General features: G+C 40.7%; 1 protein-coding gene across 3 annotated transcripts; it reads right to left on the bottom strand.

The window, feature by feature from the left end:
- Positions 1 to 12,548: 12,548 nt before the first annotated feature.
- On the bottom strand, positions 12,549 to 47,958 carry ZWINT (ZW10 interacting kinetochore protein). 3 transcript variants are annotated; one of them, XM_045783575.2, is made up of 9 exons: positions 47,871 to 47,958; positions 47,163 to 47,253; positions 46,891 to 47,014; positions 46,621 to 46,787; positions 46,447 to 46,503; positions 45,770 to 45,912; positions 45,535 to 45,694; positions 45,318 to 45,440; positions 12,549 to 15,337 (listed from the first exon to the last, which is right to left on the bottom strand). In XM_045783575.2, the coding sequence occupies exons 1-8, from the start codon at positions 47,909 to 47,911 to the stop codon at positions 45,363 to 45,365; spliced, it is 861 nt and encodes a 286-aa protein (XP_045639531.2). In that variant the 5' UTR covers positions 47,912 to 47,958; the 3' UTR covers positions 12,549 to 15,337; positions 45,318 to 45,362. The 3 variants fall into 3 exon arrangements, with proteins under 3 accessions (XP_045639531.2, XP_045639529.2, XP_045639530.2); XM_045783573.2 differs by lacking the exon at positions 12,549 to 15,337 and adding an exon at positions 29,626 to 29,812; XM_045783574.2 differs by lacking the exon at positions 12,549 to 15,337 and adding an exon at positions 41,416 to 42,154.
- Positions 47,959 to 72,089: the final 24,131 nt, after the last annotated feature.

The following is a 72,089-nucleotide window of genomic DNA, read 5'->3' as shown; positions in this document are numbered from 1 at the left end:
AAGAATTTCTGTTCTTCAAAAGACGAGCGGATGAAAAATAAAACCACAAATTATTTTCAGATTATATATTTAATAAAGAACTTGCACCTGCAATATACAAAGACTCACAAAATGAAGAAGGTAAACAACTAACTTCTCATAAATAGGCAAATGATTTGAGCTGGCACTTTAACAAATAAGATATATGATGGTAAATATACACATGAAAAGATGCTGAACATTATTAGCTGCAAACTCATAAAAATTAAAACCTCAATGACATACCTATAGGAATACCACTACTCCCTATATAAATGTCTAAAATTAACAAAACTGACTGTACCAAGTGTTGCAGACAAGGAACAACTGGAATTCTTTAACGCTACTGTGCAATTGTAAAATGCTAGAAACACTCTGAAAAGCAGTCTGTCAGTTTCTTAAAAGTTCCTGACGCTTCCATATAATTCACCCTGTACAGTTATAGCGATTTACCCTTGAGAAATAAAAGTACAATTTCATACAAAGAATTGTACAGGAAAGGTCATAGCGACTTTATTCGTAATAGCTAAAACTAGTAACAACCCAAATGCCCGTTAGCAAGTGATTGAATAAAAGAATTGTGGTATGTCTATGTAATAAATTGCAAATAAAATAAAATAAAATAAAATAAAATAAAATGAACAAAGGATCCACACAACCACATGATATATCTCAAACTGACTAAGCTAAGTAAAAGAAGCCAAACAAAAAAAAAGACTATGTATTACATGATTCTGATTATATAAAATCCTAGGAAATGCAAACAAACTCACAGTGACAGAAAGCACATCAGTGGTTGACTGGGGACAGGGCCAGGAGCTTGCGGAGTGCAACAGAGGGTCTCGTGGTGACATGTTCATCATCTTGACCGTCACCATTGTTTCATTCGTAAACATGTATGTGGACACAAATCCAATTGTACGTTCTAAAGATGTGTAATTAATTGCATTTAAATAAAATTGTAAAAAATCTTGACCAAAGTCATACAAATAGTATGATGATTAAGAAAAAGAAAATGTGAACAGTGAAAACCGTTCGTTTTGTAAAGTTTAAAACCAAAATGACCCCTTTAAATTTCACTTTTAAACGATCTCAGTTTAGATTATGTATATTTTTAAACCAAATCCGGGGGGGGGAGATACTTGTTTTTCCTACCAGAAGTCTTTTTAATGGGAACACCATAATTTTAGGTGATTTTAGGAAAAAGATGTAATATACATAGATACAATTATGGAATTTTCCCAGTAAAGTACTATAATTTAAGCAGGTCGTCAGAATGTACAATTTTGTCCTGTGTGAAGCATCCGAGAAGCTCTGTCTACACGTATAATAAATGAGTAGATTAAAACTCTTCATAGTATCCTGATCCTGGATCCAGAAACACATTGTTTCTCTGACTCTCCTGTTGCACTAACACTGAAGTTTTGTGTTGTTGGTATCTGCCCCTTAATAATACACGAGAGTTGTGCTGTGCTGTTTTAACAGATGACGCCTGACACACCAAAGGACACAGATCTTTGGGGTCCAGGTCACTAGAGATGCCTGGAAAACTGGGTTCTCTTGAAATGACAGGAGGAGAAGTCTGAGTCCAGCAAACTAACAGGTGCTCAGCACCCTCTGTTACCAACAGCAGGCGGCAAAACTTACCCAAATATGGGCAGAGCATGGAGACAGGCATCGACTTAGATGAGCCAAAATTCACTTTGTCATCAGAACTATCTGAGTGAACACAGAAGAGCTCCGCTCTAACCCAAAGAGCTGAGCCTATCAGGGTCTCACGGTGGCCCCGTTGCTGGAACTCCTGAGGCAAGGGGACTGTGCCAAAGTCCGTTTGCAGAAGACACACAGCACGGGACGCACATCCCTTTAATGTCAGAGCTTTCCATTTCTCTTTCATCAGGTAAGAACAGTTCCTAGAAGTGAGACAGGACGGAGACAGACGTCAGACCGGACCACCCACCATCGGGGGAATTATGCAGTGCTATGCGATCACTCAAATTTCAAGTGCAGAAGAATTCCTTGAGGGACTTTGTGAAAACTCAGATTTCTATCCCGAACTCATCCTTGCCCACTAGAATCTGATTCATCAGATCCGGACTGGGGCCCAGGCATCTGTATTTAGAGAAAATGCACATCATGTGGTCTGAAGACCACACTTTTGCACAAGTACTGAGTGGTTAAGAGGTGGACTCTGTGTTTCAGTCCCAGCAGCGCTGCATCCTAACTGTAGGAAGAAAAGCTGGAGTGTACTCCTTACACTCTCCCAGTTTCAGTGAAAATGGATAATGAATCTCAAAAAATTATTGTGAGGGTGAAGTATAAAACATTAAGAAGAGTCATGGCACAGAGAAAACACTCAGAAATTACTTATAACAAATGAGCTTCCTTTTTATCATTACAGAGGGAGGACCAGGCAAAACCTGGCAAATATTTGGGGTAGTGGAATCATGATGAAACATTGTACTCTCATTCTGACGAGGCAAACGTAACCACTTAGTTTAAAAACATGGACGCATGTTACAGAGCACACTATGAACAATGGATCGAGGGTTGGTGCTCTGGGGTGAGGGGCCCACGGCTTCCGTTTCCCTGGGATGGCACAGAGGGCACCAGGTTCACAGCTACAGTTGTAACCAAGATTATTCTGGGAAAACAGTGATTGAGAAACTGAATTCTAAAGGAAAGGATAAAAGCAATCTGTATAGATTTAATAATTCACATCATGAAGGAAATAAATGAGTTCTAGATGTTTTAGGTAAAGTAGTATAGTATAATTATGTACTTTGTATGTATTTCTGAAAGAATGAAGATCAAGCTTCAGCTAGTATGCCTCCATTTATGCTAATATTAACAACAAAAGGCAAAATAAACAGGTGTAGGACTATAGAAAATAACGAACACTTCTTAAAATAAAAATGGAATTGTTATCATACTGAGTCTATTTGTAAAAAACCTTAATACCTCAAATAACTTCAACTGTGTTTTAAGGAGAACCTGCAATGAATTTTTCAATTATTTCAATCACATGTCATGGTCATTGATGATGAAGGAAAACGTACATTATTTTTCCAAAGGTAACTTTTGGCAGTTCCTTATCTATACTCAAAGCAAAAGGATAGTAGTGTTTTAGGGATTTTTTTAAAAAAGCTCCATTGCGAGGTGCCTGGGTGGCTCAGTCGGTTAAGCATCTGCCTTCAGCTGTCCTGCTCTTGTTTACTATTTCTCTCAAATAAATAAAACATTTTTATAATTTTTTTATTTTTTAAAAGATTTTATTTCTTTATTTGACAGAGACAGAGAGGACAAGCAGGGGGAGCAGCAGAAGGAGAGGACGAAGCAGGCTCCCCACTGAGCAGGGAGCCCAACGTGGGACTCGATCCCAGGTCCCTGGGGTCATGACCTGAACCGAAGGAAGATGCTTAACTGACTGAGCCACCCAGGCGCCCCTCAAGTAAATAAAATCTTAAGGGAAAAAAAAAAAAGCACTATTGATAATAATGTAATAGCAACAAAAGATTCACACTGTCAGATACATGACTCCAAGTTTTTTAAATAAAAAAAATGTAATGAATATAAATTCATGTAAATGGAATCAGGCAGACTATTTTTTTTAAAGGAGATTTCATTTTTTAGCTGTTTTAACTTCACAGTAAAACTGAGTGGAAGGCACGGAGATTGCTTTTCTTTCCAAATAACATAAGAAACTGACATACTTCTAAAAAAGACAAATAGCACAACTGTGAATTAATCTAAAAAAAACCAAACAACCTCCAAGCAACATTAGCAGAGGTCAAGGTTTGTAAATTGTATGAACACATTATAATTTCAGTCCAAATAGTCTTTTATTGTTTGGAGACTACAACATGGAAAACTGCTTACTTTGGGAGGATATTCTGATGCTGCTTCCGAGTCTGACATCCAAGAGAATGACCCACTTTTAAAGATTCCATTTGCTACAGACCCTGAAATCCTGATAAAAACTCTGTGCTTCAGAGGCATTCCCTTTGAAAGTCACCCAATTCTTTAATGGCCACGTCCTTTATAGTTCATGCTGTTTAGTGATTGCCTCCGTTTGCTTTTCACTGCTCCTTCCAGAGCCTTCCTCAGTCCCCCATCCTCCATGCTCTGGGGTCCTGCATCCTCATCATCCCTGCTTTCCACAGCCATCCACATGCCTTCAGCTCCTCTCCTACCCCATTCTCTGGTCACATTATCTCCTGACTCAACCTCACTTCCTCCATTACTTCTTCCCTCATGAGTCTTAGTGATTTAAATCTTCACACAGATGCTGTGTCTACATCTCAGTCCTTCTGATCTCGTCCTTCATCGGACCTCAGCCATTTGCTCCCACAGGGATGCCCTGTTATTAGGTAGGACCCCCTGGATTACACTGATAACGAGATCACCAAAAGCTCAGTGGCTGGAAACAACAAAAGGTTCATTCCTTTTCTCATGAAATTCTCCATCAGAGTGAGTTCTCCCGGGAAGCTTTCCCCATGCAGTAGCTCAGCAGTCGAGGCCACTCCAACGTGGACCAAGTCCTTTTCAACATGACACGCCAGCTTCTGCAGCATCAAGGAAAAAGCACAGGGAATTATGTTTATTCGTTTATAAATGCTTCAGCCCAGAAGTCAGAGAACGACTCTTCGCTCTTCGGCTACAGCAAATCACGTGGTCACACCAACCCCCAAGGGTATACTTTTTTTCTTTTTTAAAATCATACTGTTCTCTTGGTGAAAACTTCTGGTTCAATTCAATCCTTAGCCTACTCTGTCTGCACCTGCACAGCCGGACATGGCCAAGGGGAGCGATGCTGAATCCATCCCCACGAACCTTGAGCAGGCGGTCTCACCACATCCCCACAATTCAACAATTGTTAACTGCCCTAGACAATGTCTACAGGCTGTTCTCTCTTCTCAAATCTCTAGCACATTCTTCGAATTCTCATTCTCAGCTGATAATGTCTCCCTGTTCACTCCCGGAACAATATATTATTTTGCATTTTTGTAAAATATAAGATACATATATCACTGTGTAAAAGGCTGATGCTACTGCCCCGCTGGACGAATAGAAGCCTTCAGAAGAGACCCTCCCTCCACCGACACTCATCTCCCCCGTGTCCTTCACTGGCCGCCCATCAGATCCTCTGCACCGAGTTCTCGTCTCTCCCGTCGTTAAATGTTGGCGTCCTCCTGGGGTTTTGCTCTTTTCTTCCCATGCTTGCTGAACACATCCACCCTGACAGCTACAAATGAGATCTACCGCAGAAGCACTCAAGATCTGATTTCCACTGTGGACCTCACCTCCGATCCGCACACTCGCAAACGCAGCTGCCGGCTCGTCCACCCCTTGGACGTCTGACAGATACCTCAAACCCCCACAGCTGAGCTCCGGCAGGTGGCCCACATCTTCACTCCACACCATCTTTCCACATCTGTGTGAGGTAACTCCATCTTCCCAGCTCCTCCGACAACACAACCTTCAGAGCCCCAACTTAATGTGTCTTTAACCAATAGCCCATACCATGATAATCCCCTTCCTCCCCCAGCAATCTTCCTCCCCCTCAGCTATAATTTTATTATTATTTTGCTGCTGTGTTTTACTTATCAGTCTGTTTCAACATCTGCACTGAAGTGTAAGCAGCAGAAAACTGGGAAAGGAGGTAAGAAATTCTGAACACTGAGCTACCACGTAGGGAGTTTAGTTTAATGAGGTCCTAGAATTAGGAAGTAATATGAGAAAGGAAACAAAGCTGAAAAACCCATGAAAAACAAAACAAAAAGAATCACATTTCTGCAATGCTATTTTGGCTCAATACATGTTGACTGGAGTTCACTTTATAAAGTTACACGTCATACAGAAAATATCAGGAAAAAATGGAGTCTAAAAACCAATACCACATTATGCTAATCCTTAGAGTTTATTTTATACAGTTACCTCCATTTTGCAGTATTTATTTAGGCACAAGACGTTTTGGGAAAAGCTTTCTGGCACTGTAAAAAGAATGTGAGTTTGGGGAAAAGAAAGGCTGACATTCTCTGTATCTGACCTCATTAACAATTCTGAAAGTAGTCTCTCATCTGAATTATTTTTATAAATTGCTACTGGGAAAACTATTTGCTATTGTGTGTGTGATTGGCAAGTAAGTGTATCCTGAGATACCACACAAATGAGCAGAGTCAAATGTATATCGGAGACAATGTGCATCAAGTGTGCCAACGGTCATGCTCAGCGGCGGGGATCCCATCTGTGCAGCCCACGCTGGCCCGCTTGCTTGGCGGGGAGACCTCACATTCCCGCACACCTGGCTTTTGCTTATGATAATATGCCAGATTCTCCTCAGCAGGATGGCAGCTTGTCGAGCAGCTAGGAATGGAATTGTACTCTGGGTCCGTTTATCTTTGAGTTTCTAAAAGTGCCTCAGTGTGCCTTATACGCCTTCATCACTACTTGGCATCCAGCTCCTAGACTGTCCATATTTATGAGATACAAAAGGGCAAACTTTGCTAAAGGTAATGCTTTTCTTCTTAAAAGTTCTGAAGAAAAGTACTCAACATCACTCCCATCAGGGAAATGCAAATCAAAACTACAATGAGATACCACCTCACACCTGTCAGAATGTCTGTACCAAAAAGACAAGAAACCACAAGTGTTGGCAATGATGTGGAGAAAAAGGAATGTGTGTGCACTGTTGGGAATGCAAACTGGTGAAGCCACTGTGGAAAATTGTATGGAGGATCCTCAAAAAAGTAAAAAATAGAACTACCCCACAATCCAGGAATCACATTACTAGGTATTTACCCCCAAAATATAAAAACACTTAATTCAAAGGGATATATGCACCACAATGTTGATAATGTCCACAACAGCAAACTATGGAAAGAGCCCAGATGTCCATCGACAGTTGAATGGGTAAAGATGTGGTATGTGTATACACACACACACACACACACACACACACACACACACACACACACAATGGAATATTACTCAGCCATGAGGAGGAACGAAATCTTGCCATTTGCAAGAACCAACAGCACATCCATGATCCTACATATCTACCTACTGATGGGGGCGGGGGTGAGGGGAAAACACTTCAGTTGTACTCTATTAGCAAGTTTAAATTATGCAAAACAGCGGTATCAACCACAGTCATCATGGTATACATTAGGTGATCAGACCTTACTCATCTTGCAACTACCAGGAGTCTGTACCCTTTTGCCAACCCTATGTCCCTCAGCCCCCAGCCCTGGCAAACACCATGCTAATCTGTTTCTATGAGTTTGACTTTTTTTTTAGATTCCTCATAAAAATGGTATCACGGAGTGTTTGTCTTTCTCTGTCTGGCTTTATTGCACTTGGTGTAATGCCACTCAGCTTCAACCATGTTGTTGCAAATGGCAGGATTTCCTTCTTTTTTAAAGCTGAAAAATATTCTAGTGTGTGTGTGTACATGTGTGTGTATCACATTTTCTTTATCCCCTCATCCACTGACCGACAATTAGGTTGTTTCCATACATTGACTATTGTGAGTAAGATGCAATGAACATAGGACTATGGATAAGTCCTTGCAATGGTGATTTTATTTCCTTTGGATATATATCTAGAAGTGGGATTGCTTTAACATACAATGGTTCTATTGTTAATTTCTTGAGGAGCCTCCATACTGTTTTCCACAATGGCTGCACCAGTTTGCATTCCCACCAACAGGATATAAGGATTCACTTTTCTACATATCCTCACCAGCATTTACCTCTTTTTATGATAACAGACATCTCAACAAGTATGAGGTGATATCTCACTCTGGTTTTGATTTGAATTTCCCTGACAATTAGTGATGCTGAACACCTTTTCATGTACCTGTTGGCCATTTCTAGGTTTCTTCCAAAAAATGTCCTTTGCCCATTTCGGGGACTGGGGGGGTAATTAGTTTCTTTGCTATTGTGTCATATGAGTTCATTTTATATCTGAATATTGACTGTCAGATTTGTGGTTTGCAAACATTCTCTCCCTTTCTATAGGTTGCCTTTTCATTTTGGTGATAGTTTCCTTTGCTGTGCAGAAGCCTTCTAGTTTGGTGCAGTCCTATTTGTTTATTTTTAGGGGTTTTTGCTTTGTTTTTGGTGTCGAATCCAAAAAGTCATTGGCAAGACCAATATCAAGGAGATTTTCCTTATGTTTTCTTCTAGAACTTTAATGGTTTCAAGTGTTGTGTCCAAGTCTTTAATCCATTTTGAGTCAATCTTCATGTATGTTATAATACAGGGGTGTAGGTTCATCCCCTTATAAGTGGATATCCAGTTTTCCCAACGTTATTTACTTACGAGACTATCCTTTTCCCATTACGTACTCTTGGCTCCTTTGTTGAAAATTAATTGACCACGTATGTAGTGGGTTTATTTCTGGGCTCCCTGTTCTATTCCATTGATCTGTGTGTTTGTTCTAATGTCAGTACCATACCATGTTGATTATTATACCTTCAAGATGTAGTGTGATGTCAAGAAGCCTGATGCTTCCAGCTTTGCTCTTCTTACGATTGCTTTGCTATTCACAATCTTTTGCGGTTTCATAAGAATGTTAGGATTTTTTTCCCATTTCTGTGAGAAATGCTATTGGAATTTTGATAAGGATTGTATGCAATTTGTAGATTGGTTGGGTAGTATGGGCATTTTGCAATATTTATTCTTCCATTTACTCCAATCTATGAACACCAAGTATCTTTCCATGTATTAGTATCTTTTTAAATTTCTTTCATTGATGTTTTATAGTTTTCAGTGTACAGATCTTCTCACTCCTTGGCTACACTTATTCCTAAGTATTTTACTGTTTTTGATGCTACTGTAAATGGGACTTGAAAAAAAATCCTGGGGACACCTGGGTGGCTCAGTTGGTTAGGCATCGGCCCTTGGCTTGGGTCATGATCCCTGGGTCCTGGGATCGAGTCCCGCATTGGCCTTCTTGCTCAGTGGGGAGTCTGCTTCTCCCTCTCTCTCTCTGCCCTTCCCCCATTCATGCTCTCTCTGACAAATAAATAAGATCTTTAAAAAATTTTTGATAGTTCATTAGTGTATAAAAATGCAACTGATTTTTTTATATTGATTTGTATCCTACAACTTCACTGAATGTATTAGTTCTAACAGATTTTTGGTGGTCTTTGTGGCTTTTCAGTACAATATCATGTCATCTGTAAACAGAGGCAATTTTACTTCCTTTCTTATTTGGATGCCTTTTATCGCTCTTCTTGCTTTAATTGCTCTGGCTAGGGTTTCTAGTACTATGTTGAATAAAAATAATGACAGCGGGCATCCTTGTTTTTTTGTTCCTGATCTTGGAAAGCTTTCTGCTTTCACTGTTGTGTAAGATTTTAGTTGTGGGTTTGTCATATATGGCCTATACAGGTTTCCCCTGCTACCCAAAAGTTCCCTTTATGCCATTTTGCTTTTAAGAAAGATCTACATCAATATCTATTTTTGCTAACCAAAAGAAATCCAAAGAGGGTTGTTGCTTTTATGAAATAATAATTGCTTCTTTGCTTTACAATCACTTCAGCCTATGAAATGTCTCCCAGGAATGCTCTACTTTTGGATACTGGAGGAAACCTGTGTTATGTTGAGGTGCATTCCTTCTACACCCATTTATGATTACACTTTAGTCTCCTTATTCATTATTGATCCATTCAAGTTTTCTATTTCTTCATGATTCAGTCTTGATAGGTTGTAGGTTTTTAGGTACTTGTCCATTCCTTTTAGGTAATTTGATGTATTGGCATAATTGTTCATAGCAGTCTCTTATGATCCTTAGTATTTCTAGGTATCAGTTATAATGTCTTCTTTCATTTCTGATTTGAGTATTCCCTTTGTCTAAAGATTTGTCAATTTTGTTTCTTTGTTTCACTGATCTTTTCTATTATCTTTCTAGTCTCTATTTCATATTGAATCCCATGATCTGAGTTATTTCCTTCCTTAATTTGTCCTTCTTTTTCTAGTTCCTTGAAATGTAAATTTACATTTATTCCGGATACTTTTTCTTAAGGTAAGCATTCATCACCATAAACTTCTGAGAACTGCTTTTGCTGCATCCCATATGTTTTGGTATTTTGTATTTCCATTTTCCTCTGTTTCGAGATATTTCTTTATTTCCCTTTTGATGTCATCTTTGACCCACTGGTTGTTCACTAGCGTGTTGAGTAATCTCCATATGTGTGTGGATTTTCCAGTTTTTCTCTTGTAATTGATTTTCAGCTTCAAACCACTGTGGTTAGAAAAGATAATTACCATAATTTCAGTTTTTTTAAACATTATTAAGACTTGTTTTTTGGCCTAACACATGATCTACCCTGAAGAATGTTCCACATGTGCTTGAGACGAATGTGTGTTCTGTTGCCGTTGGATGGAAAAGTTCTCTATGTGTCTGTTAGGTCCAACTGGTCTAATTAAGTTCATTTTGTCCTTACTGGTTTCGTCTTGATAATCTATCCATTTTGAGTGTGGAGTATTGAAATCCCTTATGATTAATATCTTGCTGTTCATTTCTCCCTCGAGATCTATAGTATTTACTGTTTATGTTTCGATGCTCCTATGCTGTTCCACTAGTTTCAGGATTTCTCTCAGAGGGAAATGCTCTGTGTGGAGCTATATATTCGGTGCATCTGTGGGAGGACAAAAACTCAGGAGCCTCCTTGTCGCCATCTTGGTCTGGACTCCATGATGACTTATTTTAAACTATTCTTACAATAAAATGAGACAAAGGGAAACATCTGGGACTAATTTTCAGATAAGTGTCCAAAATAGATGAACGGAACTGTTTTTGTCAAAGCTAAGAATAACAAACTCACGTGAATAATTACACATCCTGGTGTTCAAGATGGAATTCAGTCCAAAAGGTACTCCAGTTACAACTCCTGCAGGATTAAATCTTGACATAATCAGACAGACTCTTAAAGGAAAAGCCACTGAAGGTGTAAGCTGGTCCCAGCTCTGCCTCTATTCGACTGTGTGGTGACAGCGAATTATCTTTGATATTTACACCTTAAGTTTTCTTCTCTATCAGATAAAATCATCTCTAAGACACTCCCTGGCACTTAAATTCCAGGATTCTCTGATCCTGAACACTGGAAAGCTCGGTATCAGGGAGAGATTTCCGGAAGCGTGTGATGTGTCAATGAGAGCAGCTGCGTCCACGCTGGGAAGTACAGATGGGGGAGCTAACCGCCATCTGGAAGTGCAGCAGCTCCTCCCCAGCACAGCCCTACCTCCATGCCTGTGTGGTTGCACCCCTCTCTCTATCAAGTCTTGAACGTCAAGGTAAAGCAGATACACTTGCTCGCAGGCCATTAAATTCCACTGCCAGCAAGCAGGACAAGAGAATCACTAACAAGCACTGAAAGGCACGCGTGGTGGGCAGTCTGAGGTTGTCCCGGGCCAGGGCAACTCCATCCTCTCTCTCCAGTCACAGCGTTCTCAATTTTGAGAAAGTCTCTATGTGGTTTCCAGACAGCTCTTTTATCTCCTCATATTTACTCCTTTGGATATGCCACATGGTGTCGTTAGAAATATTTAAGGAATATCGAGACCCTGGTTAAATTCTATCAGATAAAGCAGGGCCAGAGCAGGTCCTCGGTTAATATGACCATGTACATGTTAGGAACCCAGGACAAATGCATCCCACCAGCCATAATCTCAAAATCTGTCCATGATCTGACAATTTATCACCACTGACAATTTATCACCACCTCCCATGGTACTACACAATCCAAGATCCATCACCTTTTGCCTTTCTACATTTTATCTACATTTGATTCTCCATATAGTAGCCCTGTGCTCTTTTAAGGTATGAGACAGATCATAAGATTCCCTTGCTTGAAATTCTTACCAGCTTCCTAACTCACTCAGAATATACATAACTCTTCACCATGGGCTACAAATGCCCCTCTTGTCTGGCCCTGAGCTTCTCTTCAGACATTCTTCTGTCCTTACTCTCTGCTCTAACCATCCGAAGCATCAAACTCTCTCACAAAGACACAACACACTGTCCTGTCTCAGGGCCTCTGCTCTACTAGGTCCTCCTGCCAGGACCCTGCTTCCCTCAGTCATTGACATGAATTTCTGCTACATTTTGTTCCTGTCTCTGCTCAAATGTCACCCTATCAGGATGGCCCACCTATCTAACATAAAAGTTTTCATTATATCCCTTTAACTTCCGCATCATGTTTTCTCGTCAGAGTATGATATGATGTTATAATCAATTTTTCCTGAATGTTTGCTAAGTCTCTCGAGCAATTATAAAGTCACTAAATTATAAGTCACTAAAGTCAGGAACTTTGGTTTCACCACTGTATCCCACATGATGAGAACAGAGCATCACGCTTATAGTAAGCACTGAATATGCTACGAGAATGAATACCCTTATTGCGGTTGTTTAGATGTACTTCAGCAAATAAAAAAACAAAGGGAACTCAATGAAACGAATCATCAGTCCAAACGATAAACATGTATATTTTTCCAGTAGAGCTGGAAACAGAAATGCCGCCATGTTTGAAAAGGTGAAATACAGAGATAAGAAATCCAGGTAGGAAGAGCCCAATGTCTGAGTGCTAAGATGCGGCGTCTTCACCATTCTCACCGCGACGGGCATACTCTTCCAAAATAGTACTGGTGATGGTGGTCATGCTGGTGATGGCAGTGGTGATGGTGATGGCAGCAGTGACAATGGCAGCGGAGATGGCGGTGGTGTTGGTGATGGCAGTGCTGGTGATGGTGGTGGTGGTGGTGGGAACTGATGATAATGGTGATGTTTTGCTTCCAAAATTAGAAACCATGTACAGCAAGATTGTTTCACTAAGGATATTCTGTATACCTTAATACTCTGAGAGCTTGTAGTAAATACACACATTTGATAGTTTCTGAGGTCACTTAATCCAGGGTAAACCTGTGACTTCAGTGGGTAATTGCACAGAACTCTGAGTCTTTGCTGTATTATTAGTCACTAGCTGAGACTAAATGACTGAAACTAAGTTGAGATTTCCCATTTATAAAACCGGATGGAAAACAATTATTTTTCCTTAGTTTTATATGGTGTTTGGCGTTATCAAACAAGAGAATAATAATTAGTTATGCAATTTAATATCACATAATGAAAATGGTCTGACCTGGCTCCCACCTAGGACTATTTGGTGAATGGGTGCATACAAATCAGACAAATTTTGGTGAAAATCTCTATTCAGCCATGTATTCTCAGTGATCCTAGGATTACTGCTTTCTTTTGTGATGCTAGAAATTTTAGCTCACCTCATAAGTATAGTGATGGTTAATACACTTGAGTGCGTAAAGAGTAAAGTAAAGCATGTAACTTTCTTCTTTTTGTTATATTTAAAATAAATAACTTCTCATCCAGGAAATTATGTATTAATTTGTTTAAAGAGTGGTATAATAGATACTAGGACCTCATGTCCATATGTACTCTTTTCCCATTTTTCTTATATTTACTTATTTTTTTGAGGGAGAGTGAGCATGAGTGGGAGGGGGAGAGGTAGAGAGAAACTCAAGTAGACTCCGCGCTGAGTTCAGAGCCCAACGAAGAGCTCAATGTCACGACCCTGAGATCACAACATGAGCCGGAACCAAGATCGGACGCCTAACCAACTGAGCCACCCAGGCACCCCTGTACTCATAACTTTTCTATACATATCAATTATTTCTTACTGTAGAAACTGCGGTTCTTCCTGTGATGAATGAGGACTCTCCTTGCCCAAGGACGTTTTCTGGGCACATGTGCAAGTTGCCAAGATGATGACACTGATGGGAGCAATTCTCAACTGAGGATGATCCCGTTTCTCGTTCTTCAGATACACCAGCTCGTTGGGTACCGGGAAAGTGTGTGAATCAGTCACCCGTGGAAGGAGCACAGTCACTAGCTTATCTGTACTTGATCCCCTCCTTTCCCTACCCAAACGACTCACTTCATTACAGTGCTGCTTGGAATCATTGCCAAAATAAATTACTTGCACTCAAATTTATGTATCAGGGTCTTTCTGGTAAGACCCAAACAAAGACCACCGGTACCCCATGTGGCCTTAGAAATCAGATTTTTAGGATGGGGTTATGAGATCTCTCAAAAAATGTTAACAAGGTTGGCATTGCCAATGGGAGGCTGCCTGGTGTTAACCTATAATTTACTGGAGGAACAAAGTTCTAAGACTCAGCTCTAATGAACTGGGATGAGGTCTGGTAGAAGGAGCTGCATTTGCCTTCACAGTATCCTAAGGCCTATCAGATTTTAAGCCAACAGTAACTGTAAGCCAGAGCTCTTAAACCAACAAAAAACAAAACAAAAAAACAGGCTCGGGCCAGTCTTTTAACTCAGTGCATGCTGTGCACGACATAAGTCCTCCTTGGTAAGCTTGAAAGCACTTCACTTCCTCTTCCTACAGCCAAAGAGTAGAACATGTTAAAAATGAAGACAAGGACTTTATTGCTAGAGTGAGGTGTTACAACAAGGCTGAACTCCTAGCCGCAGTAAGTCGCCTGTGCTACAGAGGACTGAGATGTCGAGATCTGGCATGGGACATTCAAGTGGATGCTTCTGAGAACCCCAGACCACTCATGACAACAGGATGGCCTGGTTCTAGCACATACTTTATCACCCAGAAACTTCTTTCCCAACAGCATATTGGAAGGTTGGAAGGGCTTCATTAAGGTATAGCTAAGATGAGACAGCCAGCTTGGAAAAGACACCTATGGAATCAGAGTCCTGTGCATCAGTGATCCTGTGTCTCTGGAGCAGAAACACATGGGTCAAAGAACCAAAGGGTGGTGGTGAAGGGTGGCCTATCTCACAATCTTTCTCAGTGACCCAGCGCATAATCTATACTTCCAGTCCCTCTAACATTGGAGTCTATGCAATCAGGTTCTGTCTTAGAGGAAGGCTGGGTGGGGGACATTCCTCCTAGAAGAGACTTGAGTTTTGATAAACATAGAGCTATGACAACTACTTAGTTATATGAGGTTTCTCTTGCCAGTAGGCCTGTAGGTGGCCAGGAGATAAAATACTATACTACTGGAAGCAACTAACCCTTAACGTCAGAAGATGGGATTGTGGTAAGCAAGGACACAGATGTGTGTATCTTGAGTTCAGGAGACTGACGGGGGCACCACTCAGGACATCCATCCTTGGTGATGACCTTCAGTGGGCAAGTGGAGAAATCATGGTCTGAAGGACCCCAGATGTTCATATACTTTAAGGTGACATATCTTGATTACTTTGTTGAGCAAGCAACCAAGATGATCAGATGTATTGATGCTGGTTGAGGTAAATCTGGAATCTGTGGTATAAAAGGGAAAAAATGATTATTAACAATATAATCTAAGCTAACGGCAGTTGGGGAAAAATGAGTGAAATATGGGATCTCTGTGTTATTTCTTAAAAGTGCATGTGATTTTATAATTACTATTTCAAAATAAATAGTTTTTGTAAGTGTGTATGTCAAATCCTGATGGGCCATGATCTTGCTAAAGCAAAGATAAGACGTAAGGAACAGAATGTCACACAAATGGGTCTGAGGAGCACAAGCAGGGGCCGTAAAAGAAATCATGTTCTCATTCGTGTCCTCGCACTAAATTGTCTTGTGCCTGACTCTGTCAGCTGCCTCCGGCTGGAAGCATGTACTCTGCCTGTGCAAGCGCAGAGGGGAAGCACCAGGAAGTTCATCCTCTGAACAACCTAACACAGGACAACTGAAAAATGCCTATCTGTCCTGGCTCTCCTGTCACTTAGGACAGCTCTAAACATGTTTTCAACCATCACCCAGAGATCACAGTGGTGGTGTCCCGATCATCTACAACAGTAATGTGCTCGTTAAACCCTGGTTTAACTTCCTTCCTTTCCCTTTCTACGTATTTCACACTCAAGGCCAAAACTTCCTAGAACCACCTGAACAAACTCCTTGTGCTCCGATCTTTATCACAGGTCTCCTTCGGGGGACTTGAAGCAAAGACAAGGATGCTATGAAGTTCTCTGAGGGGACCTGGTTTTACCTCTAGTACTTCGGGGAATATTTGAAATATGAAACAAACATGTTTTACTGCAAAGCACATTAGGAAACACAATGAAGAACACAGCACTGGGGCTTTATTCCTGCCTGCAAGCAGGTGCACTGGAGCTGTGAGTACACCCGTCCTCTATTAAATCTCCCAGTTTTGTGGAGACTCTTGGGCAACTCTGAAATCTGCGAGGGGCCCAAACCCCCTTCTGTGCCCCCCAGGTGAGCCACCGTTTATTCTCAGTCCCCGAAATCTTTAGATCTCTGTCTCTTTTGAGAAACCCACAGGCTGCACAGGAATTACTCCCCCTGCAGCCCACCCTCTACTGGACACATGATCCCAAAAGTATCTCCACTGTCGATGAAGAGACTAGATCCTCATTATTTCTGCCAGGGTCATTATATTATCTCCTCTTTCTTTCATTCTTTCTGTCCAGGCCAAAAAGTTCCTTATCAAGCAAAATCATTTCTTCATGAGATTCCTGTCCCGCTCACCCTGCCACCTTAAATGTCTACATCCATCACCATGAATTGGTCTTATTTCAAATAATATTTCATCAAATCACAGAATTTAAGGGTTGGAGAGACAACTGGCTTCCCCAGCACACAGATGAAGAAGAGTACAGTACTGACCACCTCGTTTATGAATGAAGAGACTGACGATGACAGAACTTCAGGGACCTGAGTAAGGCAGGACAAGTTAATGACAGAGCAAAGACCTGAACAAATCAGTTTTGCTGTTTTCCACGGACAAGAGAGTCAGGAACGTGAAAACAAAGGAGTGAATGACATGGCACACATATGCAAAAATGCAGTATTTTTTTTTTTTTTTTTACTCTAAGGCAATCAAGAAAGAGGACAGCTATTAATCAAGAATGTAACATTTCTGGGGTGCCTGGGTGGCACAGCGGTTAAGCATCTGCCTTCGGCTCAGGGCGTGATCCTGGCGTTATGGGATTGAGCCCCACATCAGGCTCCTCCGCTATGAGCCTGCCTCTTCCTCTCCCACTCCCCCTGCTTGTGTTCCCTCTCTCGCTGGCTGTCTCTATCTCTGTCAAATAAATAAATAAAATCTTAAAAAAAAAAAAAAGATGTAACATTTCTAATTGCACTGGTTAAGACTCATACTGATTGTAAGTAAAGATATTAAAACGTACAAGTGAGCATGCTAGAACTAATACCGTGATGATGATAATGACACTCACAGATGTCACGCCTGAGTGACACACACAGATTACTGAACCCTCACAACAACTCCTATCAGTCTGCTCTATTATAAAATTAATTCCTCATCCGTACCAGTAACTCAATACTAAACTACTTGGGAACTGTTTCTTAACTCTTTTAAAATAGTCCAGAAAAGCCTTAGCTAATATTTTGCTATAGGAAAAAATAAGAAAAATTGAGCTACTGGTTCACACATTTTATTTTGCATGAACATTACCTGGGATATTTATTAAAACACAGATTCACGGCCTTCACTCAAAAGATTTGATTCAGTAAATCTGGGGTGGGAACCCAGAATACACTTTCTAATTTCTCTAGGGATGCCGCTGGTCTTCAGACAGTGCTAATTAGGACTAGCTTAACTGTCCTTTTTTACATATTTTTTATATTAGTATTTTGAGAGTTAAAAAGTCATATTGCATGAATAAGTTATCTATCTACATGGTCTATAGTTTACACAAAGTTTGAGGATATATCAATCTGTGTTCTCTTGTCATAGTAATAAAAGTTGTGCTATGGGCAATGGTTTCTGCAGTGTGACTGGTAGCCTGAGTACAATGGGGTGTAAACTGATAAAAAGTGCAACCAGATTTGAGCCTGGAAAGTGCAGAAGCAGGAGCATGGAGAGGAACAGCTCTGGAACTTTAACACAGCAAAAAAACGAATGAGGCAGAGAGGAAAGATGCTATTATATTTTTGCACATTCCTATAAGTAACTCCCAACACTTTCATTCACTCATGATGACTTACTGAATGAATACAATGTATTCAATATCTTGCAAGTGCAATAGGTAACTTTATGCCTTATTTCCCACTTAAGATATGCAAACAGGATTACATAGTTGAAACCGCGCTCGTCACTAGAATCATTGATGCTAAGGGTGTGAAAGGGAAAAACATTCACCTCAAGCTCTAGGAGACTCAAAAAACAATGAAGTCCCTAGTCCACAAGTAAAGGATATCAGCACCCCTTTTATGTCTTTTAGCCTCCTCCCTGGACACCTGCCTGCACCTCCTCACCCCACACACATACCTTCCAAGACCGCAACAAATGATTTGTGCTTATTACATTAGATAACCTCATTATTTAAAAAAATGCGAGATGTAGAATGCAAAAGAGAATAGGTTGGAATAATTTGGTTATGTCTCCACAGTTAACAATGCAACATAGCCTTTTTCATTTACCATAACATCTTAGACAGTTGCCATATGGTCTAATATTTATAAGTTACTCATAACTAGTGCATGAATAAGAGTCTTAGTGACAGAAAGTTTAATAGCTTTAGGAATAAGGAAGGAAGGAAGGAAAGAAGGAAGGAAGGAAGGAAGGAAGGAAGGAAGGAAGGAAGGAAGGAAGGGGAAGGGAGGGAGGGAGGGAGGGAGGGAGGTAAAGGAAACAAACATCTGGTCTGCGTCCTAGTTAGGTCATATATTCTATATATGTATAAGTTCTTTGGAAATTACTAGAATGTTCATTACTTCATTCTCTGTTTCTTAAAAATATCTGGTTTTCAAGTTTGTTGTAAATCTTAAATAAGATCAATACTGATGTCATCTGGCAGCATTCTAATAAGATCAACTGTTTCAAGCATGATGATAGCTTACAAATATTATATAATGTAACAAGATATTCGGTGCATATTAAATACTTATTAGCAGAAGCCTAATTATTTGATATGAGCTTTGACTGCTCCATGACTTTCATCGTCTTTTTATGTAATCTGAGTGTCTCTTGCATGTCATAGATCATTTTAAAATTCCTTCTCAGAATTTCTGCATTTTATAAAGTAAATTTAATCTATACAAATTTTTTATTAGCAATTATCTGGACTAATTTCTACCTTATTTTATACATTCCTTTACTATGTATTTATTTTTTTCAGGCTTCTATTAGATTTTTTTTGTCCCAGAGACAAAGAACTTTATTACTCAAAGCAGACTGCATAGCAAAAGCATTGTGCTTCTGTTGGTTCCCCTGGGCCCGCCGAGTCCCACGGGGCCAGTATGGAGGTGCCTTCTCTATGCTACACATATAGTGGGCTTGTGCCACGTATGAGGAACGCCGAGCATGGGGAACCCACCTCCTTCCTAGAAAGCAGTAAGCAAGCCCGCCCTTTCTCCTAGAGGGAGCTACTACTTCATTCCTCAGGGTTGCCTGCTGCACATACAACACTGAGACATGGCCCAAGCAAAGAGTGGTCAGGGCTTTGGGTTCTTGGCCTGCCTGGCAATAATGTTCAGGAATGCTCAGGGCCTATGGCAGTTTGCCTTCCCCAGTATCTGACCCTACACTTTCTTGGCTGAACTTGAATATTCACGTGAGCATACCATTCTACCTGCCATTCTGATAAATCTGAACAACAGAGACTGGGGCTAACTATGTTTAATTTGTCTTGTACAGAATATAATTAAGGCTACTCTCAACAGAACTTAAAGCAGCAAGATGAGGCCAATGCATAGTATGGGCTTCAACAGTGCTGTCCAGGGTCCCAGACTCTGTCACTTATGAATAAGCCTCGAACAGGGCCACTGGGTCGTATTTCAGACATCCAGGATATAGTTTAAGGCAGCAATCAGTGATCAGAACACAGAGGATTGATATTGGGAGGACAGGTCCTTATTGCTCACCCTGGCCTCCAGCAAGCTGTGTCTAATGTGCTCCAGGAACATGTGCATGGCTGTCTGCCCTGGGGCTGGGGCCTGGGCCCAGAGATGAAATTGACTGCAATTAAGCACAATTTACCATCGAAGCCATCCCCCCAAAAGATGTAAGGTCTCCAAAGTTCCAAAATAGTTACATTAGACAGATTCTACCAGCGACTTTTGCCTGGGTGGGGAGACTGATTCCTGGCACTTCCTCTTCTGCCTTCTTCCCGGAATCTTCGCCCTGAAGCGTTTTCATCAGTGACTTCCCACAGGGGCTTGAGTGAGTCCTGCCTGGTTGAAGGACAGAGCCAGAAGGATACCGCCACTTTCCTCCATACTTGGCTCTTTTATATTTTGCCTGAATCCCACTTATACAGATGTTAGGAACAAGTATCTTGACCAAATTTGCCAGTTTTTTATTTTTTTTTAAGATTTTATTTATGTATTTGACAGAGACAGAGACAGCCAGCGACAGAGGGAACACAAGCAGGGGGAGTGGGAGAGGAAGAAGCAGGCTCATAGCGGAGGAGCCTGATGTGGGGCTCGATCCCTTAACGCCGGGATCACGGCGTGAGCTGAAGGCAGACGCTTAACCGCTGTGCCACCCAGGCGCCCCTGCCAGTTTTTAATTCACATCAGTGAACTTCATTTTTATGACACTTTTGCAAAATTCATGAACTTTCACTTATTTTGGGGCCATTTTATTCACACTTTGATGGACTCTTCACTATTTTCATTATTCTTCAGTTCTCTTTTCTGTCATTATTGACATTCATGAGCAGAAAAAATGACATAAATTAGTAGTACCATAAGTGTGAAAATGTGAACTAAAGACATATCTGAAAATAATGGAAGACAGTGGCACTGCACATTTTATTAACAGCATGAAGAAACACCATATAAATAGCAACACACATCACACATTTATAAAGTGTAACTGTCTTCAGGTATGTATAATTTATAAGCAAACAGAAAAGCAAATTGCCCAAAAGAAATATTTGTGGCTATTATTCATGATTATTATATTTTAACATCTAAAGTAAACTGAGTGTTTATAGAATTTTGTTTGCTTTTAGAAGCCTCCTCAAATATATTTTTTGTATTTTCCACGCTACGATTTCTGAAAATAAAGAAGAATCTCCTTTGGTGTACACAAATTTTCTTCATAGCAATGTTAAACGCACAGGCCTCAAGTCCTAAAACAGCCAGTAATAGTTTTTTAGGCAATAAGCAATATTAAAGCACTCTTATCTTCTCTCATATTTGAATGGCCAGTTTGTGAGAGTCTTCTGGATGGACCTTGCGTGCAAATACCATATAGTTTCTTCCGTCTTTATGAACCCAGTTTCCTTTTTTTTTTTAGATTTTATTTATTTGAGAGAGAGCAAGCTAGAGCGAGAGAGAGAGATCATGAGCAGGAGAAATGGCAGATGGAGAGGGAGAAGCAGACTCCCCACTGAGCAGGGAGCCTGACGAGGGACTCGATCCCAGGACCCTGGGATTATGACCTGAGCCGAAGGCAGATGCTTAACGGACTGAGCCACCCAGGCGCCCCCCTAGTTTCTTTTTCTATTGACATTGAAGCTGTTACTGTTCTTTTTTTTTTTCCTTCTGCATCTTCTTATATTACAGCAAGGGTGGGCTCTTCCTGTCACATTCTTTTTTTTTTTCCTGTCATATTCTTAAAACTCATTTTATTAAAGAACTTGAACCATATTCTCCTAGGACAAAATCAAAGGGTAATTGAGGTGTATCATACATGGTTATTCTCCAAAGATCCTCCCTGCCGACAATGAACATTTCCTCCAGGAAAATGTCCAGCGATGTGTTCTGTTTCACCCTCAGGGTAAAGTTCACAGATAACCTACAACGCTCTCTGAAAGGCTGGGGCAGGTGCATGTTGATTTGAGAGTCTGATTCTGTTTCCTTAGGTCCCAATAATTTATCCCAGTGCCCTTGTCACCATTTTCATAAGGGCTACCTGTTGACCTAATCCAAAGTGCTTCAGGTAGGTGTAGTCCAGAGGGGTACACATAAAAATATTCTTATGCTCACTTAGTTTCAAAATTTAAATTACTATCTACATTATAGAAACATAGAGAATTAGATAAAAAAGAGTCTTTAAACATCATTTACTTTAACATTCTCTTTTACAGATAAGACAACTGAGTCACAAAAATACGAGTATTGTTTATCGTCATGTTTCATGTTTGGAACATGAATCCATGCTTCTCAAAAGCAGGTTCACCACTCTCTGCACTAAGACACGTGCCATTGGTGTAAAATACAGACTTTAATCATGGCAAGATCAGTGATATCCACTAATCGTTGATTTAGTGGTGCAATCATGCACACATATTAGTGCAAAAGTGAGAGAAAACACTTGCTGGAAAACAAGAAAAGAAAGTTCTTATTGCATGAACCATTTTGTACTACTGACAATGGTTTATTTAGGACGGTAACACAATGTAAAAATAATACAACAGAGAGTGATGTCAGCAAGATGGTACACTGAGGAGTTCCGGGTCCTAATTCCCTCACTGAAACATTAACATACACACACAACCAAGACTGAATCATGAAGAAATAAATCTGAATAAATCTGTAATTAACAGATTGATTGAATCAGTAATCAAAACCTCCCAACAAAGAAAAGCCCAGGATCAGATGGTGTCTTCAATGAATTCTACCAAACAGTTAAAAAAGAATTAAGCCAATCCTTTTCAACTTCTTCCAAAAAAAATTGAAGAGGAAACACTTCTGCTATAGATTGTGTCCCCACAAAATTCACATGTAGAAATCCTAACCTCCAAGGTGATGGTATTAAAAGCTGGGGTCTTTGAAAGGTGATTAGGTCACGATGGTGGAGACCTTGTGAATGGGATCGGTCCCTCTATAAAGGAGAACCACAGAGCTCCCTCATCCTTCCATGATGTGAGGACATAATGAGAAGGTGCTGGTTATGAACCAGAAAGAGGGCCCTTGCCAGACACTGAGTGCTCTGGCACCTTGATTTTGGATTTTCCACTCTCAAAAACTGTAAGAAATTAATTTCTGTTGTTTACAAGCTGCCAGTTTATGGTATTTTTGTTATAGCAGCCTGAACTGACTAACTCATTCTATGCAGCTAGCATTACCCTGTTATCAAAGGCAGACAAAGAAAACTAACAACGAAACAACAGACCAATTATTCCTCATGAACACTGATACAAGAATGTTCAACAAAATACCATCAAACCAAAATTCAAGAATATATTAAGAGAACTATTCACAAACCAAGTAGGATTTATTCCTTGAATGCAAAAATGGTTTAACATATGAAAATCAAACAATGACATACACCACATTAACAGAATGAAAGCAAAAACCCCACAATAATCTCAATTGATGTAGAAAAAGCTTCTGACAGAATAGAACAATCCTTCATGATAAAAGCACTCAACAAACTAGGAATAGAAAAGAACCTCCTAACATAATAAAGGTCACATATGAAAAACACAAGCAACCATCATATTCAAATGTAAAAACATGAAAGCTTTTCCTCTAAGATCAGGAACAAGGCAAGGATCCCCACTCGTTCCACTCTTATTGAACACAGTAATGTCAGTCCTAGCCAGAGCAATTAGACAAGAAAAAGAAATAAAAGGTTTCCAAATAAAAAAAGGAAGAAGTAAAATTATCTTTGTTCACAGTTGACATATCCTTATATGCAGAAAACCCTAAAGATTCCACACACACAAAAATCTATTAGCACTAATAAACAAATTTAGCAATGTTACAAAAAATAAACCCCCACATGTATGGCAAAATATTCAACAATGGTGCCATGACCATTCAAGGGGTAAAGGACTCTTCTCAACAAATGGTGTTGGAAAACTATTTACCTGCATGCAAAAAAGAATGAAGTTAGACTCTTAGCATGTACCACATACAAGACAACTCAAAATGAATTGAAGGCTTTACCTAAAGAACTAAAACTACAAAACTTTTAGAAGAATACATAGGACAAAAGCTTACTACATCTGATTTGGTAATGATTTCTTGGATATGACACCAAAAGCAAGGCAACAAAAGAAAAAAAAATAGATAAGTTGCATTTAACAAAATTAAAAATATTTATGTATCAAGGACATAATCAAGAGCAAAAAGGTAACCCATAGAATGGGAGAAAATCCCTGTGTATCATATATCTAATAAGGGATTAACATCAAGAATAGAGAGAGAGCTCCTATAATTCAACAACAACAAAAAAAAACAAACAAGAAACAAAGGACTGAAACAGACATTTCTCTAAAGAAATGACCAACTAGTGTATGAAAAGATGCTCAACACTGGTAACTGATAATTGATAGGGAAATGCGAATCGAAACCACAATGAGATACCACTTCATACCCACTAGGGTGGCTATTGCCAAAAATGAACAACAACAACAAAAAAAAAACTAGAAAATAACGAGTTTTGGTGAGGACGTGGAATAACGGGAACCTCTGTGCACAGCTGGTGGGAATGTAAAATGGTGCAGCCACTGCAGAAAACAGTATGGTGGTTTCTCCGAAAAGCAAACATAGGTTTACCTAATACTATCCAGCAATTCCAAACCTGGAATTTCAAAATAAGTGAAAGCAGACACTGCTATGGATATCTGTATACACATGTTCACAGCAACATTGTTCACAAGAGCCAAAAGGCAAAGCAACCTAAGCATCCATTGACAGATGAACAGAGACAAAATGTGCTATATTCATACAGAATCTTATTCAGCCTTGATAAAGAAAATTTGACATTGAAAATACTGGGCTAAGAGTAAGCCAGTCACAAAGGAACAGGTATTGCATGATTCTATTTATATGAGGTACCTAGAGTGGGTTACTGGTTCATGGGGAAGGAGTTACAGCCTGGAAACATGGAAACGTCCTGGAGGTAGATGGCGGTGACGGTTGTACAACAGCGTGAATGTACTTAATGTCACTGAATTGTACACTTATAAATAGACAAAATGGTAAACTTTGTTATGTAGGTTTTTCCACCACCAACAAAAACTTGCAACATCTATATATTTCAAAGTGTTACACTGTAGCATAAACAAGCCTCCCTCATTCATTTGGAGATTTCCAACACGGATTCGGATGCTGCGGGTACCGCTCAGAACAACTTCTGAGAACCATTCCTGATGGCGATGCCCCAGCCTCTCACAGATTCTTGGGGCTGGTAGCAAGAGAGAAAGCAGCGCAGGCGATGGCAAAGCAAAGGGGCACAAAGCCTCACACAAAGCCCCACTTCATTCATGTATCTTGACATAGTGCCTGGCTTGAACCAAGTCCAAGTCCCTGAGACATAAGGTTCCAAAGTTACAAAAAGAACAAGCAAAGACACAAGTCTTGGATACCTACCATGCAATAGGCACTGAATTTTGTAGTAATGATACACAAGGAAGACAAAGTGTTAGCACAAAATTAGCAATGTTAGCACTATCCATAAAACATGGTGAGTGCCAGGTGGGACCCAAGTTCAGGGTGCGGAAACACAGAGGAGCAAATTTTGGTTCTCTGCTCTGAGAAATGACAAAGATAGCTCTGTAAGTACAACTTTTCAAAGTCTATCGAAGCACTGCAGATATATTGCATATTTTTAAGATAAATATTATAAAGTTGCAATAGTTTTACTGTCTACAAAACAGCTTCTAACTGCTAATAAATATGTATTCCACTAAAGTGTTATAAAAACATCCAATGGAAATCCTGGAAATGAGAGTATCAATTAGGAACAGACACGATCAAAACATTTCTTGTTTGAAGTTTTCTTGCATTTGCACATCTAACAGGTTGCTATGGCAACTCGGTTATATTGAAATACTCAGATTAGATTAAAACACCATAATGTGGGGCACCTGGGTGGCTCAGTCATTAAGCATCTGCCTTCGGCTCAGGTCATGATCCCAGGATCCTGGGATCGAGCCCTGCATCAGGCTCCCTGCTCAGCAGGAAGCCTTCTTTTCCCTCAGCCACTCCCCCTGCTTGTGTTCCCTCTCTCACTGTCTCTCTAATAAATAAATAAAATCTTAAAAAAAAAAAAAACATAATGTTGAAAATCTACATTATCACTTTTATTAATTATATTTTTAAGAAAAAGATGAAATTGTTGGAGATTTTTTAAAAAAAACAGTATTAGAAGATGTTGTTCACAGGTAAACAGTCTTCAAAGACCAATGAGTTCAGGAAAAGAAATGAGGAAAAACGGCCACCCCCAAACTCTCATCTCTCTAATCAGCTCTCAGCCCCGTGTGTGCGTGTTTGACTGCGGGTGGGCTGAGGGCACAGAGGGGCCAGGGGAAGTAATTACAAACTAAATATTAAAATATGGCATGTGGCTTCTGAAAATCATAAAGCAAATAAAAGGAAATCATTGCAGCTTTAAAAAGAAAAAAAAAAGCTTCCCATTGAAGCATGAACTCTTCAAGAGCCCTTGACTCCAGAACAGCAACACGGATTCGGATGCTGCGGGTACCGCTCAGAACAACTTCTGAGAACCATTCCTGATGGCGATGCTCCAGCCTCTCACAGATTCTTGGGGCTGGTAGCAAGAGAGAAAGCAGCGCAGGCGATGGCAGAGCAAAGGGGCACAAAGCCTCACACAAGTGTGCGTGACCATCTCATGGCCAAGGACACGCAGCAACCAAGCCAACAAGCAAACGCAAGGCCAGAATGAGAAAGTGTTTCCAGCTCAGAATGACACTCAGCAGTCTCCTGCTCACAGGCTGAAGGCCCAGCAGATCACAAACCTCCTGCCTGGTGTTCGAACAGGACCAGCTCAGGGAGGACTCATCGGTCACTTTAAAACTCATGTTAGGAGGATTTATAAACCTTGGACTCCTTTCCAAGGGGGAGGCAAAATGATTCAAACTGCTCAGCTTTCCTAAAACACAGGGTGATCGTAGGACTTGCATGTTTTCTGCTCTGGACAGTTCAGCAATCGTTTCTTCCGATCAGGCACATCTTGAGGTTTCAGCACAAGCAAGAGAGAGACTGTGGGATAGTGAGTGAAGCCTGTGGTAACACACCTGCACCCTTAGTGGGAGCAAGGATGCTCACTCATCAAATTACGACCCTGTTTTTGACCAGCATTCCACTTGCTGCCTGCAAACTTGTAGTTACTTCACATGATGATCCTCCAAGAAGCTGCTTTTCTAGTCTACCGAACGTTTAATCATTTTTTACGATTTTATTTATTTGACACAGAGAGAGACAGCGAGAGAGGGAACACAAGCAAGGGGAAGAGGGAGAAGCAGGCTTTCCGCCAAGCGGGGAGCCCAATGCAGGACTCGATCCCAGGACCTGGAATCATGACCTGAGCCAATGAACATTTAATTATTATCAGCAAAAGTTAAGGGGTTTTCCAGATAACTTCGCCTGGGGAAACCAGAAGTGGACCCAGAAGGTGTCAGCTTCTAACAGAACCACCTCCAAGCCTCAGTGGCTCATTGAATAGAAAAGTCTGTTCCTGACTCACAGCTGTCCCCAGGAGCCAGGCCCTTCCACTGTCGTCTGCACCTCCCCCACCACCCTCATTGTCCTCCCCAGTTCACCAGCGGAGAAACAAAACAGGGCCTTGCCTCGGGGTCTTCACAAGCCAGGCCTGAGATCACACTGCTCTGCCCATCTTAGCTGAAGTCCAGACACAGGGCCTCGCCTGATGCCACAGAAGGAAATGAGCTCAGCTGTGGGTCTGGGGCACAATTAATTAATGTATATTTATAATAAACTTAAGCAATCCATCTCTTCATAGATCAACATTTTCAGTTCCCGAGTTAATTTTCCATGGGAACAGGACAAGGAGGGATACGTGTCCTCCACAGTCTTGTCTGTGGCCTGGAACCCTCTAGAACACACATTTGCTTTCAGCCCTCAACGCTCTTCCCTCCGCCGCCCTCTCCTCCCACTTCAGACTCTGCCACAGCACAGCCCCCTCAATCCATATCACTTCCAGCTCATCTGGTTCCCCAGCCCTGTTCTAAATGGGTGAGTCCACTGTTTCACGGTCTCAAGGACGACCTCACAAGTTGAATACAATGAATGCTGAAGTCTCAGTGGGACTGAAGTGTTTCTCACAAAATGGTCCCTAAATCCAGTGCATCATAATCACTGGAGGTGTTTGTTAATTTGCAAAATCTAAACCAGAGGCTGGGAATCAGATTCTTCAGAGAGACAACTGACATCAGCATTTTAAGAAACATCACCAGGAGACTCTACTGCACATCAAATTTTAAGAACTAAAGGGGTAGCCCTACGTCTTCCCCAATAACATATCTAGGTCATTACGGTGAGTCACTGTGTGTGTCAACGATGATGTGAGGGAAGAAGTGGATCATGATGGCCCCGAATATCATGGCTGTTGCTGGAATTGTTTTTCTTTAGGAAAGCACCTGATCTTCAGTTACTTAGTCTACAAATGGTAACAATACTATTTAACTGGTTAATGCCTAAAAGCACTGAATGTTTATTACCTATGGATTGACTATAATCTGTTTAAGAATTGTGAACTGACAAAAATCTGCTATTTTCACTGAGAAGATAACCTGGAAGGTGACAAACTCAATATGAAGACAAGCAGGTAAAAGTTCAAAGTCTCGACATCTATTTGCTTTTGTCTCTAACCTTCGAACTTCGGAGGACATCACTCAGCGCCCTTTATCAAACCAATGGCCTCTAACGTCTTCCAGTCACACCAAACACACCACAGACTTCCTGTGGCCCCACAATGGGCCTTCACAGCTCATCCACATGGTCCTGTGTTACCTTGTGTATCCTATACTTGGAATTTTGCTTAGTTTACTTTAATCTAAAATTCCCCGACAAAACATACCTTTTACAAAGACCTGTTTCCCATCCCACTACTTCCAAACACCCCTGGATTTATTCCAGGGAATTAGCTCCCCACTTCACAGATTTCTGGAGCATGTGTGTATATGTATGTGTATGTGTGTGTGTGTGTGTGTGTGTGTGTGTGTACACATATACATACATACACAACATATATGTTATGCTGATTTCAGCATATTCTAGTAGGCAGAGCAAAAATATTTTTCTTACATGCAAAGGTCTATCAATTAGGAGGGGCTGAACAGGCTACTGGGGCGGGGGAGAGGGGTGATCTACCATATTTATGGGTGTCAGGGAAGAGCCAGGGTTGACTAGACATCTGTTCTGTGAGTGGGGCTGAGAAGGGCCAGCAGTGGTAACTCCTACACAGAACAATTCACACCCACAAGGGTCGCAGCCCATTAGAATCGGGGACACCGTAACGCTGCAGCAAGCTTTCATTTAAATTCACATCACAAAACACACTGTCATAGATTGTCAGTGATGTCTGTGTTCAAAGGGTACTTGAATTGTTTGTTATGATTAAACCACAAGAGTTTCATTTGCTTCTCTCAGACCTTCATTCTCTTGGTCCATGAATTTCAAGCAGATTTTTGAAAGATCACTTCATGAAGGCAAATGCAATGTTCAAAGCGCCTCTGGTTGCCTTCACAGGGCTGTTCGCATGCCAGATATACTTAGGATAGCAGAGGTTAAATACATAGAGATTTAGCAAGTTCAGGCTTCTGTTTGCTTTCCCAGGTATCGGCTGTTCAGCAAAAACCATCATTAAAGTCTAAGCAGTAACAGTTCGTAAGAAGAATAAAACCAATGAGACTTGGTGAAAGAAAGATGTGAATGTTCAATGTTAATACAAACGCCGCAGAGGCTTGGAGAAATTGCAAATCGAGGGACCAAGGACTTAAAGTATGAAACTTTCTGGAAATCTTTGGAGGATTTGTTACAAGGATGGAGATTCTTCATCCACATTTCTGCCAAGCATATATCCTTCTGTGAAGACAGTGATGCCTGGAGGAAGACATTAGATTTTTAATTTTTCTATATTTTGTATTACATATAATTCCATATACTTAACCATCTAGGAAATATTAGATAGGCTTCAACTGACATTAAACAAAATAAGTGCACTGTTCTTGTCACAGAACTTTAATACTGTCCAACTCACAAATTCCAAGAAGCAACCATCTCTTGAGTTCTGTGACAGCACTAAATGTGAACTCTGCTAATACAAAATTTAAATGAGCCAGGATGTCCATTCAAGTCCTTTACAAATAAACGGGACACTCAGATAAAAAACAACAGACTACGGATAGCAGTCAGTACTGCGATAAAGTGAGAAGGGTTTCCCGTAGCATCCAGGTGTCTTCATGATTGGAATAAATGACTCCTTAAAAAATAACTGTAAAGAAAATTAAATTATAAAGAGAAAATAATACCTGCCTTCACAGTTTAGAACTTATGTAAATGTATATATATTTTAAAAATATGATACTCAAGATACCTAGCTAGAAAAAACAGAACACAACATTAAACGGCTTTATAACTTAGGTTTTCAAACAAAAATTAAATATTGTGACATGTCTGATAGAAAATATCATTTTGTGGAAGAGTCACTTAACAAAGATATTTCCTGTAAGTGACATCCTAGTGACTGGGAACTAAGTTCTAGAGATACATAAACCACAAGGCAAAGGCCAACACCCTGTCACTGGTCGGAGGAGGGATGTTCAAGGCAGCTATCCAGGCTGCAGCAGGTGGGACCCATTTCTCCCCAGCAGCACCTGGATTTCTGAGGAGGAACCCGTGACTGCGGGGTCAGAGAGCAAAGAGAAGGAGACAGTCGAGAATACCAAGCAGGCTTCCTGCTGTCTGCTTCAGGACTTCAGCAGGACCACCCATGGACCTCTGGATATGCCCCACTTGATGCCACGCCAGGCCCAGTGTCACCCCAAAGCCCCAGCTGCCAAGCCCGCAGCGCCCCCCACTCTGCCACCAGCCAAGTACATCCACAAGAGCCAGCTGTTACAGGAGAAACCACAAACGAGCTACAGTGCCACCTTCCAAAATAAAAAAGAAAGGCTTCTAATGGCCAGCCCGTTGAATTATAAGATCCAAAGTAAACACAAAACCTTAACCAGGGAAGGTGACTTACTTGCATGTCTTCAAACACCATAAACAATCAAGGAAATATGGCATCACAAAAAGAAAATAATTCTCCAGCAACCGAACTCAAAGGCACAGAATACTGCACCCTGACTGATAAAGAATTCGGAAAACTCAGAAAGGTCATTCAGTGAACTCAGGAACAAAATTAATGAACACAGTAGTTCTTTACCAAAGAGATTAAAATTATAAGGAAGAAACAAACAAATACTAGAACTGAAGAATTCAGTAAATGGGATGGAGAATGAAGCATCAGTAACCGGGCAGACCAGATGGAAAAGAGAAGAAGTGACTTGGAGGACAGGAATAGAGAAACAGTTCAGTTTGATGAGGAGGGAAAATCAAGATTTTAAATAGTGACGAAACCCAGCAAGAGCTATCAGTTTCGGTCAAAAAGGCATATATAAGAGTAACTGGTATACGAGAAGAAGAAAAGGGGGAAAAGGGGACAGTCCACTTAATGAAATAATAGCTGGGAATTCCCAAACCTGGGAAGAAATTGGTATGAGTCCACAAAATGACTACGACAGCCTATTATCTCAATGCACAAAAATATTTTCCAGAACACATTATAGCAAAACTGTCAAAAATCAATGATAAAGAACCTTACAGGCAGCCAGGGAAAGGAAAGTAACCTTGCAAAGGAACCCTATTAGGCTATCAGCAGATTTCTCAGCAGAAACGCTGCAGGCCTGGCAAGAGTAGAATGACATATTCAAAGTGTTGAAAGATAAAGATTGTCAGCCAAATATACTTTGCCTGGCAAAATTATCCTTCAGATATGAAGGAGAAATAAAGGCTTTCCCAGATAAACAAAAGCTAAAGCAAGCTTACTACCACAAGGCTTGAATGCAAGAAATGCTAAAAGAAGTTCTTCGAGCTATAATGAAAAGATTTTAATCAGTGACATAAAAACACACTCCACTCTGCTATAGAATTAGAAAACTGTAACTCCATATTAGAACAGCACTGTTACCACTTAACTACAGTATAAAGGTTAAAGGAAAAGAGCATTAAAACTTACAGCTACTATAATTTAACAAATTCGCAGCATAAAATCAGCGAAGTGTGACATTAAAAACATAAAAGGGGAGGAGTAAAAGGGTGGAGCTTCTATACAGGAATGAAGAGAAGCTCCTTTCAGCATAAAATAACCTGTTTTATCTCCAAGATGTTTTACATAAACCTCATGGTAACCACAAGGCAAAAATCTGGACTAGATTCACAGAACATCAAAAAAAAAGGGGGGGGGCACTGAGCAAATCACCATGAAAAATAACCAGAAGGCAAACAATAAGTGGCAGTTGCAAGTCCTTACGTATCAATAATCACTCCAAAGTAAGTGGACTGAATTATCCAATCAAAAGGTGCAGAGTGACTCAATGGATTAAAAAAACCAAACAAACAAACAAAAAACAAGACCAGAGTATATGTTGCCTACAGAGACTCATTTCAGCTCTCAGCACACATAGGCTCAAAATGAAGAGATGGAAAAAGATATTCCATGCAAGTAGAAATCTAAGAAAAGCAAAGGTAGCCGTACTTATATCAGAGAAAATAGATGTCAAGTCAGAAACACTAACAAGAGACAAAGAAGGCTGTCATAGAATAATAAAGCGTTCGATAAATCAAGAAGATAAAACAATCGGAAACACATATGCACTCACCATTGGGATACCTAAATACAGTAAGCAAATACTAACAGGTATGAAGGGGAAAAACAGACAACACCACAAAAATACCAGTGAACGTCAATGTCCCACTGTCAGCAATGGATAGACGATCCAGACAGAAAATCAACACCAGAACTGAACTACATCTTAGACCAAATGGCTTAACTGACATATATACATTATTCCATCCAATAGCAGCAGAATACACATTCTTCTCAAGTGCACATGGAACATTCTCTAGGATAGATCCTATGATAGGACACAAAACAAATCTCAGTAAATTTAAGGAAACTGAAATTATACCAAGGATCTTTTCTGACCACAGTGGTAGGAACAAGGAATCAATAAGAGAAAAGAGGAGGAGTGTGTGGCTGGCTCAGTCAGTGGAGTGTGCGACCCTTGATGTGGGTGGTGTGGAGCCTATTTTAAAAAAAATAAGTTGTTTTTTTTTTAAATAAGAGAAAAAGTGAAAATTCTACAAATATGTGGAAACTGAGCAACATACTTCTGAATAGCCACTGGATCAAAGGAAAAATCAAAAGGGAAATAAAAAATTATCTTGAAACAAAGGAAAATGGAAATATATCAAATTCTATGGGAAGCTGCAAAAGCAGTTCTGAGAAGAAGGTTTATAGTGATAAATGCATATATTAAGTACTTAGAAAGCTCTCAAAAAATAAAAAAAAACCCTGATTTTGTACTTCACGGAACTAGAAAAAGAAGAACAAATTAAGTCCAAAGTTAGGAGAAGGAAGATAATAACGACAGGAGAAGGAAGATAATAGTAATCACAGCAGAAATAAATAGAGACCAGAAAAACAATGGAAAGGATCAATTAAATTAAGAGCTGGTTTTTCAAAAAGATAAAAATGACAAACGTTTTGCTAGACTAATTAAAAAAGAGAGAAGACTCAAATAAATAAAATTAGAAATCAACTGATACTATAGAAATACAAAGGCTCTTAAAAGACTATTATAAACAATTATATGCAACAACAACAACAGAAAAACACCACAAACGCCAAGTGTTCTCGAACTATTCCAAAAAAATTAAAGAGGGAGGGAACACCTCCAATTTCATTCTATGATGCCAATATTACCATGTAACCAAAGCCAGAAAAGAACACAAGAAAGTAAGATTATAGACCAAATCCCTGATGAATATAGATGCAAAAATTGTCAACAAAATACTGGCAAACCAAATTCAAGAACACATTAAAAAAATTCCAGAACACATTAAAATACATAATAATGATTACACACCATGACCAAGTGGGCTTTATCCCTGGGATGCAAAGATGGGTCAAATATACACAAATCAATAAATGTAATACAGCACATTAACAGAATGAAAGATTAAAAAATCACATGATCATCACAATAGATGATAAAAGTGCATTTGACAAAATGCAGGATCCTTTCCTAATAAAACCCTCAACCCTCGGAAAGAACACAGCTCAACATAATAAAGGCCGTATACAACAAATCCATAACTAACATTATACTCAACATAGAATTTGAAAGCTTTTCCTCTAAGATCAAGAAGAAGACAAGGATGCTCACTCTCACCCCTCTCACTCCATATAGTAGTGGAAGTCCTACCTAGAGCATTCAGTCAAGACAAATAAGGCGTCCAAATTGGAAAGGAAGAAGTAAAACTGCCATTACTTGTAGATGATTTGATTCTGTATGTACACAATCCCTAAGACTCTGCCAAAAAACTATTGGAACTTCCGGAAAATGGCAGGATATAAAATCAGTATATGACAAGCAGTTGCATTTCTATATACTAATGATGTAATATCCCAAAAATGAAATAAAAACTATCCTATTTACAATAGCTTCAAAAACAATAAAATACCAAGGAATAAATTTAATCAAGGGAGTGAAAGATCTGTACATTGAAAAGCATAAGACCTTGCCGAAAGAAGTTGAAGAAGACACAAACTAATGGAAAGACATCTTGTGTTCATGGATTGAAAGAATTAATAGTAACAATGTCCATACTACCCAAAGCCATCTATAGAGCCAATGCAATCCCCATCAAAATTCCAACTGCTTCAAAGAAACTGAAAAAAAAAAAAAATCGAAAATTTGTATGGACAAAAAGACCCTGGATAGCCAAAGCAACGCTGGGAAAGAACAAAGCTGGAGGTATCACACTTCCTGACTATACTACAAGCCATGGTAATAAAAACAATATGCTACGAGCAAAAGAATAGACACACAGACCAAGAGAACAGAACACAGAGCTCAGAATTAAACTTCCACATATACTGTCAACTAATATTCCACAAGGGGCCAAGAACACTCAATGGCGAAAGAATAGCCTCTAATGAATGGTGCTGAAAACACTGAAAAAACATATGCAGAACAAAGAAATTGGACCACTATCTATTTTTTAAAAATAATTTTTTATTATGTTATGTTAGTCACCGTACAGTACATCCTTAGTTTCTGATGTAGTGTTCCATGATTCATTATTTGCGTATAACACCCAGTGCTCCACACAGAAATTGGACCACTATCTTACAGCACTCACAGAAATTAACCCAAAATGGGTCAAGATTGAAACATAACACCTGAACCATAAAACTAGAAAAAAATGTAGGGAAGAAGCTCTTTCACACTGGATTTGGCAATGAGTTTTTGGAGATGACACTAAAAGCACAAATGCTAAACAAAAACAAAAATCAGCAAATGGAATACATAAAACTTAAAAGTTTCTTCATAGCAAAGAAAGAAGTAACAAAATGAAAAGGCAAGCTACAGAAGGAAAGAACATTTTTGCAAACCAAATATATATAACAGGGGTTAATATCCAAAATATATAAAGAATTCAGACAACTCAAAACAAACAAAAACAAACAACACGATAAAAAAAAAAAGGGCAGAGTAACTGAACAGACATTTCTCCAAAGAAGACATCCAAACTGCAAACAGGTACATGAACAAATGCTCAACATCACTCATCATCAGGGAAAGGCAAATCAAAACCACAATGAGATATCACCTCACACCTGTTAGATTGGCTAGAATCAAGAAGAGAGAACAAGTATGTCAAGAATGTGGAGAAAAGGGGACACTTCCCACTGTTGGTGGAAATGTGTATTGGTTCAGCCAATATGTAAAACAATACAAAGGTTCCTCAAAAAATTAAAAACATATCTACCATATGACCCAGCAACTCCATTTCTGCGTATATACCCAAAGGAAATGAAAACAACATATCAAAGACATATCTGAACTCCCATGCTGCAGCATTACGCACAATAGCCAAGATATGGAAAAAACCTAAATGTTCATCATTGGAGGAACTGATAAAGATGTAATACATATATATTACGTTATATATATTATCCATATGTATGGTATATATTCAAGTAATACACATATATTATACATATTATCCAGCCATGTGAAAGAAGACCATCTTGCCATTGGAGACAACATAGATGGACCTTGAGCAATTATACTAAATGATGTAAGAGAAAGGCAAGTAATATGTGGTATACTTACATGAGAAATCTAAAAAAGCCAAACTTGTGAAAACACAACACAATGGTGATTACCAAAGGATGAGGGGTGGGAAAATAGGACTGACATTGCTTAGGGGACAAACTTGCAAGGAGTAGTAAATAAGCTCTAGAGATCTACTGCACAGTGTAATGAACACAGACCATACTGTAGGATTACCATCAAACTTGCTGAGACTAGAACTTAATTATTCTAACCACTAAAAGAAATGATAATTAAATAATGTGACAGGTGCTAATTAGGGTACCTCTACACTACAATGGCAATCACAGAACAATACATCAACTATCAAATTAACATGTTTTAACACCTTAAATTTATGCAATGCTACATGTCAAATATATTTTTATTAAAAAATGGAAAAGTGACACGTAGGTGCTCAGAAAGGTTTGTTAAGTGCATCATCAATATATACTAACAGGAAAAATTATCGGGAATCAATACAATTCTGAATCTGCATGTAATTTTCAACTTAGTCCCAAAATACAAAGGAGCACACCTTATATGAATATGACTGGGTATGTATGTGTACGTTCACACACACGTGCACGCACACATGCGCGCGCACACACACACACACACACACACACACACAATTTCAGAAAAAGAACAAACAAGGCAAGAAATTTACCAGAAACTGTAAACCTTGTAAGGAAATCCTCACTACCATCTGCCAGACTATCACCTGTTAGAGCTAGACAAGGTGACTGCTAAATTACAGGTAGACTCACACCAGTAAACTGTTGTAGAATATCCGAAAGCAAACAAAACCCATATCATTACTTAGATAGAAAACAAAACTTTTTCCTTGAGGCACATGGAACCCCATAGTTTTAGTCATTCTCCTATACAAAAGATATACAATGTATAACAATGATTATCAGAATTACCCGAGTATCTACCAGCCCTTCCTTTTTGTTGTTACAAACGTCACATTTGTTTCACCACCTATTTCTTCAGACCGCCACTACTCCAACAGAGTTTTAATTAGTGAATCAGTTCCTGAAAATTTCTGAGATGGGATAGAGCTACAGGGAAGGGGTAAAACAGAAAATCTCTTCTTATGATCACAACCAAACTTTTTTTTTTAATCAAATACGTTTTCTCTTACACTTTTTCAAAAGAGTAAGAACAGCCTGTTGCTAGCACCAAGGGTGACGCACGCGCCTCATGTAAAACTCCTCTTATCTCTACATTCCAGTATTTCTGAATACTGTGCAATGTTAATTCTTAAAACTAAAGTTACTATGATAGTTATATGGTATTGTCTCACAACCATACTCATTTTGCAAATTGATGGAAGTCGGTCACCATCCTTTATAATAAACATTTTAAATTATGGCTGAGTTTTTCCCCCCCTATTTTCAACTGTTAGTCCCTAAAACCTTGATAAGCAGAATATTACTCAGACACAAGGATTCTGCATTGTTGAAAATGCTTTCCAACATCCTAGAAAGTCACAAGCCTTCAGTGACTCACACCAAAAAGCAGTGAGCTGAGTGGAAAGGCAATTCATCAGTTTCTAGTTGGTACACACTGGTTCTGATGGCTAACTACCACCATCCAAGAATACTAGTGTCACTGAAATGCTTTAGTGATGGCTTTGGTGGGTATAACATGTGTTTACTCATAATTGGGATCACTGTATTCTACCCATTTTTTTTTAAGATTTTATTTATTTATTTAAAAGAGAGTGAGAAAGATCACAGAGGGAGGGTGAAGCAGACTCCCCGCTGAGCAGGGAGCCCAATGTGGGACTCAAACCCAGCACCCTGGAACCATGACCTGAGCCGAAGGCAGAGCTTAACCAACTAAGTCACCCAGGTGCCCTGAGAATTAGTTTAACAGATTCTTCCTTCCTGTCTTCAAATTTAAACTCAGATTGTCTTTATCACTTTCTTTTCTTTTCTCTTTTTATTTTTTTAATTCTCTAAACTTATGTTCAGCAAATAGCTAACATTCAATAAATGATGAAATCAGCCTCTGGATAATTTCATTTGTTTGAAATTGTGCTCAAGGGGCAGCTCTTTGGGAAATCTTTCCTGAACATAATCCAATGAACATTAACAAAGTCCTTTCAAAGTATGAAGGCACTGGTGTATGTTCATATGTGGATGAAAGTTACGCACGTTCCTGAACAGAGGAATAAGGAGCACCAATAGTGAACAGCAGGATCTGGAACTGAGAGGAGCAGCCTAATTCCTTCCTCCTTCGGATCTGCATGCTCTCTGCCCGTTTTATGCATGTGTGTTTTTAGGACTGAGCTTGTCTTTCTCATGTTGGTAATGGTGCACAAAGCAGCGTCTCAGTTGTCATCGAGAGCAGAGTCTCCAAACGCGGAGCTGCACACCCTCCCAGCAATCTGCTGTCCTCATGGAGTGACCCAACCAAACCACCAGAAATAACGCCAAACTGCACTACATACGTTACTTTAAATTCCTCTTTTATTTCTAGAGGATCCGGGCCAGGTAATCCAGACCTTACAGATATGGAGAGGGTGGACTGGCCTCTGCCCCTTACAAGTACTTTCCCTCAAAGCCACATAAAGCATAACTTCTTCTCCACCAATAAGTTACATGAAAAACTTGAAAATTTAATATACCTACTTTTTAAACTTGTATTTTAATTAATGAAACTGATACGCTTACTGTTTATGATTGGTTATTAAGATTAGACCTGAAGTTTTTGTGACACAATTTTAAAACACTGAGAATCTATAGCATAATTTAAACTCATTCATTCTTTCATAAACAAGCCCTACTTTGATGACTCCAACTCACATTAGGTTTTTTTATCATTTTTTATAGTATGGTATAAATAGAACAAATTCTTGTGCACTGGATTACATATACATACACACATTTATATATTTTTTCTTGATTTATTTCTTTTATAATGTTTATATGTGATAATCTCTTATTTCCAATAGTCTGGTCATCCTCTAAAAGCACAGTTCTGGGTTTACCCCTTTTTTCTATTTCAAAACACTATTTTAGGCATGAAGTAATCAATCCATTTAAATAATTATCAACTCCTTCACTAGGGTTTAATAACTAAAAAATGCAAGATGAAATGAATCATTCATGCCTTGGATAGGTCTGTTTGCTAAAATCCATCCCACAATTTAAAATTTAGAAATACATGGGAATATGGTATCCGACATCTAATTTTTGTATACTGCAGAGAGCCATGAAGATTAACAAGGCTTTTTTTTATAACTATGTCAACAGTTACATAAACTCAATTTAACAACATAAATAAAAGAATGTACACTCCCCCAAAAACTGTTTAAAAAGGCCTGAAACAAACATAAAAGACGTTAATTCCTGAGACTAGAACTAATGCCTAGGTTACCCTACATTTCAAGAACAAAGTATATCAAGACCCAAACACTAAATTCCTCAGAGCCCAGTGTTCAAAGTAGCAAAAGGGCCATTTAAAGACTAGGCTAGGAATAATAATGAAATTAGTTTATTTAATTTCACACTCTGTATTTCAAAACGTATACATAATTGCCTCAAAGACGACACATACAAATTGCAATACAAAAAGTTGCATAAATTGTGTAAGATAGGAATGGGGTATATTAACCATAGATCCTAGAATGGTTACCATAGCTTTCTTTTATTATCATATAATTTATTATAGAACACATACATTTTATATTATTCTTTTATTCTAGAATAGCTTTCTTTTCACAGTAGGGTAGAATATTCAAAGTGAAACCTTGGTTTTACAAATTTTAACATTGTAAAGAAAGAAAGAGAGGGATTAACTTTGCTGAAACTATCCAAGTGTTAACAAGAATATTTTCCTGGCAGAAGTAAGTCACATAAAAATAGAATTCAATAAAGAATTTCAGGATGGTACCTTGGAAAGGAAAATAATGAAAGAACATTAAAGCAGTATTAAAATAATGTTAAACCTTGTGCTTTTGAAAAATAGAAATAAAGTCTTTGAGAAATACTAATGAAAAAGAAAGAAAATCAACGAACAGCAGAATGAAAAAGAGGAGGGACGGAAAGAACATTAAAATAGATCTTTAAACCTTTTTTTCTAAATGTTGTATCCACAAGTGACTGACAGAGGTAAACACAAATCCTCTCGAGTCTGTAACCAGCCACAAGAATTCTCAACAAATGAGTTCAGTCAAAATGGACCATGCAAAGCAACAGGGAGTGTATGTAATAAAGGATCCAGGCCCGCAAAGATGGAGATATGAACCTTTCCAACACAGATGACAAAAGGCCTATATATGTTGTATAAAGGTGAGAAAATATAAGATCAAAACGTAGGCCAGATTAACAACAAAAACCCAATAATGTAGACTGGGGTCCTACTATATCTGCTTGAAAATGAAGAACAAAAATTAAGAAACGAATGATAAAACAATAGATTAGTAACATACAGTTAACAAAATAAAGGAAAGCATCTAAATGCATTCTAGAGAAAAAAATTATAAATATAAAAGAAAATTTATGTAACATGAAGCACAAAGTTAGAAAATCTAACTGATGTCTAACGGATGTGGAAGAAGCTCGTAAAGAAGAGGTAAGACCATTTTTTAAACGGGCTGAAAAAACTCCAGAACTGTTGAAAGACTGGCAATTTCAGATTTAGCAAGCCCAACTAACTGCAAGCAGAATGAATTAATGAATGAACGAACCAGACATATAAGAAGAGCTTTTAACAGGCAGCTGACTTCTATCAGCAAAGTGAAAGCCAGATAATCACAGTACGAGATCTTCAATGTTTTAAATGAAAATACCTGTCTACTAAGCATTCTCTACATAATAAAAACATCTTTTAAGAATGAGAATAAAAAGGGCGCCTGGGTGGCTCAGTCCTTAAGTGTCTGCCTCTGGCTCAGGGCATGATCCCAGCGTTCTGGGATGGAGCCCCACATCAGGCTCCTCCGCTGGGAGCCTGCTTCTTCCTCTCCCACTCCCCCTGCTTGTGTTCCCTCTCTCGCTGGCTGTCTCTCTCTCTGTCAACTAAATAAATTTAAAAAAAATCTTAAAAAAAGAAAAAAAGAATGAGAATAAAAGGAATGCCTGGGTCACAAAGTCAGTTAAGCATCTGCCTTCCGCTCAGGTCATGATCCCCGCCATGGTCCTAGGATCACGCTGGCATGGGCTCCCTGATCAGCAGGGAGTTTGTTTCTCCCTCCCCCTCTCCCTCTGCCACCCCCCTGCTTGTGCTCTCTCGCTCTCCCTCTCTCAAATAAATAAAGTCTTTACAAAAAAAAAAAAAAAAAGAATGAGAATAAAATAAAAACATTTCATACTAAGAAATAGTGAAGTGTTATACAGCCTCCAGACCTTAACCAAGAAAGGCTGATACATGTATTTCAGGTGGGGACATTATCCCATAGGAAAGCTCTGACCTGCAAAAATCAAGCAGGCAAAAAAATCAAAGTAAATGAGTGAACATGAACAAAACACTGTAGAGAACAGGAAGTCTGATTTGGGAGAACAGAATAGGCTAGAAGTAATAAACTGGACAAAAATATCTTACTAGTTCAGAGTATCGTCAATGGTCAAGTCTCCTAAGCTTCAGTACCTGTTTAAGAAGATCGAGACTCGTTGCACTTCACTGTAGACTTTATTAACTATCAAAGCTAAACTGGGATAATAATCAGGGAAGAACTTCAGAAGATAAAAGAAATGAGAAATGATAAAAAATAAACAAAACCAAAGGCAAAAAAGGAATATACAAAAAACAAGGGAGAGTGAATGAAAAATCTGACACAAATACAAAATCTTAGGGATAAAAATTATGAAACTGAATCTTTAAAAACTGTCCTTTAAATGTGGTATAAAAGCAAAAAACATAAGGATAAAGAAAGGTTGGAACGCAAAAGACTGTAGGAGAGACGTAGCAGGTGAGGGATCAACAGGGGTGCTGGCCAGGTTGTACTGTATTCATCGGATCTCAAGCCCGGAGATGAGGGAGGCCACGACATGACTGTCAAGTTCTGTTTGGAAGAAAGACACATGTGCAAACGTGTTGTGCCTTCAACAAGTAGCCACAGAGCACATAAAACAAACTTTACCAGAACCGTGAGGAAAAATAGATCCACTGTCATACTTGGAGACCTGAACACATTCCTCAGAAGGGGATAAGCAGAAAACAAAAAATTAAGCATACAGAAGATTAAACAAAAATGTAACAAGCATAATCTAACAGACATACAGAAAACACCACACATGACAATTCCAAAACATTCTTTTCAAATCCACGAGAAACAAAAAAGGGAGAGACCACATTCAAGGCTGTAACTGCGGTCTTCACCAAATTTCAAAGTTTTTTTATAGAGATAACATTCTCTGACTCAATTAGAATAAACTTAGATTATCTTCTCACAGAGTAGAAAATTTCAAAATTATGTTTCTAAGGAACTCATAAATAATTATAATGGGAAAGAAAAAATTCTATGAATTGAATGACCATGAAAATACTTAAAGAAAACCAGAAAAAATGTATAGCCTTACATGTTTATTTGAGAAAACAAATCAGGAACCAAATACACAAGTTTACCAACCAATACAAATTAAAAGTTTACCAAAAAAAGTACATTTCCTTCACCAAAAAACAGAAAGTAGGAGATGGCTAGGACAGGACTACAAATCGATGAGTCAAAACAGACATACAACACTGGATCACAAAAGCCAATCTCTGACTCTTTCAGTATTTGAAACTGAATAAACATCCGAAGGTAGGTCAAAGAGAAAATCAGGTAAGGCACAAAAATATCAGGAGTCTAACATTAGGCCATCCTACAACAGGCTGCAGACATTAAAAGGATAAAAAAACAAAAAATCATCACAACTTTATACCAATAAGCTTAAAAAATTAGAAATGAACAATTCTTAGAAAAATATGACAGTAGCTAGGAAATACAAGATTAAAACTAGGAAAAAAAGCAAAACAGTATTTTACCACAAAAAAAAAATTTTTAAAGGAAAACATTATTCTTATGGAAATCAGAGAGAGGTTTTCTGTAATTGGACTAAGCCTACCGTCCCTTCTATCAAGGACACTTCCGGTCCTGACTAGTGTCCACCCCTCCCTGCACCTCACTGGTCTGTGTCCCTCAGTCAGACGGAAAAGAGGACGAGGAGATGCTCAGCAGGCAGCAGGGCCTTCGGCATGCACTGGCTTTATGTAAGAGACCACGATTTCCCAGGGGGAGGCTCCCACCTTGCACACAGGTGCCTGGTGCAAGAACAGTGAACAAGAACAGTGTTTAGGGGAATCTAAGGGAGGACAGAGCAGCTAGAAGCTGAGATTCAGCTCCTATCTGAAAATAAATCCCAATTCCTGAGCTTGTCAGTGCAGAGCACCAACGCCATGGACCACACTGGCCAAAAAACACTCGAGTATCTCCTCCTCTTTGGTCTCATGTGTGCACTGACTCATCCATACACCTTGAGAGAAAGCTGGTTCCCAGAAGTTCCTCAGAGGTCTAAGTCTGACTACTGGGCATCTGCCCAGTCTCTTCCCCTGTCCCGATGTGGAGCATCTCAGGACATTATCCTTGACCTGCACCTGCAGGGCTCCAGGGAGTATCTTCCCATCCCTGGTGACTCTCTGTCAGCCACCGTGTGTGCAAGGACATGGTGAGTCCACACCATCCCAGCCCATACCCCAGCACCCCCTAGTAGACCCTCCTTCCTCAGGGTGGATATTCCTGCTCTCCCCTGTGTACCGTAAAAATTTCAGGGTCTACACGACTACAAAAATAAACCAGGATGTAGGGGAGGGGAGCCAACCCAGCAGGAAGAGAAGGATGAGACTACTATGTGGGCTGCCAGAAGGCTACATTCAGGACCACGTGTGAGGAGGTGGATGGGCAGACGGAGGGAGCCTCTCCGGCTGTCTGTGTGCTCCCTAAAGAAGTAGCCTCAATCCTTACAGACCCCTTACTCTGTTGTGATGGAGGCTTCAAAGACCTGTGACATCTGTCCCACTTCGTACCTAAACAATGGGGCCAACATATTAAAAAAACAATTAGAACACACAGGACCTCAGAAAAGTAGAGCAAATGACCAGACTGAGCAAGGACCTCAATTTCCACCTTCGAGAAGGCATCCCAGTCAGAGACACAGCAGAGACCAGGGTCTCTTGAAACTCTCTCGCCAAAAACAAAGCCCTGATGTCTCTTTCTCAGAGATGCTTGGGTCTTGCTCACACATGATGGTCCTGTTCTCAGCTGGAGAATGGGTTTCCCACTGCAGCTGTCACTTGTCTCCCTCTCTCTCTCTGCAAGCAGACCCACACTCCCAGTCAGGGAGGTAATCTCTCCCACATGGCTGTGCCCCCACCTTTCCTGAACCCAGCAAGACACATGGAGGAGTGGAGGCGAAAAAACACAGAACACACACACACACACACACACACACACAGATGAGGGTCTCTTTGTTACTATTGCTCTAAATTTACCATACTGTTGTTTTAGTTTGTTTTCCCATGTTTACCACACTCTGCAATCAGGTATTGACCTGTTTACTTGTTCATGCTCATTATGTTCCCCACAGCCAAGGACTAGTCAGACAAGCCCGCTGCTGTAGCTCCAGTTCATAGCAAGGGGCCTGGCACAAAGCACGAATTCAATCAATATTTGGGTCAGCAATTAAAATTATCTTCCCGTATCTAACCACCTGCACAAAGCATTCTCCTCCTCCCTGAATTAATAAGCTCAGCATGTTTGATTCATATGGATTTGGACGAGCAACCCCAGAGGCTCCAGGCCAGGACCCCCTTCCCATCTGCACCCTTTCTATTCACACCAGTTCCAGCACCTGTCATATTGTTGGCTTCAAGTGTGCCTCTTCCCACCAACATAGAAACAGAAAAGAGATAAATGAGAACTCTAAGGCTTTTAATCAACAGAATCCAGAGCCCACCCCATCGAGGTCATGGTCAGAAACCGGGCTACACTCAGGAGTTCCTAGTCCATCCTGCAATAAGGGTGGGGCCAAGGGGTTCGGGAAGATAGAGAGGAATTAGCCCAGGGCAGGCTGGGCACAGGATATGGGGATAAGCTTCAGGCATAGATAAATCCTTGCTCCTTCCCACCTCCCATCCCCTCTGTGAAAACAGAGCTCAGAAACAGAGGTCCTTCCCTCCTTCCGTACCTGCAGTCCAGGGACACAAAGGCCTGAGCTGGAGGCTGACCTGCTCTAGGTTCCTTTTCCATGTTGCTGTCCCTCAGGAAGCCCAGGCGAGCTCGCATCTCCAGCAGGCTGTAGGCCATCACCCTTGGGGACGGAGACATGGTATGGGTGGTGGGTGAGGCCTACCTCCCAGCTTCTTTCTCCACCTCCCTGGCCCCCCGGCCCATCTCTCATTCACCTTGGACGGTACACTCCTGTCCTTCCCTATGGTATTCCCAGGGTTCTGCTTCTGGGGTTTATCCTCAGGAAGATCCAGCCTTTGTGGTAGCTCTGTCTCTGCCTCGGGGAACGGCAGCTGACCCTGCAGAGTGTGTAGCAGCTGGAGGAAGGTCTGGTGCCTGGAAGGAAGAGGTGGGATGTAAAGGGAGGAAACCGGACCACTCTGGGTCTGCAGCCCACACTCCCAGCCTCACCTCTGAAGTGTGTCCCGCTTCTGCCCCGCCTGCTGCTGCAGGCTTCCAAGTTCCTGAGATACCCGCTCAAGCTCCTGCTGAGTTCCTCTCTGCCGCTGCCTCACCTCTGCAGAAGCTTCTGCCAGATGCTGCAGATGCTTCTCCTACCAGGAATGAGAATGCAAACATGGCTCCTCAGATGCGCAGGTCTTACAACCATTCTCTTAACCTCCCCAGGCTAGACCCAACCTGGGGCCCAGACCCACAGACAGAAAGAGGGACCCTACCCACTTTAGGCAAAACGAGGGGCCTAAAGAAAAGTAAGGGTCACAATAAGCTATTCCAGTGTGAAGCATTCTGGAGAAAAGAGGCACAAATATGATAATGCTTATTTAGTTTGCTATGTGCCACTTATCCACTTAAGCCCTTGCTCTACTAATGACTTCATCAACTGAACTCTATACGGTAGGTGCTAATATCGCCTCCACGTCACAAACAAGACACAGAAGCACAGGAAGCGAGAAGTCTGACCAAAGTCACAACACAGGAAGTGGTGATGCTGCATTTAAGCCCATGCTGGCACCTGTGCTGTAATGCCTCACAAGAGAAGAGGGGTATAAGTCCTCCAAGCAGAGGATTTAGCCCATGCGATGGCATGGCAGCGGGGAAGGGAGATTTTCCTAGGGGTGTGGACCCACCTGTTGCAGCCGCCACTGCTTCTGGGCTGTTCTCAGTCTCTCCATGGCCACTTGCTTCTGCAGGGAAGCAAAAGAGAGGAGAAGGGTTTTTCTGGTTGGATTCTGGGAGGCAGCCAGTGGGTCCAGCCCAGCATGCTTGCGCTTTCCCTCCTCTCTCCCCTCAGCCTAGCTCACCTTGGCCTGGAGCTGTTCCAGGGCTTCCTGGAGCTGCACCCGCTTCCTCTGGGCCTCCTCCATCGTGGGCAAGGCCTGGGTCAGGGCACCTGTGATGGCTTCCACATGCTCTTGGTAGGTGGCCTTCAGCTCTTTCCACTGCTCCTTGGCTGCAAGTGCGTTCTGCCCTGAAAGGAGCCACCAACACCGGGGACTCCATCTTCCCATCAGCCAAAGAGCTAACCAGACTGACATCCCCTTCCTTCCCCATCCCACCCCCTGCCTACTCACGGCTTATGTCTTCAGAAGCCAAAGGGTCTAGTCCTTGGACAACGTCCTCCTGAGCTAAGAAGTTCTGAAGGAAGTCTACCACCTGAAGCTGGCTGCAGAGCAGCTTGTACTTCTTTCGGGAGTCCTGTTCGGAGAGCAGGCAGAGGCAAGGAACATCATTACCTGTGTGCGCTGCAGGCTGAGACTGCCTTCCAGGGTTCTCACCATCTGCATTACCCACAAGCTCCAGGACAGCAACAAGGAGAGGCCCCAGCTGCCCATCCTGCACATACCATCACAAACTCCGCCAGGATCTGGGCTGGCAGTTCTGCCTCTTCTTGCCGGCCGATTGGCTCCAGGATGTCTGCCAGCTTGTCTAGGGCCCTGAGGGGCAAGAAGACAAGGGAAACGAGAGACTCCTGGGGTGCTAGTCCTGGCCAGCTGGCGTGCACAGACACACACAGACCGGGATCGATGCTGAGTCTTGCCCTGACCGGCAGGCCTGCAGGGCTGCCTGGGAGCAGGAACGGCGTGTGTATAAAGGCAATACGCCCTGAGTAAAGCTAAGGAGAGCAAGGGGAGTCAGAAACACACAGGGACAGGAAAATAAGGGGCCCCACTATGACGGGCAGCGGGGAGTCCCAGGCAGAGAGCAGAGGACTATGCAGAGAGCACAGTCGAAGAGGATGGTCCAGGCTCTCCCGGGCCTTCCCCGCTGGGGGCTGCAGTGCCCCCACAGGGGTGGGGGAGTGTGCGTGGACGCAGGGTACACAGACGCTAAATGACCCTCCCACACGCTTCCTGCGTGGACGCCGCTACCCGCGAGGGGACGTACAGCTGCGCGGGGAGCCGCCAGGGTGTGCGCGCGCGGGGAGAACGAAGTCTCTCCCGCAGTCGCCGCGGCCAGCACAGCGGGTTTGCCGGGACCACCGGGGGTCCGCGGGGTGCCCCAGGGTCCTGCAGAGTCCTCCCCGCCCGCCCCCGGCTGGCACTTAGCTTACTCTAGCACTGGGGCTCGCGGCCCGGCCTCCGCCTCCTCCATCCCTGCGGGCGGCGGGCGTCTGTTGCGCACCCAGCCCGCAGTGCCCTTTGGATTCGCCGCGGCTGCCCGCCCGGGCAGGCGATTGGCTGCAGGGCCAGTGGGTGGGAACCAAGGGCCAGCGTGCACTCTGATTGGCAAGCGCGGACGAGCGGTTGGAACGCTAGATGTTTGGCGCCGGCGCGGTCGTGGCTGGGCGTGACCGGCGCGCCGGAGTTCTGCGCCTGCGCGCTGCCCGTAGGCTGTGCCGGAGCCTGGAGGCGTGGCGTGGGCCAGGTTCGCGGAGTGCCGCTGGTTCCCGTTTCGCGGGACACAGACCGAGAACAAGTCCCTGAGTTCGGGTTTTAGGGGAGACTCTGGGCACTGAGTTTACTTAAAAAAATTATGTTGTGGTAGAGGGAGGATACTGGGTGTGCTTCCCCAGACGCTTGGCATCCGTAGGAAAGAACAGGGCTCCTGCGGGCTCAGGGAGAGAGTGATGCCAGCGCCAGAGCGCGTCGCTTTCTGTCGTGTCCAGGGGGTCCGTCTCCCCGCGCCCACAGGTGCCTCCCCGCCACTCCGGGGTCCGCCCACCAGCCGGGGGCCGGAGCCTGCCCGTCCCGCCCACCGACCAGGCCCGTCTCAGCCGCGGAGAACCTATTTCGCTGGCCGTGTTGGGTCGGTTGAGTGCGTGGCGCCTTGGGCCCCAGGGGTCTACCCGGAAACGGCTTAGGGAACCAGGAGACGCGGAGAGGCAGGAACCGTGACTAGCTCCTCCTGTCTGGCCAAAAGCTGCACCAGCTGGGGGCCCTGGGTGGAGCGCTCAGACAGATGTGCCTCCGTGGTGGGGAGCAGGTAGCCCGAGACTTGTCGCCCCTCTAATTACACTTAACAGCTCAGACTGTGAACAAATCATCTAAATATGTGACAGACCAAAGCACTATGATATTTACAGAAACAAACATGCCCAGCAGCCGTTAACGTACGATTTACCATGTCTGGCATCCAATTAAAAACCACCAAGTTTATAGAAAAAAAAAAAAGGAAAAGAAAACCCATAATGAGAAGAAAAAAAAAATCACTGATCAGAACAGAAATTAATGTTAGAATCAAAAGGCAAGGATATTAAAAACAGTTATGTTCAAAAAAATAAGCAGAGTTACAACAAAAAGTATAATAAAAGCTGAGGAAGTGCAGAAAGTGGAATGTTGATGTGGCTGATGGCAATATAAAATGATGCATCTGCTTTGGGAAACAGCTTAGCAGTTCCTCAAAATGTTATACACAGAGTGACCATATGGACCCCAATTCCACTTCTATGTATATATCCAAGAGAAATGAAAGCATGTTCGCAAAAACCTTGTACACAAGTGTCCATAGCAGTGTTACTTACAAGGGCCAAAAAGTAGAAGCAACCTCAATGTCCATCAGCAGGTGAACTGGAAAACAAAATCTACATCCCTTCAATGGGTTATTTTTCAGTAAGAACAGAGAATGAGGTGTACATACTTAATCACAGATGAACCTTGAAAACATGTGCAAAGTGAAAGAAACCGGTCACAAAAGACCATACTGTATGATCCCCGTTTATAGGAAATGTCCAGATTAGGCAAATCTAAAGAATGAGGAAGTAGACTAGTGTTTGTCCAGGGCTGGGATGGGTGTGGGGGCGCTGGGGCAGAGGAGGGAGGTGACTAGGGTATGGAGAGGGTCTGTCTGCAAAGGGACATGGGGTTTCTTGTAGGGGGTAAATTAAAATGTTATAAAATTAGATTATGGAGAGGTTACACAATTGTATACAAAAAGCCATTCAATTTACACTTTAAATGGGTCTCCATAAAGCTCTTTAAAAAGTTAATCAGAGATATGAAATATATAATAAAGACCTAAATCAAATCTGTACAGGTGAAAACTACAACGTGATAGATGAAAATAGATAGGTCAGTAGCAGATTAAACATTACATAAGGAAAAAACGAAATTGAAGACTTTGGCTTAGAAACTAACATGAATTATAGAAAATTGAAACAAAATGAAATAAGAACAAAATAATATTCAGCTGTGGGACAGTTTGTAACAGCTTAATATACTTACAAATGTAGTCTCTAAAGGGGGAAAGAGGACAAAAACTAAGTAATACGACCAAAGATTTTGAAATTTGATGAAAACTGTAAATCACATATCCAAGAAACTCAGTAAAACCCAAGCACAAGAAACATGAAGAAAACTATACCAAGAGCTACATAATTATATGGGTCGAAACCATTGATAGGAGAAAATCTTTTTTTTTTTTTTATTCTTGAAAGCAGCTTGCGCAGGGGCGGGGGGCACAGAAGGGGAAGGTTATATACAAAGAAACAAAAGTAAGGATTATAGTAACTTTCTTATTGCAAACAATGAAGAAACACCAACAGTGAAGCAACATCTTTAAAGTACTGCTGGAAAATTAATTAATTAATTAAATGTACTGTTACAGGAAACAAACCTTCCAGAAAATGAAGGTTAACTAAAGACACATTCAGACATACAAAAGCTGAAGGAATTTATCATTAGCAAATCCACACTACAAGAAATGTGAAAGAAGTCTCTTAGGCAGAAGGAAATGACATTAGATTGAAATCTGAATGTATACAAAGAAATGAACAGCACCAGAAATGGTAACTATATGAATAAAAATGTGTCTTTTTTTAACACTTAAATCTTTTTTTAAAAGATAATGAATTACAGAGGTGCCTGGGTGGCTCAGTTGGTTAAGTGGCTGCCTTCGGCTCAGGTCATGATCTCTTGTCCTGGGATCGAGTTCCGTGTCAGGCTCCCTACTCAGTGGGGTGTCTGCTTCTCCCTCTGCCCCTCCTCCTCATTTGTGCTCTCTCTTTCTCTCTCTCAAATAAGTAAAATCTTAAAAAAAAAAAAAGATAATGAACTACATTAATAAAAATAGCAATAATGTGGGATTTATAATATGCAAAAGTAAAATGTAGTTCAAAAAAAGGGGGGGAAGAAATAGAAGTAAATTACACATCGTTGTCATTTATGGAAAGCTGCATATCAGGAGAAAGTAGACTCTGGTAAAATAAGGCTGTGGACTATAACTCTTTTAAGAAGTGGTGCTGATACCCCCCAGGTGGCCACCAGTGAGTCACTCTTGTATAATCTTTTTCTATGAAACCTAGAATTTGTTTCTAAACGATAGAATATAGTATTGGTGGTGGGGTATCCATTTGTTGATTAGGCTACATTAGGCAAAACATGTCACTGCGATGATATCATTTCACAGCATCATGCTCTGCGGCAAACTGGAGAGGGAGCCTGCTGGCCTTGAAGAAGCAAACAGCCCTGTTAGAGCTGCCAGCAGCGAGGATCACAGGGGCTCTAGGACCAGAAAATAGATTCTAGCCTATGGCTAGTACAATGGGGCCCTCCTTGGAAGCAGATTCTTCCCTAATTGAGCCTGTGGAAAAGAATCCTCCCAGGTTAACATCTTGATTGCCACCTTATAAGACTCCGAAAAGAATGCAAAAATCCTGTCCTACAGAAACTGCCTGAAATCCTGACCCATGGAAACTGTGAGATAACAAATGAGTGTTTTTTTAAGACACTGCATTTTGATGATTTGTATTGCAGCAGCAGAAAACTAATACAAGCAACTTCTAAAATAAGAAAGTAAAGAGTTACAGCTAATAAGCCAATAAAATAGATAAAATAAAATCTAAGTAATATGAACAAATCCAAAAGAAGCAGGAAAAGGGAAGAAGGAGGAAAAGAAGAGATGAGGGAAATAAAAAACAAATAGCAAAGTGACAGACTTTAAGCCTAATTATATGAATAGCGACATTAAGTGTAAGTGCCTTAAATACACAAAAGGCAGAGATTATCAGATTGGATCTAAAAGCAAAACAATTACATTAAGAGATGCACCAGGGGCACCTGGGTGTTGCAGTTAAACGTCCGACTCTTGATTTTGGCTCAGGTTATGATCTCAGGGTCCTGGGATGAATGCGTTCAGCATGGAGTCACTTGAGGATTCTCTCTCTCTCAACTTCTGCCTCTCTCCACACTTGCATGTGCTCTCTCTTTCTCTCTAAAATAAATAATCTTAAAAAAAAAAAAGAAATGCACTAAATATAAAGATAAAAAAAAAGAAATGCACTAAATATAAATATAAATAGATAAAAGTAAAAGGGTGGGAAAAATTGTCATGCTAATGCTAATTATAAGAATGTTGGGGTGGTTATTTTAGTATGTATGTGTATATTCAGAGCAAAAAATACTACCAGAAATAAGGAAGGTGATTTCATAATGATCAAGTGGTCAGTTCATCATGTGAACTTAATAATAATAGATGTTTATTCACGGCAAATCAGAGACCATCAAAATATATGAATCAAAAACTGGCTGATTTGAAAAGAGAAATAAATCTATAGTTACAGTTGGGATTGCAGTAAGCAATTTACAATATTTGATAGAATACTACACAAAACAGCAGAATATTCTTTCTTTCCCAGTGCACACCAAACGATCAAACAAGCCTGCATTATGGGTCATAAAATGCATCTTAATAAATACAAGTGACAAATGAATAGAACCATACAAAGTATGTTTTATGTCTGTAAAGAATCCAAATAATTTTCTCTACATGTTTTAAAAATGATTATTTATTCTCATGGGGCAGTCTTTTTTAATTTTTTTTTAAATCAAGTTAACTCTTTTAACTTTCCTTAAATTTCTGCTCAAAATCCTTCACCTGTAAGCCTAGATCAAGCCTCTTTATTATTGGTTCACAAAACTGTGGACTTTTTAATACTGATTGCAGTTGCGTTTTTACATTTGATTATGCAATTATTTGAATGATATCTTTCTCCCTTTCTAATCAGCAAATTCAATGAGGGCATGAGTTGGATATATTTTTGTTCATTATCAATGGTAAGCAATTAATAATAATTTGTTATATGCATATTATAAGAGGCAGCTTTATGCAAGGTCTTAATAGGCCATTTTAAGGATGCTGGTTTTATCTTAAGAGTAATTACAAGTTATTGAAGGTTTCTTGGTTATTAGGTGGCAAGTCAGATTTCAGTATAATAAAATTAAACCTAAATTCTGAGTGAAAAAAAAAAAAAAAGACTGGGAAGTGATACTATTCCAGTAGTCTTAGTAAAAGATGAGAACGTTTTTGGAGTGTATGATTCTGTTTGTGAAGTGGCAGTGGAGATAGAAATAACTTGATGTATTTGGATGGTATAATCTATAGATGTTATGATTGAGTGGATCTCAATATACTGAAGTTGCCAAACTGTGTATCAAACGTGGGCTTAGATTTCTGACTATGCAACTGGGTGAATTATGTTGCAATTTCTTAGAATAATGATTTCTGGAAGAGAATCCTGTTTGGGGAATGTCAGGAAAAGATCCTTGACTTGTCTCTGTTGATCTTCTAGGTGTTTTGGCTGACCAAGTGGTTATTTTTAAGATGCGTGAACGAGTAGGTTTAGCATGTGGAAGAAGGGCAGAACGGGAAATATGCATTTCCTAATTATAACTATATGGGCAACTGAAGCCATGGTTGATAGTATGTAGTGAAAAAGGAGAGATGGCTGGAACCAATATAGTTGAGCAACTCTGATGTCTTATGGATTTATGAAGAAAGGACAGCTTTTAATGAGAGAAAAGTCTACAGTGATTAAAAAACAAAAAACAGGGGCGCCTGGGTGGCACAGCGGTTAAGCGTCTGCCTTCGGCTCAGGGCGTGATCCCGGCGTTATGGGATCGAGCCCCACATCAGGCTCCTCCGCTATGAGCCTGCTTCTTCCTCTCCCACTCCCCCTGCTTGTGTTCCCTCTCTCGCTGGCTGTCTCTATCTCTGTCGAATAAATAAATTAAAAAATCTTTAAAAACCAAAACAAAAACAAAAACCCGCAATCAAGTGTGATATGCTGTAGGCAAGGGAAAAGAAGGTTTCCAAAAAGAGAGAGATACTGAGCAGTCAAGTAAGACAGGATGAAAAAATTATTGACTGGAGTTAGCAACAGGATGATTATTAGTACTCGCTGTGAGAGATGTTTGATGAAGTCATAAGAACATAGAAACCAGACTATATAGAGTTTAGATTACATAGAAGCATTAAAGCCAAGAAACAGAAGTACGTTATAGAGAAAGTTCTTAGAAGGATTTTGGCAGAATACATTAGAATGCAGTCATGCCAACTCTCAAATCAGTAGTTTTTCACTGAAGTTTTAATAAGCTCCATTGTAATTTGCGTTATGCACATACTTCTAATGAGAAATGATTTCCCTCTGCTTTCAGTAAAGAATCTTCCTGCCTGACTCCTAAGAGTCCTTCCTGCTTGATGAATCTATTTTTTAACACTTTGTAAATATTCTACATATATACAGTGGAGAAAATTAATGATTCTTTCTTTTTTCTTTAAATGACACTTTCTAAAAGTGTCTAAAAACATTTGATTAGACTAACGAGGATTGATTTTGTTAATCCATTTGAGGATTTGGGTCCCTTTTATCTATTTATTACAAATTTCCATGGAAATACTGACTTTAGAATCTTTTTTTTCCAAATATATTAAATGACCTCATCCTACATCTAAATTTAATATTGTTAGGGTAAACTAACTAAAATTTAAAATTTAGTTTCTAAATCACATTAGCCACATTTCAATGAGCAATAGCAATGTAAAACTAATGGCTGCCATACCGGACAATGACAATTTTAGAATATTTCCACGGATGGGGCGCCTGGACAGCCTGGGAGCCCCGCATCCAGCTCCACGCTCAGTGGGAGTCTGCTTCCCCCTCTTGCTCTGCCCCTCCCCCTGCTCCTGCGTTTTCTCTCTCTCTCAAATAAATAAATAAAATCTTTAAAAAAATAGTATTTCCACTGACCAAAGGTTCAATAGGACAGTAATGGTTCCAAATAACTTGTAGGTATATTAGACATGTATATCCTCTGTACTTTATGTACAAAAGTTTACATGTACCTTAATTTCAACATAAGGTTAAAAAGATTCCATAGTTTAAAAAATATCACATTTGCAGTGAAGAAGTTGCCAATACACAAATTGTATGTGTTTATAAGTTTAAGGAGTGCTTGTTTGCAGCTAATCTAACTCTAATGCCCTCCATAAATTATACATAGAAATTTTGTGTTCCTCAACCAATCTTCCTCTGTTGCAGAAGTAACAGTACAAGCAGAGAGGAAGTGAATTCCCTTAAGCATGTAATTTATATGGGTATTATCTTTTCATTATTAAGATGGTGACATCTATTCAATCACTAAACAGTGGCAAATAAAAAAATAATACTAAAGCATATGTTCCTGGAAATAGAAAAGCTTTGAAGCTTTTTTGTGTAGCACATGTGAAATGGTTTTGAAAATAGTACTTAAGCCAGCATTCAAATGGAACATCGACTGTTGTATCGGGACGCGTGAAGTGATTATGGGGAAGATTCATCTGAAATTCATAGAGCATTAAGCAAATATAAGTAACGCGATAAGACGTATCTTTGCAATTGTCCACAGAAAAACGCCTCCAGTTCTTTATAAAACATTAAAGACAATATATCATGCTTTGAGGACTGATTTCCAACTGCACAGGAACTTCTGTTTGGTATGTCCTGCTCTCCCAGCATCGTTTTAGGATTTGAAGTTGCCTTTCCAGACCTTAGTGCCCTGTGGCAAGTTCCTCTAAGTGGGTCAAGGGAAATCGTATATCGTAACTGTCTGTCTATCTATCTATCTATCTATCTATCTATCTATCTATCTATCTATCTATCTATCTATCATGTCTTCACACATGTCTGTATATGTGTATTTGTATCATATACCATAAACATCAACGGAAAAGTCGTATTTTAAAATCCTTTAAATTTTCTCCTAGAACTTTAACACTAGCATTTTTTCTCTATAGAATCACTGATTTTTTGCTTTCCATGTCATAATCATGCACAGATTACTAACATGTAATTCCATTGTGATTTTTATTAATTCAGAGGCTAAAGCAATAGTGATTTGTGCCAGGACATTTTCAAAAAATGCTTAAAAATGTATTAAATTGTATTCATTATTGAGATATAACTGTTAAAAGTATTTCTTCTTTCCTACAATCCTAAACATAGGACTATTTCTATGTTTATATCATTTTAGACCATTGGCTGATGGATTTTTTTTCTATATCTCAAATATTCTCCATGCAAGACTTCAGAACTTAAATAATTTAGCCCGCTGAATTTTTTTAAGAGTTATTTTTGGTAATAGTAACTTTTTAGGGTGTTTTTCAATAGCTAGGATTATGAAATATAAAAATTTTATCTAAAAAGTCAATAAATAATTATTCTTTTGGTGCAGGTGTTTTAATGAATTAAGGAGCATTGTATATCTGATGGGAACATCTACACAGCAAGCTAATCATATGGCAGACAACACAAATAGTTAATCAAAAGGTGTATGTGAACATATGTGAATATCACTCTTGAGTAGATACCTAGTATGAAAGCTACTTTGCTCATAACCCCTCCAGTGGGTGTGAAGTGGTATCTTGACGTTTTGATGTGCATTTTCCTCTGAAGACTAATTATGATGACCATTTTTCATGTGGTTATTATCCATTCGCATACCTTCTTGGGTAAAATATCCAAATATTCTGCTCATTTAAAAAAATTGGTTATTTGTTTTCTTAATATTACAATTCAAGTTATATCCATCCTACATAGAAGTCTCTTCTATCAGGTATATGATTTGAAAATATTTTTTCCCAGCCTGTGGCTTGTCTTTCATTTTCTTAAATGTGTCTTTTAATTAAGAATACTTGCCTAGTGGAATTATATAATGTTTTTTGTTTTCAAATATTTACAGTTATGATTCATTTTGAGTTAATTTTTGTGAACATTGTGAGGTAAGAGTCTAAATTTATCTTCCTGGATATGGACATATGTCATAATTGTTACAATACCACTTGTCCAAAAAAAAAAAAAACAACAACAACAACAACCCTATTCTTTCTTCATATAACTGTCTTGGCATCTTTTGTTAAAAACAAATTGGCCATAATGTGTTGTGTTTCCTGAACTTCTGTTTCATTGATCAACTTTCTTATTCTTATAGCAGCACCACGTTGTTTGCTGGTTGCACCCTTTCTAGTACATTTAGAAATTGGGAAGTGTGTGTCTTCCGGCTTCTTCTTCATTTACAGAAATGACTTGGTTATTCTGGGTCTCTTGCATTCCAACATACCTTTTAGAAATGGCTTGTCTATTTCTGCTAAAAGGTCTGGTGGGATTTTTTATGGATTGCATTGAATTAGGTTGGAAGGTATGTGGTACGGTTTCTATTTGCCTCTGTGGTTTTTTTTTTTTTTTATTTTTAATTTACCTTTATTTTTACCACCATATGGCATTTCAAAGCTTGGCTGCCAATAATTTTTAGAGAAGACATAGTACTCTTACCACATGAGACACTGGACCAACCGTTACAGTTGTCCCCGGAATATTCAGGAGCTTGGCGAGACCAAATTCCAGGCCAGGAAACTCTTCTTTCTCCAGATAGATATCTTAAACAGAGGGGTGGACCAGTTAGACTTTTGGAAAGAATTTTACATTCAAATCAAAGAACTTGACACAATATATCCCTTATATAAAAGAAGTTAGGCATGGAGATTAAATGCTTCATTAACAGGACACAGTAATACATTGACAAAGCAAGATAATTTGCTCTGACACATTAGGTAGCTTTTCCCTCATAAAAATGTAAGAAAATCTACCCTCTCCGAAAATTTCAGGAGCCAATCATCTTAGTGTTTTGAAAAGAGCAATAGCAAATTCTCAACAGAGGTGCCTATTTTGAGATTTAGAAAAGAAAATGGACCAAACCTGGCATCTATGGAAATGTTGTGCCAGATGGATGAAATTCACATTTATTAATCCGAAAGCACTATACTAGGTGTGTAGGATAAGAAATGCAAAAATAATGAACATGTTCTCATTTAATTGCCACACAGACACTCTTTGAACTAACTTTTATTATTTCCAGACTAATAGAAAGGAAACAGAAGCTCAGGAAAGGGTAACTAGCCAAAGCAACTTAGCCAAGGCCACAGAGATAGTAAGTTACAAAGCTAAGTCCGAAATAAATCTGTGGGACACCAAAACCACTCTTTCTCTTACCTGCACCGAGTGGAGTTTGACCTGAGAGGTTTGGGGCAATGAAACTTGGGGAAGGCCTGTTTTCCCTCCTGGCATCAGCATCTTCCTCACTCCCTGGTTCCCAGTCAATGTGTTTCAAGTTGATTTGCAGTTGCTTTGCTATTTTGTTCCTTCCCTGTTCTACCTACGTGCAATAGTAGAGCTTTACCCCCCCAAAACTCGAATGCCTTATATGTACGGTTTCTGAAAATTTAAAAACTTCATTGATTGATAGTTTCAGACAATAAGACAGTCGAGAGGGGGCATAGGTTAGTACATACAGACTTCTAATTACCCTTCATTAGAGCCCTCCAATGATCAGCTTGTTCAACATTTTATATCTTCAACTATCTTTTCTATAAATGTTTTGTAGCAAAGGTGGGTAGGATAAGAAACGCATTTCAGATGACTCAAGCCTCCTGACCATGCCTGAGAGGCATACTTCATCAGAGGAAATTAGGTGTTCCCTGATGGTGCTGAAAACCAGGTTTCTAACAGCACAATTCATAGCAAAATGCATAGCCTTTTACTTTGTAGTAAAAGTCTCCGGTTCAATCTTAGTTTAACTATCTAGGTTGATTTTCTCATTTATTAAACAGGGATAGAAATGAACAGTTTTCTTGTGAGAAACCAGTTTCTGGAAACTATCTTGCTGTATGCTTGGCACATAGAGGATAATATTAACATCTGAGTGCCCATTTCCAGGCACCTCCTTTGAGAGTCATATTTAAACAAAGCTAGAGCAAGAACAACTTCAGGAATTATGTAGTCTGTGGTGTAAGTGCTCACTAAGTGCGTAAGTGTATGCAACTTGGATCAGACTTGTTTTCCAATAAACTATGTCTCTTCCACCTGCATTAACATTTAGCATGATTTATAATCGTTACCTTTCATGGTTTCCTATGGTTCATTTGTCAATGTCAACTTGGTCAATGAACTTAGAACTCTCCTTCTTGGTTTCACCAAAACAACAATCAAGAAATACCCTTCGTGGGGCGCCTGGGTGGCTCAGTTGGTCAAGTGTCTGCCTTCGGCTCAGGTCATGATCTCAGGGTCTTGGGATCGAGCCCCACAGTGGGCTTCCCGCTCAGCGGGGAGTCTGCTTCTCCCTCTCCCTCTACCACTCCTCTCTCTCGAATAAATAAACAAAATCTTAAAAAAAAAAAAAGGAAAGAAAGAAAGAAAGATCCTTCCTGAGGCTTAACTTTCAGCTCGTAAAGCTATTACTACTTTCTCAGGTACTATGACTCTGAGTGATAGTCTGATGTTAGCTATAGCAGTGCTTTGTTGGAATTTTCAGATCAACACACCACTTGTCATTTGAGGGCGAATCTCCATTTTTAGCATCTAAATTGTGGATCATAAAGCAATTCTTACCTTGATTTGCTAGTTCCAGATGGATAGATTCTGACTTAGACTCTGTTCAGTTCCCTATTTCGGTCTGTCAGGCCTCTAACAATGCTCAGCATCCATTCAATTTGGACACGGACCATCAGAACTAAATTGCAAGACCCCCATGAGAAAGGATGTCTCGCTAGGAGCAAATGCCCCTGAAAGCCTTTTGAATCTCTTCTAATCACCATCGCACCCTCCAGCTTCTTCGTCTTTGTTTTCTGACAGTAATGAACCAAAACACGGTGATGAAAGCCTGAAAGCTAAAGGGATTATTTTTAATTCTGAAACTCATGTTTATGGATCTGTTGCGCTTATAATCATGTTTAGATTGTTCCTGTTGCTTTCCCTCTAATTTTCAAGGGAGATAATTTCACTTTCTATCAATCTTCCCCTTTCTGTTCAAGAAGAGTTATCTGTTTCCCTTCATAGACGAAGCTGAGTGCTAAGTTGATTCGGTTCTTATCACTAAACAGACATCAAACTCATCCAGGGACGGCTGTGTCCCCTAGGTGCACGAAGTGAGTGGCTTGGAGATGCAAGGGGGGAACAGACACAGTTCAGGGATTTCCCCCCATTTCATTCATATCCGTCTACTCTACAATATTGCGATGTTGCTGTAGAAATTACTAATCCCTTTGAAATTATTTTTGTGTTTATACATGACGATGGGAGAAAAAGTCATAAATCTTCAGGTAACTTTACATTTCCATTAAATAAAGTGCATTAAAGACTAAAATAAAACTTAAGCTACTGCTGGCAGTTTCCCCTTTATATCTCACAGATGCACTATGTCCAAAAAACAACATGATTTGGACAGTTATTTTAGTTTCCAGGTAGGTAAAATTGCATAAAGTCATGGTGATTGCAATGCAGGCTTCCACTATTTCAGGGTCCCAATGTACTGTGCCATTTTAAAAGTAGCAGTTTACTGGTATTTTTATCAGTTATTTTGGCAGTTTTAAATACATGGATATCAATATATTTTTTTAAGATTTTATCCACCCACTTTTCAGAGAGTGAGAGAGCACAAGCAGGGAGAGCAGCAGGCAGAGAGAGAAGCAGGCTCCCCGCTGAGCAGGGAGCCCGACATAGGACTCTATCCCAAGACCCTGGGATCATGACCTGAGCTGAAGGCAGATGCTTAACAGACCGAGCCACCCAGGTGTCCCTTAGCTGTTAATTTTAAAGCTGTGGTTATAACTTATATTTTTATGTACTTAGCATTTCACATCATTCCTGGAACATTTCAGGTGCTTGGCAAAAAACTGTGACTAAATGAATTAACAAATGAGTGGTTGACAAAATAAATGGGAGGGAGGAAGGGAGGGAGGACGAACGCCATTATCAGTGGACTATTCTAATGACAACATGATACATTGGAAACAATACCAGCTTCACTTGTGTTAATAACCAATGTAGGATCATTGACTATCAATTTATATTCTTTAAACTTAAGGGTTTTTTTGTTTTTCTTTCTTTCTTTCTTTCTTTCTTTCTTTCTTTCTTTCTTTCTTTCTTTCTTTTTTTTTAATAAAATGAAAGGCTTTGCTTAAAATTTGTGATTCCTTCCAGCCATGTGTCCTGTGGCTCTCAAACAGGGCTTCTGAAAGTCACAACGGATACTCTACTTAAAAGTGGTCTGCTACTAAGCTCACCCTTGTCACCTAGGGGGCAGCACACAGACCCGTTGACACAGCTGTGCTGAGGTGGGAAACAGCAGCAAGGCTGCTGAACTGGTGTAAAATGACAGAGATTCTGCACATTTTCCCAACCGATGGCATATGTGGGGCATGAGTCAAGAAGGCTGAGCTGCCAAGAATGAAAGGTTCGGGAGAGCTTTCACCTGTGAGCAGCTGGTCACATATTTTTGGTTTTGCAAATATGTTTACATACCGAGACAAAAACCACCCACTGGCTATTGCCTTGGAATGTCAAGGACAAACGTGTCACGGCTAATGCCCATCCAACTGTTAATGCAGTCTGTGCCTTCGTGGGAGCTCCCATGCCCAGCCTCTTGGATATTTCATTTAACCGATAACTATGATTTGTTGATACACCATTGGCACCTAACTTTTTATGTAAGAAGTCACTGGAAATGCGTTGAGCTGCCTATGTTTACTCTCCTGGCCCCAGTTCACTAATGGCCTGATACAAAGAGTGTTATACAAATCGTGGAAGTGAGAATAAAATTGTCAACAGAGGAGAAATATATAAACACATCATTAAAATACTATTATGCTAATATCATTAACGTGTTTTATACACACACATGCCTTCACACACTTAGCTACAGTTATAGATTTGTGCATCACTTGAACAGCTGTGCGGCGTGTTTCACAATATATAGGGAACTGTGGTTGCTCTTTTCTGATGCAAATACAAAGACTGTTCAGAGTTCCTACTGTGATCGTCTTTTACGGTCGCTTTTCCCGAGATGCAAATATGATCATATACGTATATTACTTTGAAGTCTGTCGATGCATATTTATTGATCACCAAATACATGCAACACATGGCCTGTGATGTGGGAAGTACTGTTCTGGGTGTGAATGAAGCAAACACACAACTATAGGCCATCAGGTGACTGCTTGGGAGACCACACTCTAAATATTTCACGTTCCCTACGTGCAGTGGAGCCTGATTAAAACTTCCTACAAAATTCTCTATCCTCTCTGCATTGTCTGCATGCACACCTCCCCACTCCAGAGCACAACAGGCTTTCTGTTGCCGTGACCCTTCTCAGGAGCTTTTCCTTCTGACTGAGATGTGGTCTCATCTTCTAAAGCTGCACGTGCATGAGGAATGTTCTACACGTGGCTCTGCCCAGCTTTTAGGGGCCTTTCTGGCGACTCCTAACGGCCCCTGGACATTAGCCGGGTGCCCCTCCCATGCTCCCGGGCCTCTGCAGTTGTCATCACGCTGCTGTGAACGATGCTGTTTGGTCTGACTGTCCGAAGCGCACGTGGATTTGAGCATCCTTTTTTTCAATTCCTCTTTTTTATTGTGGGAAAAAAAGATGCCATGAAATCTAGCTTTAGATGCTTTCTATGCAGTATCTCTCCATGGATCTCTCAGAAGCACAAGCTGGAAGGGTGGTGGTGGGGCTGGGGGAAGGGGAAATCGGGGGTCACTGGGCCCCGGGTGTACATTTTCAGGGAAGGGAGATAAGAAGTCCCAGAGAGCAAAAATATGCATATGGTTGACGTCGTACTGCACCGTTTCTTTTGGGGCTGCCCTGGAGATTGGTTTGGTTCCTCTGATTGGGAGTGTTCTGTTTCTCCATGTGCCCCATAACTTTGTGTTGGAAAGCAGCCCCTCTCTCAGTCTTATGCAATAGCTTCATGCAGGGAAAGACCTTCTCCAGTCAGCCCAGCTAGAGATTTTGGGAGGCCTTGCAAACCTTTTTTGAGAATGCATTTTCTTTGGGCTTGTGCACGTAATTTCCCAGTTAGAGAGTTTACTGTGTTTTTCAGACTCTGTCTCAACCACTGAGCTCTCCGCATCCCCCAGGTATCCGAGGCATGCCTGTGTGTCACAGTCTACACCAGATGATGCAGAATCCAGCCCCTTTGGCAGCACAGCAGATGCAGGGACACTGGGCTGGGCTCAGGCTTCTGGTCCTCTCCCGGGGGGACACGAGGTCTTCTTTCCTCGGGGGACACTAGCCAGTGCTTATTCCCAACACAGACCCGCAGTGGCACTTTCTGTCTGTGCGACGACCACTTGTCCAATGTTGCCACAGCCGCTGACACGCGTTCTCTGTGGCCGGGCCCCCGAGGCCCCAGGTCCCTGTCGGGTGATCTGAGCCAGGCTGGACAGAGAGCAGTCTCTCCCTGCCCCCAAATCTAGAACATGGGATGTTCGTTCTGCTCTTCCCTCTCCTTCGCAAAGGAGGCACCGTGAGGGGGGCCTTTCCTGGCTGCTGCGTGCTGTGCCCCCCCTGGGGGAGCCGTTGACGCTCAGCATTGCCCCCTGCTCCCATGTGGCTCTTCCCGGATCCAGCTGGCCTGGCTGCCTGGTCTTCCCAACGGACTTCCACAGCTTTCACTGAAGCTTTTGACTGTACATGCTGTGAAGCTGATGCTTCCGTAAAGTCCCAGATCTCCTCCTGTTGCTGATGTCACAGCTCTGGACTCGGGGCGTCTTGAGCAACATTGTCTTAGGACGCTGTGTGCTGCCAGGGAACCATTGGCAGAGTCTGAATCAAGTAGTCCCAGTTCAGCCTTCCAATATCAAACTTGTTTCTAAAGGATCTAAACATATACACATACGTTTGTAATGAAGATGTGGTACCTTGGCAGGTTTGTCCACGTCTCTTCAGTGGCCCTCGGGGCACAGTCCCAGCACAGATTCAGTGTGTAAACTCCAACACCTAGAACAGTGCTTTCCAATCCAAATTTCTGCAGTGGTGGAAATGTTTATTTCTGCTGTCTGGAAAACTCCCAGAAGCCACGTGTAGGTTTTCAGAATGTGAAATGTGGCTAATGTCACTAATGGAATTTTAACTTTTATTGAAATTTGATTATTTTATTTTATTTTAAAGATTTTATTTATTTTTGAGAGAGAGAGAGAGAGAGAGAGAAACAGAAGCACAAATGGGGGGAATAGCAGAGGGAGAGGGAGAAGCAGATTCCCCACCGAGCAGGGAGCTGGATGCAGGACTCCATCCCAGGACCCTGAGATCATGACCTGAGTCTAAACCAAGAGTCCGACACTGAACCAACTGAGCCACCCGAGCGCTCCCTGCTGCTGCTGTTGAATGAGCTGGATCTGTACAGGCTGAAATGTCTTCAAGTGTAAGAGGAAGGAAACTGTTTCTATGACCTTTAAGGAACTTTAGACTCTACCAACTAATAATGTTATTAGTCTTCATTTATCGTCCATTCTGATAGTGTTTCCTCTTTAAAATCTCGGAGTGGGACCTCGTGAGGGCATAGGAACCACATTCTGAAACTAGCCGAGTTGTTATAGAACTTGTAGCAGATAGTAGAAAGTGTCTGCGGAAAAGATTGCCCTTTAGGTAAGCCACACCAAATAAATTTTTTAGTGCCTCTGATTTTCACTTTTGTGCAAAAGCAATTGTATTATTATGATAAAGAATATTCCCGTCATATCCATGCAAAGCTCATGGAAAACCGGTGATTGGCCCTTCAATTAGCGTGTAATCATCAGTCATCTGTACAGAATGAAGCTATCGGCACACAGGAATATGGATAATGAGCAAACTCTGGACACTTTGAAAACCATGAACACCGATGCAGGACATCACTTTCCTACCTCTTCTGCTTCCATTGTGCTGTTTCCTAAAACAACAGAGACAATGAATCCTAACTTCACCTCCGCCTTGTTTTCAAGTTTTCACCCTACATGCAATTTATGCCAATGCTTACCTCCCTCGCAGACACACAATGAAGATCGATGAGGTGTATGTTTAAAGTTATCTTACATTTTTATTTCCCCACATGTTGGGGACTCGCCTCTAGAGATGCCGTAACTACAAGCTTCATCAACTAGAAATAATACTGAATGTGGGAAGAGGAAAGATTCTCTGCATTTGGGGAATTCCTTACTAATTAATAGCTGACCATGGCCCTCAGATATGGTGAGAATTTACCACTTCAAAAATGATGTGATTAACACAAATTTGTAAGTGTTCATTCAGCACTTAACTATTCCCCAATGCTCCCAAGTAGGGCTAACACATCTGAATAAACCACAAAGTGGAAAAGATAACACCAAGGAAGCAATACAATGAAAACGAAATAAAAACGAAAGATCAAAACACAAGCGCAGGTATTCTAGATCTCAAGGGTGACTCCGCTGAGTTCCCATATCTCAGTCATGTGGCTCTTACCTCTAAACTGGGAATGATTCTTTATTAGGCTAAAAGCAAAGGATTGTGAATCTCTGTGGGCTTCAGGCTTATGGTTGCTTGTGTTCACGAGTTCAACCTGTTTATTTCGTTGATTTCTCCCATAATCAAAACCAAACCAAACGGTTTACAATCATAAATCCTTTTTACCCATTTCCTCTCCTCCCTAGCTCTGGTTCCCCTGAAGAAGCCAGGCGAATATGTGTGTAGCTGCAGATTTTAGTAACCGATTATAGCAAAAGGGAGTATCTACTTCTCATATGATTAGACACCCATTCACCCCTTAGTATCTACCAACATATTTACTTTTTACTTTTTCTTTTTTAAAAGATTTTGTTTTAAGTAATCTCCACACCCACCATGGGGTTCGAACTCACAACCCCGAGATCAAGAGTTGCATACTCCACTGACTGAGCCAGACAGGTGCCCCTATTTACTTTTTTTCTGACTTTATTGATTCCTTGATCTCCAAAACTCAGTCCTCGTATTTTACTCTGCAGAGAATGTATATTCTCCACTCTGCTAAGCCCAGGACTTGTATTTGCACATTCAAAGTCTCACTGATGCCTCAACTAAAAGCAAGACTTACATACACGTCTATACTTGTTTTCTTTCAGAACTTAGAGGGACTATCAAGTACTTTGAACTTTGGGTCTGCCATTTCCCCCTTCCATCCATTTGTGTAAGTGGGGCAGATGGGTTAATAAACTCATTTCACACAGATAGGAATTTTAGCTGCCTTCTCTTTAAATGAGTTTGAAAAGATGTATGTGCAGGGAGTACAGTGATTCTCCCCGGCTTGGGTGGTTATGACCAACCTTTATGTATATTTAAGTTATTTGTGTCGCATGGATTTGTTTTTGTCTTTAGTGATCATTAATTGCTTTGTGAACAGATAAATATGGAAACAAAGGGTAAAAACAAAGATTACCTAGAAATTTTCAACACTTTTATTCACGGGGCTTATTTGTTTTCTGAATCTTCCTTTTCTTTTTTCCTTTATATTTTATGGCTGAGTTTAACTGTTTCCCAGATTTTTTAAAATAGAAAGTTTATTTTTAATTATCGATCAAATTTCAGGTCTTTGCATACTGAGCAGACCATTTTGCAACCCATCATAATTTATTCATCGATGTTGTTTATTTTTGTTTTATTACTTGTCGCTTATTATTTAGCAATTTCCCTGGTCTTTATTACTGTACATTGAGATTCTCTCGAAACTTGTAGCATTCTGAGTAAAGCATAGAATAACTAGGCTCTAGAATATGAACTGATGATAAAACTAAGGGGGAAAAAAGAAAAATAAGCTTCCTGGAAAAAAGCTCAAAGGCTGTGTCTGCTAGTGAACACACTGTTGCTTTTGGCTGTTTTCGGGTGTCAAGTTCACACGAGGAGTAAAGTCAAAGAAAAGGAGGAAAGGTCTGGTCAGCCACTCAGAGAACAAGCAGAGACTTGAAAGGTTGTCACAGGAGGGAGCCACAGGTCAGCTGAAAGGAAGACAGAAAGCACAGGAGGTAAGATACAAACTTGAAATGACAGCAGAGCCTGTAGGAACTGGTTACATTCTTGATGTAGCAAAACCAAGCCAAAGTGAGGCTTCCCAGGACGAGACGCTGGCTTCCCACGCCCACAATCACCACAAAGGCGGGTTGGGGTCAAAGCCAAGCCATTGGGGTTTGACTTTTGGAGTAGGGATGAGGTGACAGACATCTGATGGAGTGAGGTGTAAGTGGAAATCTGAGGGGGCAGGTTTCCCCCAGCCCCAGGAAAAAGTTGGAGAAAACAGCATTCCCTTTTCTTCTTCAAAAATATAACATAGTGACTGGACTTTCCCTGGGGGTTCAGGTTTGGGTGGGCGTTCTGCGAGGGCTTCCGAGAACCATCTGGAGAGGCTGACAGGTCGTCTGAAGGCCCAGCACCCACAGGCTGGTGTGCGACAGGTGCGAGGCTGGCCCAGAGCCTCTAGGAGGAGTGGTGGCAGTGAGCTCTGTACTTACAGGGGACAGCAGCACCCTTTCTGCAGGCACAGAAGACACGTGTGTGAATTAAATCAGATCCAAAGTGAATCCGTGCAAGGAGGCGACCTGCGGGGCACCGTGTCCCCCAGCAAGAGAGCTATGTTTGAGGGAAGTTTGAAGAGAGGAGCCAGAGGCCCCAATGCCTGTCTCGGGGACAGGGCAGGGAGACAGAGCGCACGCGGAGCACAGGCTGTTCCCAGCCCACCTCCCTCTCCCACCCCGCTTCAGTCCAGGAGGAGCCTGAGAGCGGGGGAGGGCTGAAGGTGGAGCGCAGGTGTGGGTAGGAACGCCCTGCGACTGGCAGCTCCTCGGTGCCCATTTTGTACATCATCTGACCTAGAACATTAAATCCATACAGGTACTGAAAAAAAATCACCTAACTAGGCTTCTTAAAAAGAAAAGGAAAAAAAAAAAAGGAATGCTTGTCCATCTCCGATATTCATCTGATTTGCACCAGGACAGCAGAATTGGTTGTTAAAAATGGAATTACTCTGTATCGGTGAAGAGTACTTTCCATTCCAGCCACATCAGAAACTCCCTCAGGTTCCTGGGACACCCCTGCCCCGAAGGACCATTTAGCAAATCATGGTGCTGGTCACAAATCACACAGCACGACTTTAGTTGGAAACGAACACAAGCGACTGATTTCACATTGTATTTTGTGCTGTCAAGTATTAGCTAAAGTATTTCTTAGAATAGTTCTCGGAGTAGTAAGCGTTATCAGACCCACTTTACAGATGAGAAAATTGAGGCTTCAAGAAGTGAATTTTTCCAGGTTAACAAAACTAACAATTAGTGAGCTTGATTCTCAAATCTCCAAAGCCCACTCTCTAACTTGACGTACACAGGCATACCTCGTTTTACTTGCTTCACTCTATTGTTCTTGCAGACAGTGCACTTTTTACAAATTGAAGGTTTGTGGCAACCCTAAGTCCAGCAAGTCTACCAGGACCATTCTTCCACCAGCATTGACTCTGTGTTTCTGACCACATTTTGAGAATTTTTGCAATCTTTCAAACTTTTTTCCTTATTATTACATTTGTTCTGCTGACCTGTGGTCAGTGATCTCTGATGTTGCTATTGTAATTGTTTGGAGGTGCCATGAAAAGCACCCATACAAGATGACAAAATTGATTAATAAGTGTGTGTGTTCTGATTGTTCCACTGATCAGCCATCCGTCTGTCCCTCCTTCTCCTGGGGCCTCACTATTCCCTGAGACACAACAATATTGAATTAGGCCAATTAACAACACTACAATAATGGCCTCTCAGTGTTTAAATGAAAGGAAGAGGCACACATCTCTCACTTTAATCAGAAGCTAGAAATGATTCGGCGGAGTGAGGAAGGCATTCTTCCAAAGCTTCGGAAGACTGAGGGCTGGGCCTCTTGCAGCAAACACTAGCCAAGGTGTGAACGCGAAGGAAAAGTTCTTGAAGGGAATTACAAGTGCTACTCCAGTGAGCACACGGATGATAAGGAAGCAAAACAGGCTTATCGCTGATGTGGAGAAAGTGTTAGTGGTCTGGGTAGAAGGTCAAACCAGCCACACCATACCCTAAAGTCAAAGCCTAACCCGAACAAGGCCCTGACTCTCCTCAATTCTGTGAAGACTGAGAGGTGAAGAAGCTGCAGAAGGAAAGCCTGAAGCCAACACAGGTTGGTTCATGATGTAGAAGGAAAGAAGCCGTCTCCACACATAAAGGTGCCAGGTGAGGCAGCAGGTGCTGATGGAGAAGCTGCAGCAAGCTCTCTGGAAGATCCAGCTGAGATCGTTCAGGAAGGCGGCTACACTGAACAACACATTTTCCATGTAGATGAAACAGCCTTCTACTGGAAGAAGATACCATCTGGGACTGTCCTAGCTAGAGAGGCAAAGTCAGTGCCTGGCTTCAAAGCCTCAAGGGACAGGCTGACCCTCTTATTGGGGCCAATGCAGCTGGTGACTTTAGGTTGAAGACGATGCTCCTATCATTCCAAAAATCCTAGGGCCCCTAAGAGTCATGCTAAACCTCCTCTGTCTGGGCTCTAGAAATGGAACAACCAAGCCTGGATGACAGCACATCTGTTCACAGATAGTTTACTGAATAGTTTGAGCCCAACTTTGAGACCTACTGATCAGAAACAACGATTCCCTTCAAAATACGACAGCTCACTGATGATGTACCTGGTCACCCAAGAGCTCCAGTGAAGATGTACAATGAGATCAGTGTTTTCATGCTTCCTAACAGAGCATCCATTCTGCAGCCCATGAATCGAGGAGTCATTTCAACTTTCCAGTCTTATTATTTAAGAAATACATTTCATAAGGCTACAGCTGCCATAGATGGTGATTCCTGTGACGAATCTGGGCAAAGTAAATGGAAAACCTTCTGGAAAGGAGTCACTATTCCAGATGTCATTAAGAACACTTGTGATTCATGGGAAGAGTTCAAAGAGATTGGAAGAAGGTGATTCCAATCCTCATGGAGGACTGTGAGGGATTCAAGACTTCAGGGGAGGAAATCACTGCAGATGTGGTGGGAACAGCACGTGAACTAGAGTCAGAAGTGGGGCCTGAAGACAGCACCGAATCACTGCAATCTCATGATAGAACTTGAATGGACAAGTTGCTTCCTATGAGCGAACAAAGAAGTGGTTTCCTGAGATGCCTCTATTCCTGGTGAAGATGCTGTGAAGTGTGTTGAAACAACAACAAAGGATTGAGAATATCACATAAACTTAGTAGATAAAGCAGCGACAGTGTTTGAGAGAATAGACACCAATTTTGGGAGAAGTACTACTGTGGGTAAAATGTGATCAAACAGCATCACATGCTACAGAGAAATTGTTCATGAAAGAAGAGTCCATCGATGCAGCAAACTTCACTGTGGTCTTATTCTAAGAACTTGCCACAGCCACCCCAGCCTGCAGCAGCCGCCACCCTGGGCGGTCAGCAGCCAACACTACCGAGACAGGACCTCCACCAGCAAAAAGATTACCACTCTATGAAAGCTCAGATGAAGGTTAGCATGTTTTAGCAATCCCATAGTTTTAAATTAAGGTATGTACATTTTCTTAGACATAATGCTATTGCACATCAAGAAACTGCAGTATAGTAAACAAAACTTTTATAGGTACCGGAAAACCAAAAAATTCACATGACTCACCTTATTGCAATATTCCCTTTATTGAGCAGGTCCGGAACCGAAGCTGCACTATCTCTGGGGTACTTCTCTTTATTCAGTCACCTGTGCATTCTCTTCCATCCTCCTCACTCCTGCATGAGCAAGTTTTTTCCTTTGGGTAACTTTTATGTACACTAATGGGAGCTCCAAATAAATATATTTTCCCCATAACATTCCTTCTAGGTGGTTGTATATTGGAAAGGAATCTGGAAACATCTGATGTGAAGGGCAAGAGAGAAAACATTCTCCTTTTTTAAATTGTGCTTTTTTCAAAGTGAACTTCTCTATCAGTGGTTTCATAATAACCTACTTTTGCAGAGAACAACAGAGTTGAGAACATTTAAACAACTCTATCTTGAAGTTTAGCAACTGTCAAGATAACATGCAACATAGAGTAGACACAAAGTATATGGAAATTACTAGAATTATATCTGTTAACTCCTGATTCTGCTGTTTCCATTGTCAAGTATCTTCCATTGCATAGAATGCTAAAGGTATTTTTCTTTGTAAGTTACCACCTAAAATTATGTCAGTTAAAATTGTATTTCTTATTGTTTATTCACAAAGTAAATATATTAAAAAATGAATTAGCAAACAAGCAATCTCTGGCTACAGTCAATGTAACAAAGCTTTCACTTGTTCATTCCAGGTATAAAACCCTATCATCTGAAGGTCAAAAAGCACATTAGGAAGATACAAATGCCAAGTACAGGGCCAGGCAGTTGAAAATTAAAGCCATACACAACACCCAGTGTGACATTTTCGATGGTCAATGCAATATCGTTCACTTCAGATTGGATGGCCATTGTCAATCCCAGATCACTGTTTGATCTACGATTTATATTGAGGTGAAGCAGAAAGAATTTTTCTGCCTCGGCTTCTTGGCTTTTAACACAACGTTTCACAGATGTCTGACCTTTGGGTTTTAATGCGGTAACGCAGCTTCCCCTGAACAAAAACCTAAAAACCGATTGTCAGACAGAAGTTGCTTTTCAGAGAATGATTCCAAATTGTGTACAAAAAAAAAAGATACCACTTTTTTTTTTTTAAATGTCTACACATAACACACATAGTTTCTCCTGGAGACATTTCAGCAATAGTAGATAAATATAAAATGTTTAAAGCAGTAATTGATTTTTCGTAAGTTTAATCGCTTGAGAAAAATGATTTCTTCTCCTTGGGAGGTAGCTTTATTCTTTCCCACCTTTCCTGGAAAGCGGGATTATGCACACGGCTTGCCGTCCCTCGGGCTCCTGGCTCCTTTTCTGTCCCGCTACTGCTGTTCCGCATCGTTTATCTGCACAAAGACGTGTTGCTGACTGTTGCGTTCACATTCTCGTCTGCATCCTCGCGCTGCAGTAGGTTACATGCTGAGTTTCGACCGCTTTCCTGGACTCTTCCTCATAGATTTCCAAATTGATGACAACAGGAAGACGGAAAACAGACATTTTCTACATTTGACAGCTATTCATCAACTAAAAACTAACCAATATCCCCAATAGGAGTGCGAGGCGTGTGGTTTTTCAGACCTTAAGTGAATTGTTACTGTTGGCTACGATGAAT

Source organism: Ursus americanus, chromosome 6 (assembly GCF_024610735.1).
Source record: "Ursus americanus isolate L20-20 chromosome 6, mUrsAme1.1.p, whole genome shotgun sequence".
Taxonomy (NCBI): Eukaryota; Metazoa; Chordata; class Mammalia; order Carnivora; family Ursidae; genus Ursus; species Ursus americanus.
Note: the sequence above shows the minus strand (reverse complement) of the source record. Positions and strands in the feature narration are given on the sequence as shown.

Coding starts and splice junctions, on each gene's coding strand:
- ZWINT (XM_045783575.2), bottom strand. CDS start 47,911: ATGGAGGAGGCGGAGGCCGGGCCGCGAGCCCCAGTGCTAGA. Junction 47,015..47,162: donor TCCTGGCGGAGTTTGTGATG/GTATGTGCAGGA, acceptor CTCTCCGAACAG/GACTCCCGAAAGAAGTACAA. Junction 46,788..46,890: donor GGCTTCTGAAGACATAAGCC/GTGAGTAGGCAG, acceptor GGCTCCTTTCAG/GGCAGAACGCACTTGCAGCC.